The sequence below is a fragment of the Triticum urartu genome, chromosome 7 (genome assembly GCF_003073215.2).
Source record: "Triticum urartu cultivar G1812 chromosome 7, Tu2.1, whole genome shotgun sequence".
In the NCBI taxonomy this organism is placed as follows: Eukaryota; Viridiplantae; Streptophyta; class Magnoliopsida; order Poales; family Poaceae; genus Triticum; species Triticum urartu.
The window spans coordinates 104,983,093-105,055,181 of NC_053028.1; the positions used below are offsets into that span (position 1 = coordinate 104,983,093).

General features: G+C 44.4%; 1 pseudogene; it reads right to left on the reverse strand.

Moving 5' to 3' along the window:
• Window positions 1-30,867: 30,867 nt before the first annotated feature.
• LOC125518491 lies at window positions 30,868-49,192 on the reverse strand (annotated as a pseudogene).
• Between the last annotated feature and the right edge of the window lie 22,897 nt (window positions 49,193-72,089).

A 72,089-nucleotide genomic window follows, 5' to 3' on the forward strand; every position in this document is an offset into this window, starting at 1 on the left:
TTCGCTAACGGAGCTCACGAGATTTTCTACTTTAAGTTTTGTGTTGTGAAGTTTTCAAGTTTTGGGTAAAGATTTGATGGATTATGGAACAAGGAGTGGCAAGAGCCTAAGCTTGGGGATGCCCATTTCACCCCAAAGATAATCTAAGGACACCTAAAATCCAAAGCTTGGGGATGCCCCGGAAGTCATCCCCTCTTTCATCTACTTCTATCGGTAACTTTACTTGGAGCTATATTTTTATTTACCACATGATATGTGTTTTGCTTGGAGCGTCTTGTATGATTTAAGTCTTTATTTCTTAGTTTACCACAATCATACTTGCTGTAGACACCTTTTGAGAGAGCCATATATGATTTGGAATTTGTTAGAATACTCTATGTGCTTCGCTTATATCTTTTGAGTTATATAATTTTGCTCTAGTACTTGACTTATATCCTTTTAGAGCACGGTGGTGGATTTGTTTTATAGAAACTATTGATCTCTCATGATTCACTTAGATTATTTTGAGAATCTTAAATAGCATGGTAATTTTCTTAAAATCCTAATATGCTTGGTATACAAGATTAACAATAAAACTTTCTTATGAGTGTGTTGAATACTATGATAAGTTTGATACTTGATAATTGTTTTGAGATATAGAGATGGTGATATTAAAGTCATGCTAGTTGAGTAGTTGTGAATTTGAGAAATACTTGTGTTGAAGTTTGTGATTCCTGTAGCATGCACGTATGGTGAACCTTTATGTGATGAAGTCGGAGCATTATTTATTTTTTGATTGCCTTCCTTATGAGTGGCGGTCGGGGACGAGCGATGGTCTTTTCCTACCAATCTATCCCCCTAGGAGCATGCGTGTAATACTTTGCTTTGATAAATTGTAGATTTTTGCAATAAGTATATGAGTTCTTTATGACTAATGTTGAGTCCATGGATTATACGCACTCTCACCCTCCACCTTTGCTAGCCTCTCTCATACCGCGCACCTTTCGCCGGTATCATACACCCACCATATACCTTCCTCAAAACAGCCACCATACCTACCTATTATGGCATTTCCATAGCCATTCCGAGATATATTGCCATGCAACTTTCCACCGTTCCATTTATTATGACACACTCCATCATTGTCATATTTCTTAGCATGATCATGTAGTTGACATCGTATTTGTGGCAAAGCCACCATTCATAATTCTTTCATACATGTCACTTATGAGTCATTGCATATCCCGGTACACCGCCGGAGGCATTCATATAGAGTCATATTTTGTTCTAAGTATCGAGTTGTAATTGTTGAGTTGTAAGAAAATAAAAGTGTGATGATCATCATTATTAGAGCATTGTCCCAGTGAGGAAAGGATGATGGAGACTATGATTCCCCCACAAGTTGGGATGAGACTCCGGACGAAAAATAAAAAAAAGGGAGAAAGAAAAGAGGCCATAAAAAAAGAGAAAAGGCCCAAATAAAAAAATGAGAGAAAAAGTGAGAAGGGACAGGGCTACTATCCTTTTACCACACTTGTGCTTCAAAGTAGCACCATGATCTTCATTATAGAGAGTCTCCTATGATATCACCTTCATATACTAGTGGGAATCTTTCATTATAGAACTTGGCTTGTATATTCCAATGATGGGCTTCCTCAAATTTCCCTAGGTCTTCATGAGCAAGCAAGTTGGATGCACACCCACTTAGTTTCTTTTTGAGCTTTCATATACTTATAGCTCTTGTGCATCCGTTGCATGGCAATCCCTACTCACTCACATTGATATCTATTGATGGGCATCTCCATAGCCCGTTGATACGCCTAGTTGATGTGAGACTATCTTCTCCCTTTTTGTCTTCTCCACAACCACCGCTCTATTTCACCCATAGTGCTATGCCCATGGCTCACGCTCATGTATTGAGTGAAAATTGAAAAAGTTTTGAGAAGGTCAAAAGTATGAAACAATTGCTTGGCTTGTCATCGGGGTTGTGCATGATTTAAATATTTTGTGTGGTGAAGATAGAGCATAGCCAGACTATATGATTTTGTAGGGATAACTTTCTTTAGCCATGTTATTTTGAGAAGACATAATTGCTTTGTTAGTATGCTTGAAGTATTACTATTTTTATGTCAATATTAAACTTTTGTCTTGAATCTTTTGGATCTGAATATTCATACCACAATTAAGAAGAATTACATTAAAATTATGCCAAGTAGCACTCCGCATCAAAAATTATGTTTTTATCATTTACCTACTCGAGGACGAGCAGGAATTAAGCTTGGGGATGCTTGATACGTCTCCAACGTATCTATAATTTTTGATTGCTCCATGCTATATTATCTACTGTTTTGGACATTATTGGGATTTATTATCCACTTTTATATTATTTTTGGGACTAACCTATTAACCGGAGGCCCAACCCAGAATTGTTGTTTTTTGCCTGTTTTAGGGTTTCGAAGAAAAGGAATATCAAACGGAGTCCAAACGGAATGAAACCTTCGGGAACGTGATTTTCTCAACGAATAAGACCAGAGAGACTTGGACCCTACGTCAAGAAATAAAACAGGAGGCCACGAGGTAGGGGGGCGTGCCCACCCCCACCAGGCGCGCCCTCCACCCTCGTGGGCCCCCTGTTGCTCCACTGACGTACTCCTTCCTCCTATATATATCCACGTACCCCCAAACGATCAGAACAGGAGCCAAAACCCTAATTCCATCGCCATAACTTTCTGTATCCACGAGATCCCATCTTGGGGCCTGTTCCGGAGCTCCGCCGGAGGGGGCATCGATCACGAAGGGCTTCTACATCAACACCATAGTCTCTCCGATGAAGTGTGAGTAGTTTACCTCAGACCTACGGGTCCATAGTTAGTAGCTAGATGGCTTCTTCTCTCTTTTTGGATCTCAATACGATGTTCCCCCCCTCTTTGTGGAGATCTATTCGATGTAATCTTCTTTTTGCGATGTGTTTGTTGAGATCGATGAATTCTGGGTTTATGATCAAGTCTATCTATGAATAATATTTGAATCTTCTTTGAATTCTTTTATGTATGATTAGTTATCTTTGCAAGTCTCTTCGAATTATCAGTTTGGTTTGGCCTACTAGATTGATCTTTCTTGCAATGGAAGAAGTGCTTAGCTTTGGGTTCAATCTTGCGATGTGCTTTCCCGGTGACAGTAAGGCAGCAAGGCACGTATTGTATTGTTGCCATCGAGGATAACAAGATGGGGTTTTCTTCATATTGCATGAGTCTATCCCTCTACATCATGTCATCTTGCTTAAGGCGTTACTCTGTTTTTAACTTAATACTCTAGATGCATGCTGGATAGCGGTTGATGAGTGGAGTAATAGTAGTAGATGCAGGCAAGAGTCGGTCTACTTGTCTCCGACATGATGGCTATATACATGATCATACCTAGATATTCTCATAACTATGCTCAATTATGTCAATTGCTCAACAGTAATTTGTTCACCCACCGTAGAATACTTATGCTCTCGAGAGAAGCCACTAGTGAAACCTATGGCCCCCGGGTCTATCTTCATCATATTGATCTCCTACTACTTAGTTATTTCCTTTGCTATTTACTTTGCTTTTATTTTACTTTTCATCTTTATCATAAAAATACCAAAAAATATTATCTTTATCATATCTATCAGATCTCACTCTCGTAAGTGGCCCTATAGGGATTGACAACCCCTATTTGCGTTGGTTGCGAGGACTTATTTGTTTTGTGCAGGTACGAGGGACTTGCGCGTAGCCTCCTACTGGATTGATACCTTGGTTCTCAAAAACTGAGGGAAATACTTACGCTACTTTGCTGCATCATCCCTTCCTCTTCAGGGAAAACCAACGCAGTTCTCAAGAGGTAGCAATTTGTCACTCTGATTGTCGGAGAGGTATCTTTGGGCCCTCTCGGTAATGCACATCAATATAAGCCTTGCAAGCAATGTAGCTAATGAGTTAGTTACAGGGTGTAGCATTACAGAACGAGTAAAGAGAGTTGCTGGTAACGAGATTGAACTAGGTATTGAGATACCGACGATCGAATCTCGGGCAAGTAACATACCGATGACAAAGGGAACAACGTATATCGTTATGCGGTTTGGCCGATAAAGATCTTCGTAGAATATGTGGGAGCCAATATGAACATCCAGGTTCTGCTATTGGTTATTGACCGGAAACGTGTCTCAGTCATGTCTACATAGTTCTCGAACCCGTAGGGTCCGCACGCTTAACGTTCGGTAACTATGGGTATTATGAGTTTATGTGTTTTTATGAAACGAAGGTAGTTTGGAGTCCCGGATTTGGTCACAGACATGACGAGGAGTCTCGAAATGGTCGAGACGTAAAGATCGATATATTGGAAGCCTATGTTTGGACATCGGAATGGTTCCGAATGAGTTCGGGCATTTTCCGGAGTACCGAGAGGTTACCAGAACCCCCCAGGGAGTATATGGGCCTTATTGGGCTTTAGGGGAAAGAGAGAGGGGCCGCCTAGGGCAGGTCGCGCCCCCCCAAGGCCTAGTCCGAATTGGACTAGGGGGGAGGGGCGGCGCCCCCTCCTTCCTTCTCTTCTCTCCTTCCCTTCCTTCTCTCCTACTCCTACTTGGAAAAGGGGGAATCCTACTCCCGGTGCATGATAGTTGAGGGCCGGCCCTCCCCCTCCTCCACTCCTTTATATATGAGGGAGGGGGCACCCCATAGAGACACAAGTTGATCATTGATCTCTTAGCCGTGTGCGGTGCCCGCCTCCACCATAATTCACCTCGGTCATATCGTAGCGGTGCTTAGGCGAAGCCATGTTCCGGTAGCATCATCACCACCATCATCACACCATCGTGCTGACTAAGCTCTCCCTTGACACTCTGCTGGATCGTGAGTTCGTGGGACGTCATCGAGCCGAACGTATGGAGATCGCAGAGGTGCCATACCTTCGGTGCTAGGATCGGTCGATCGTGAAGACGTATGACTACATCAACCGCGTTGTCATAACGCTTCCGCTTACGGTCTATGAGGGTGCTACCTCTTGAGCACTGCGTTGGATTTCCTTGAAGAGGAAAGGATGATGCAGCAAAGTAGCATAAGTATTTCCCTTAGTTTTTTAGAACCAAGGTATCAATCCAGTAGGAGTTTGCGCGCGCGTCCCTAGTACCTGCACAAAACAAATAACTCCTCGCAACCAACGCGATAAGGGGTTGTCAATCCCTTCACGGTCACTTACGAGAGTGAGATCTGATAGATATGATAAGATAATGTTTTTGGTATTTTTGTGATAAAGATGCAAAGTAAAATAAAATCAAAGTAAAAAAGCAAAGGAAATAACAAAGTATTGGAAGATTAATATGATGAAGATAGACCCGGGGGGCATCGGTTTCACTAGTGGCTTCTCTCGAGAGCATAAGTATTTTACGGTGGGTGAACGAATTACTGTTGAGAAATTGACAGAATTGAGCATAGTTATGAGAATATCTAGGTATGATCATGTATATAGGCATCACGTCCGAGACAAGTAGACCGACTCCTGCCTGCATCTACTACTATTACTCCACTCATTGACCCCTATCTAGCATGCATCTAGAGTATTAAGTTCATGAAAACAGAGTAACGCCTTAAGCAAGATGACATGATGTAGAGGGATAAATTCATGCAATATGATAAAAAAAACCATCTTGTTATCCTCGATGGCAACAATACAATACGTGCCTTGCTGCCCCTACTGTCATTGGGAAAGGACACCGCAAGATTGAACCCAAAGCTAAGCACTTCTCCCATTGCAAGAAAGATCAACCTAGTAGGCCAAACCAAACTGATAATTCTAAGAGACTTGCAAAGATAACCAATCATACATAAAAGAATTCAGAGAAGATTCAAATATTGTTCATAGATAAACTTGATCATAAACCCACAATTCATCGGTCTCAACAAACACACCGCAAAAAGAAGATTACATCGAATAGATCTCCACAAGAGATGGGGAGAACGTTGTATTGAGATCCAAAAAGAGAGAAGAAGCCATCTAGCTAATAACTATGGACCTGAAGGTCTGAGGTAAACTACTCACACTTCATCGGAGAGGCTATGGTGTTGATGTAGAAGCCCTCCATGATGGATACCCCCTCCGGCGGAGCTCCGGAACAGGCCCCAAGATGGGATCTCGTGGATATAGAAAGTTGCAGTGGTGGAATTAGGTTTTTGGCTCCGTATCTGATCGTTTGGGGGTACGTAGGTATATATAGGAGGAAGGAGTACGTCGGTGGAGCAACAGGGGGCCCACGAGGGAGGAGGGCGCGCCTAGGCGGTAGGCACGCCCCCTACCTCGTGGCCTCCTCCTTTGTTTCTTGACGTAGGGTCCAAGTCTCCTGGATCATGTTCGGTGAGAAAATCACGTTCCCAAAGGTTTCATTCCATTTGGACTCCATTTGATATTCCTTTTCTTCGAAACCCTAAAATAGGCAAAAAAACAGCAATTCTGGGATGGACCTCCGGTTAATAGGTTAGTCCCAAAAATAATATAAAAGTGGATAATAAAGCCCAATAATGTCCAAAACAGTAGATAATATAGCATGGAGCAATCAAAAATTATACATAGTTGGAGACGTATCAAGCATCCCCAAGCTTAATTCCTGCTCGTCCTCGAGTAGGTAAATGATAAAAACAGAATTTTTGATGTGGAATGCTACTTAGCATAATTTCAATGTAATTCTTATTAATTGTGGTATGAATATTCAGATCTGAAAGATTCAAGACAAAAGTTTAATATTGACATAAAAATAATAATACTTCAAGCATACTAACAAAGCAATTATGTCTTCTCAAAATAACATGGCCAAAGAAAGTTATCCCTACAAAATCATATAGTCTGGCTATGCTCTATCTTCACCACACAAAGTATTTAAATCATGCACAACCCCAATGACAAGCCAAGCAATTGTTTCACACTTTTGACATTCTCAAAACCTTTTCAATCTTCACGCAATACATGAGCGTGAGCCATGGATATAGCACTATAGGTGGAATAGAATGGTGGTGGTGGAGAAGACAAAAAGGAGAAGATAGTCTCACATCAACTAAGCATATCAACGGGCTATGGAGATGCCCACCAATAGATATCAATGTGAGTGAGTAGGGATTGCCATGCAACGGATGCACTAGAGCTATAAGTATATGAAAGCTCAACAAAAGAAACTAAGTGGGTGTGTGCATCCAACTTGCTTGCTCATGAAGACCTAGGGCATTTTGAGGAAGCTCGTCATTGGAATATACAAGCCAAGTTCTATAATGAAAATTTCCCACTAGTATATGAAAGTGATATCATAGGAGACTCTCTATCATGAAGATCGTGGTGCTACTTTGAAGCACAAGTGTGGTAAAACGATAGTAGCATTGCCCCTTCTCTCTTTTTCTCTCATTTTTTTATTTGGGCCTTTTCTCTCTTTTTTATGGCCTCTTTTCTTTCTCCCTTTTTTTATTTTTCGTCCGGAGTCTCATCCCGACTTGTGGGGGATCATAGTCTCCATCATCCTTTCCTCACTGGGACAATGCTCTAATAATGATGATCATCACACTTTTATTTTCTTACAACTCAACAATTACAACTCGATACTTAGAACAAAATATGACTCTATATGAATGCCTCCGGTGGTGTACCGGGATATGCAATGACTAATGAGTGACATGTATGAAAGAATTATGAATGGTGGCTTTGCCACAAATACGATGTCAACTAAATGATCATGCTAAGCAATATGACAATGATGGAGTGTGTCATAATAAACGGAATGGTGGAAAGTTGCATGGCAATATATCTCGGAATGGCTATGGAAATGCCATAATAGGGAGGTATGGTGGCTGTTTGGAGGAAGTTATATGGTCAGTGTATGATACCGGCGAAAGGTGCGCGGTATTAGAGAGGCTAGCAATAGTGGAAGGAAGAAAAGTGTGTATAATCCATGGACTCAACATTAGTCATAAAGAACTCATATACTTATTGCAAAAATCTACAAGTTATCAAAGCAAAGTATTACGCGCATGCTCGTAGGGGGATATATTGGTAGGAAAACACCATCGCTCGTCCCCGACCGCCACTCATAAGGAAGGCAATCAATCAATAAATCATGCTCCGACTTCATCACATAATAGTTCACCATACGTGCATGCTACGGGAATCACAAACTTTAACACTAGAATTTCTAAAATTCACAACTAATCAACTAGCACAACTTTAATATCACCATCTTCATATCTCAAAACAATTATCAAGCATCAAACTTCTCATAATATTCAACACACTCATAAGAAAGTTTTTACTAATCTTGTATACCAAGCATATTAGGATTATTTAAGCAAATTACCATGCTATTTAGACTCTCAAAATAATCTAAGTGAAGCATGAGAGATCAATAGTTTCTATAAAACAAATCCACCACCGTGCTCTAAAAGATATAAGTGAAGTACTAGAGCAAAATTATATAACTCAAATGATATAAGCGAAGCACATAGAGTATTCTAACAAATTCCAAATCATGTGTGGCTCTCTCAAAAGGTGTGTACAGCAAGGATGATTGTGGTAAACTAAAAATAAAAGACTCAAATAATACAAGACGCTCCAAGCAAAACACATATCATGTGGTGAATAAAAATATAGCTGTAAAGTTACCGATAGAAGTAGACGAAAGAGGGGATGTCTTCTGGGGCATCCCCAAGCTTTGGCTTTTATGTGTCCTTAGGTTATCTTGGGGGTGCCATGGGAATCCCCAAGCTTAGGCTCTTGAAACTCCTTGTTCAGTAATCCATCAAATCTTTACCCAAAACTTGAAAACTTCACAACACAAAACTCAAAGTAGAAAATCTCGTGAGCTCCGTTAGCGAAAGAAAATAAAAGACCACTTCAAGGTACTGTAATGAACTCATTATTTATTTATATTGGTGTTAAAACTACTGTATTCCAACTTATCTATGATTTATAAACTATTTTACTAGCCATAGATTCATCAAAATAAGCAAAAAACACACGAAAAACAGAATCTGTCAAAAACAGAACAGTCTATAGTAATCTGTAGCTAGCGCAAGATCTGGAACCCCAAAAATTCTAAAATAAATTGCTGGACGTGAGTAATTTATCTATTAATCATATTAAAAAAGAATTAACTAAATAGCACTTTTCAATAAAAATGGCAGCAGTTCTCGTGAGCGCTAAAGTTTCTGTTTTTTACAGCAAGATATCAAGACTTTCCCCAAGTCTTCCCAACGGTTCTACTTGGCACAAACACTAATTAAACACAAAAAGAACAACCAAAACAGAGTCTAGATAAATTATTTATTACTAAACAGGATCAAAAATCAAGGAATAAAAATAAAATTGGGTTGCCTCCCAACAAGCGCTATCGTTTAACGCCCCTAGCTAGGCATAAAAAGCAAGGATAGATCTAGGTGTTGCCATCTTTGGTAGGCAATCCATAAGTGGCTCTCATAATAGATTCATAAGGTAATTTAATTTTATTTCTAGGAAAGTGTTCCATGCCTTTCCTTAACGTAAATTGGAATCTAATATTTCCTTCCTTCATATCAATAATTGCACCAATCGTTCTAAGGAAAGGTCTACCAAGAATAATAAAACATGAAAGATTGCAATCTATATCAAGAACGATAAACTCTACGGGAACATAATTCCTTTTTGCAACAATAAGAACATCATTAATTCTTCCCATAGGTTTCTTAATAGTGGAATCCGCAAGGTGCAAGTTTAGAGAGCAATCATCAAAATCACGGAAACCTAACAAATCACACAAAGTCTTTGGAATCATGGAAACACTAGCACCCAAATCACATAAAGCATAGAACTCATGATCTTCAATCTTAATTTTAATAGTTGGTTCCCACTCATAATAAAGTTTTCTAGGGATATAAACTTCCAACTCAAGTTTTTCTTCATAAGATTGCATCAAGGCATCAACGATATGTTTAGTAAACGCTTTATTTTGACTATAAGCATGAGGAGAATTTAGCACGGATTGCAACAAGGAAATACAATCAATCAAAGAGAAATTTTAATAATTAAATTCCTTGAAATATAAAATAGTGGGTTTAGCAACATCTAGGGTTTTAATTTCTTCAATCCCACTTTCATCAAATTTAGCATCAAGATCTAAAGACTCCAAATTTTTGGAATGCCTTCTAGGTAAAGGTGGATCATATTCAATAACATTATCAAGATTCATATTGCAAAACAAAGATTTAATAGGGGACACATCAATAACTTTTAGATCTTCATCTTTATTTTCATAGAAATCCGGTTTAGCAGCCATCCTATTAACTAAGGTAGCCTGCTTATCCGAAATTTCAGCAGTCAATTTCTCAAGACAAGCAATTTGGGATCTTAAACCATCAAATTCTTTAGACATGTCATCGAGCTCTTTATTCATAAAACTCATAAAACTTTTTTGTTCCTTAAGCTCATTTCTAAAGAAACTATTATGCTCAAATTGCAGGACCATAAAACTCCTAACATTGTTTTCGATTTCTTCTAACCTTTTAAGGTGAAGATCACCAAATCGGGGAAGAGCCATCGAGACAAGCAAGCAATCCAACACACAAGCAAACAAAAAGCAAGCGGGTAAAAAGAGGCAAATAGAGAAAGAGAGGGAGGATAGAGAGAGAGGGCGAATAAAACGGCAAGGGTGAAGTGGGGGAGAGGAAAACGAGAGGCAAATGGAAAATAATGTAATGCGGGAGATAAGGGTATGTGATGGGTACTTGGTATGTTGACTTTTGCGTAGACTCCACGGCAACGGCGCCAGAAATGGCTCATTGTCGGGAGTCAAATCTTGACTTGCACGAACCTCCCCGGCAACGGCGCCAGAAATTCTTCTTGCTACCTCTTGAGCACTGGGTTGGATTTCCTTGAAGAGGAAAGGATGATGCAGGAAAGTAGCGTAAGTATTTCCCTCAGTTTTTGAAAACCAAGGTATCAATCCAGTAGGAGGTTGCGCGCGCGTCCCTAGTACATGCACAAAACAAATAACTCCTCGCAACCAACATGATAAGGGGTTGTCAATCCCTTCACGGTCACTTACGAGAGTGAGATCTGATAGATATGATAAGATAATGTTTTTGGTATTTTTGTGATAAAGATGCAAAGTAAAATAAAATCAAAGTAAACAATCAAAGGAAATAACTAAGTATTGGAAGATTAATATGATGAAGATAGACCCGGGGGCATAGGTTTCACTAGTCGCTTCTCTCAAGAGCATAAGTATTTTACGGTGGGTGAACGAATTACTGTTGAGAAATTGAAAGAATTGAGCATAGTTATGAGAATATCTAGGTATGATCATGTATATAGGCATCACGTCCGAGACAATTAGACCGACTCCTGCCTGCATCTACTACTATTGTTGGGGATCGTAGAAGAAATTTAAAATTTTCTACGCATCACCAAGATCAATCTATGGAGTAATCTAGCAACGAGGGGAAGGGGAGTGCGTCTACATACCCTAGTAGATCGCTAAGCGGAAGCGTTGCAAGAACGCGGATGAAGGAGTCGTACTCGCAACGATTCAGATCGCGGTTGATTCCAATCTAAGCGTCGAACAACGGCGCCTCCGCGTTCAACACACATGCAGCCTGGTGACTTCTCCCACGCCCTTATCCAGCAAGGGGAGAAGGAGAGGTTGGGGAAGACTCCGTCCAGCAGCAGCACGACGGCGTGGTAGTGGTGGAGGAGCGCGGAACTCCAGCAGGGCTTCGCCAAGCACTGCGAGAGACGAGGAGGGAGAGAGGTAGGGCTGCGCCAAGAGGGAGATGATCTCGTGTGTCTTGCAGCCCCCAATACCTCAAGTATATATAAGGGAAGGGGAGGGGCTGCACCCCCATCTAGGGTTCCCTCCCTAGGGGTGGCGGCAGCCCCAAAAGCCATCTAGGGTGGCGGCCAAGGGGGGAGAGAGGGGGCGCACCTAGGGTGGGCCTTAAGGCCCATCTGGACCTAGGGTTTGCCCCCTCCCACTCTCCCTTGCTGGTACCCTCCCACACATGGCCCACGCAGCCTTCTAGGGCTGGTGGCCCCACCTGGTGGACCCCCGGGACCCTCCCGATGGTCCCGGTACGTTACCGATAGCACCCGAAACTTTTCCGGTGACCAAAACGGGACTTCCCATATATAAATCTTTACCTCCGGACCATTCCGGAACTCCTCGTGACGTCCGGGATCTCATACGGGACTCCGAACAACATTCGGTAACCGTGTACATACTTTCCCTATAACCCTAGCGTCATCGAACCTTAAGTGTGTAGACCCTACGAGCTCGGGAGTCATGCAGACATGGCCGAGACAACTCTCCGGTCAATAACCAACAGCAGGATCTGGATACCCATGTTGGCTCCCACATGCTCCACGATGATCTCATCGGATGAACCACGATGTCAAGTATTCAATCAATCCCGTATACAATTCCCTTTGTCTATCGGTACAATACTTGCCCGAGATTCGATCGTCGGTATCCCGATACCTTGTTCAATCTCGTTACCGGCAACTCTCTTTACTCGTTCCATAACACATCATCCCGTGATCAACTCCTTGGTCACATTGTGCACATTATGATGATGTCCTACCGAGTGGGCCCAGAGATACCTCTCCGTTTACACGGAGTAACAAATCCCAGTCTCGATTCGTGCCAACCCAACAGACACTTTCGGAGATACCGGTAGTGCACCTTTATAGCCACGCAGTTACGTTGTGACGTTTGGCATACCCAAAGAACTCCTACGGTATCCAGGAGTTGCACAATCTCATGGTCTAAGGAAATGATACTTGACATTAGAAAAGCTTTAGCATACGAACTACACGATCTTGTGCTAGGCTTAGGATTGGGTCTTGTCCATCACATCATTCTCCTAATGATGTGATCCCGTTATCAACGACATCCAATGTCCATGGTCAGGAAACCTTAACCATCTATTGATCAACGAGCTAGTCAACTAGAGGCTTACTAGGGACATGGTGTTGTCTATGAATCAACACATGTATCTGAGTTTCCTATCAATACAATTCTAGCATGGATAATAAACGATTATCATGAACAATGAAATATAATATAGTAATAACTAATTTATTATTGCCTCTAGGGCATATTTCCAACAGTCTCCCACTTGCACTAGAGTCAATAATCTAGTTCACATCGCCATGTGATTAACACTCACAGGTCACATCGCCATGTGACCAACATCCAAAGAGTTTACTAGAGTCAATAATCTAGTTCACATCACTATATGATTAACACTCAATGAGTTCTGGGTTTGATCATGTTATGCTTGTGAGAGAGGTTGTAGTAAACGGGTCTGCAATATTCAGATCCCTATGTAACTCGCAAAACTTTATGTCATATCGTAGATGCTGCTACCACGTTCCACTTGGAGCTATTCCAAATTGTTGCTCCATTATATGTATCCAGTATCTCTACTCAGAGCTATCCGGATAGGTGTTAAGCTTGCATCGACGTAACTCTTTACGTCGAACTCTTTATCACCTCCATAACCGAGAAACATTTTGTTATTCCTCTAAGGATAATTTTGACTGCTATCTGGTGATCCACTCCTAGATCACCTTTGTACCCTCTTGCCAGACATGTGGCAAGGCACACATCAGCTGCGGTACTCAGCATGACATACCGTATAGAGCCTATGACAAAAGCATAGGGGACGACCTTCGTCCTTCCTCTTTCTTCTGCCGTGGTCAAGCTTTGAGTCTTACTCAACTTCACACCTTACAACTCAGGTAAGAACCCCTTCTTTGACTGATCTATTTTGAACTCCTTCAAAAACATGTCAAGGTGTGCGTTCTTTGAAAGTATCATCAGGCGTATTGATCTATTTCTATAGATCATGATGCCCAATATGTAAGCAGCTTTATCCAGGTCTTCCTTTGAAAATCACTCTTCAAACAACCGTTTATGCTTTCCAGAAATTCTACATTATTTCGAATCAACAATATGTCATCCACATATACTTATCAGAAATGTTGTAGTGCTCCCACTCACTTTCTTGTAAATACAAGTTTCTAGCAAACATTGTATAAACCTAAAAGCTTTGATCACTCCATCAAAGCATATATTCCGGCTAATGCTAACATTATTCCGACGGACTTAAGCATCGCTACGGATGAGAAATTCTCATCGTAATCAACTCCTTGAACTTGTGAAAAGACTCTTTCCCACAAGTCGAGCTTCATAGACGGTAACATTACCGCCCACGTCCGTCTTCTTCTTAAACATCCATTTATCTCAATGGCTTGCCGATCATCGGGCAAGTCCACCAAAGTCCATACTTTGCTCTGATACATGGATCCTATCTCAGATTTCATGGCTTCTAACCATTTGTCGGAATACGGGCCCACCATCGCTTCTCCATAGCTCGTAGGTTCATTGTTGTCTAACAACATGATATCTAAGACAGGATTACCGTACCACTCAGGAGTAGTACATATCCTTGTCGACCTACGAGGTTCAATAGCAACTTGATCCGAAGCTTCATGATCACTATCATTAACTTCCTATTCAATAGATGTAGGCGCCACAGAAAACATCTTTCTGTGTTGCATCACTCTCTGGTTGAAGTAAAGGTTCGACAACCTCATCAAGTTCTATCTTCCTCCCACTCAATTCTTTCAAGAGAAACTCCTTCTCGAGAAAGGACCCGTTCTTAGCGACAAACAATTTGCCCTCGGATCTGAGATAGAAGGTATACCCAACCGTCACCTTTGGGTATCCTATGAATATGTGTTTGTTCGCTTTTGGGTTCGAGCTTCTCCGGCTAAAGCCTTAAGCACCGCAGCCCCAAACATTAAGAAACGACAACTTTGGTTTCTTGCCAAACCATATTCATACGACGTCGTCTCAACGGACTTAGATGGTGTCCTATCTAAAGTGAATGCAGCTGTCTCTAACGCATATCCTCAAAATGAAAATGGTAGATCGGTAAGAGACATCATAGATCGCACCATATCTCATAAGGTTCGATTACGATGTCCAGACACACCATTACCCTGTGGTGTTCCAGGTGGCTTCAACTGTGAAACAATTCCATAATGTCTTAAGTGATTGCCAAACTCATAACTCAGAAATTCTCATCGATCAGATCGTAGGAATTTGATCTTCTTGTTATGATGATTCTTAACTTCACTCTGAAACCGCTTGAACTTTTCAAATGTTTCAGGCTTGTGCTTCATTAAGTAAATATATCTATATCTACTCAAATCGTCAGTGAAGATGAGAAAATAGCGATATCCACCGCACGCTTCAATTCTCATTGGATCACATGCATCAGCATGTATGATTTCCAACAAGTCACTTGCCCGTTTCATTGTACCTGAAAACGGGGTCTTAGTCATCCTGCCCATGAGGCATGGCTCGCATGTGTCAAGCGATTCAAAATCAAGTGACTCCAAACATCCATCGACATGGAGTTTCTTCATGCATCTTACGCCAATATGACCTAAGCGGCAGTGCCACAAGAAAGTGGTACTATCTACATCTTTTGGCGTGAACATGTGTATTACCACGACCGAGATTCACTAAACCATTCACATAGGGTGCATGACCATGAAAGGTATTATTCATGTAAACAGAATAACCATTATTCTCTAACTTAAATGAATAACCGTATTGCAATGAGCATGATCTAATCATATTCATGCTCAACGTAGACACCTGATAACATTTATCTAGGTTCAATACTAATCCCGAAGGCAGATGGAGCGTGCGATGGTGATCTCATCAACTTTGGAAACACTTCCAACACACATCCTCACCTCGCCCTTAGCCAGTCTCCGTTTAGTCCATAGCTTTTGCTTCAAGTCACCAATAATAGCAACTGAACCGGTATCCAATACCCAGGTGCTACCAGGAGTACTAGTGAGGTACACATTAATAACACGTATATACTTTGTTGAAGTTGCCAACCTTCTTATCTACCATGCATTTGGGGTAATTCCGCTACCAGTGACGGTTCCCCTTACAATAGAAGCACTTAGTCTCGGGTTTGGGTTCGACCTTGGGTTCCTTCACTGGAGCGGCAACTGGTTTGCCATCCATGAAGTTTCCCTTTTAGCCCTTGCCCTTCTTGAAACCAGTGGTCTTGTTAAACCATCAACACTTGATGCTCCTTCTTAATTTCTACCTTTTACGGTCTTAAGCACCGCGAACAGCTCCGGGATCAACTCCATCCCTTGCATGTCATAGTTCATCACGAAGATCTAGTAGCTTAGTGATAGTGGCTAGAGAACTCTATCAATCACTATCTTATCTGGAAGTTTAACTCCCACTTGATTTAAGTGATTGTAGCACCTAGTGTCGGTGTCAAAACCGGCGGATCTCGCGTAGGGGGTCCCGAACTATGCGTCTAGGCCGGATGGTAACAGGAAACAAGGGACACGAAGTTTTACCCAGGTTCGGGCCCTCTCGATGGAGGTAAAACCCTAAGTCCTGCTTGATTAATATTGATGATATGGGTAGTACAAGAGTAGATCTACCACGAGATCGAGGAGGCTAAACCCTAGAAGCTAGCCTATGGTATGATTGTTGATGTGTATGTTGTCCTACGGACTAAAACCCTCCGGTTTATATAGACACCGGATAGGGTTAGGGTTACATAAAGTCGGTTACAATGGTAGGAGATCTTCATATCCGTATCGCCAAGCTTGCCTTCCACGCCAAGGAAAGTCCCTTCCGGACGCGGGACGGAGTCTTCAATCTTGTATCTTCGTAGTCCAGGAGTCCGGTTGAAGGTATAGTTCGGCTATCCGAACACCCCCTAATCCAGGACTCCCTCAGTAGCCCCCGAACCAGGCTTCAATGACGATGAGTCCGGCGCGCAGATTGCCTTCATCAGTGCAAGGCGGGTTCTCCTCCAAATTCCGTGCACCTGTCTGAATAAAGTCCGGTTTCTTGTAGATGTTGCGCTCCTTGGCTTCTACGCCCAATAATGGCCGCTTCCCACGTGTCAAACGAATATGAAAAGTCTGAGTGTTTTTACATTCACACCCCTAGCCGCGTAAATGAGCCGCCCTATTTAAGGGGACGAGGATTTAGATCCAATCCACACCTCCTCCCTTCCGCGAGTGTTCATCAGAGCGCATCCGACAAAGGTCCATTCCACCATGGCCAGCCGTCGCAACTCCTCCCCTCGCCCTTCCAGCCCTAAGCCTGGATATTGGGAGAGATGTTCCACCCCGCATAGCGAGCTAGTGACGCTCCAGACCAAGGGATTTCTCCCCCTGGCCTATATGGTCCCGGTTCGAGCCGGTTTTGCCGTCGACAACGGCGGAGAGCAAGCAGAGAATGCCCCTAATCCCTCCAAAGGAGAGCGGGTGTGCCTTGTCCCTTACTTAATAAGGGGGCTCGTATTTCCAATCCACCCGTTTCTCCGGGGGCTGCTAGAGTTCTATGGCCTCCAGCTACATCATCTCACGCCTTCCTCAATATTGCACATCGCGGGCTTTGTGGCCCTCTGCGAGCTATTCTTGGGTGTTGAAGCTCATTTCGGACTGTGGAAGGAGTTGTTTTGCCTCATGCCCCGTTCCAATAAGGGGTCAATGTATCAAGTGGGAGGAGCCGAAGTGTGGCGCATCGCCGGGACTGGATCTCTGTCCGGAACCCCAAAGAAGGCGTCCGAAGACTGGCCCTCAGAATGGTTCTATATAGAAGGCGTCCCGCTGCCGGATCCTGTCCGGATCGGCCTCCCTGAATTCAACAATGCTCCCTTAAAGAAGCGCCTAAGCTGGCGCCCACGGAGCCCTCAGAGGGAAAGTGACAGGGACATCATTTACCTGATGGGCCGAATAAGATTGTTAGCTCATTCCGGACTAACCATGATCGGGGTCATGGCCGCATGCATCATGCAAGGGGTGCAGCCGCTACAGTATAGAAGCCACCCCATGTGGGATTTCAACGGGGAGGACGACACCACCCGCTACCGCCGTAAGGGTCCGGATTCGGCTGCGGCTCTAATAAAGACCTTGTTTGCTTTGTACAAGGGAGAAGAGGAGGATTTTCTCCGTGTCGACCCAAAGGGTGGATTTTCCATGTACAATCCTCCAAGCTGGGTGAGTGGTCACATCCTGCCCATCCGTTTTATATCCCCGTTGTTAAATATTCCATCTTAGTGATTTCGATGCAGGAACTGCGCCAGGCCGTCAAAGACATAGACAGCCCTCCTCCACAACCCGAGGACCCAGAATGGTCCCTCGACCCAGACTCTCAAGAGGATCCGGACCTTTCGGTGGATCTGATTGATGGAGTGTTCCATCAATTGAGCAAGGACAACGCCCTGGTGGCCATTACGGCTGATTATCCAGGGCTAATTCCGGCCTCCCAGAAACGGGAGGCCGAACCTACGGCGACAAGCCAACGAGGGGCCGTAGGGCCCTGTGGGCAGAAAAGAGGTGCAGTCCGGACCGGGGCGTCAGCGCAAAGGTATGGCGCACCCTCTTATTCCAGGTGTTATACCTTCAAGGCATATTAACACTTGTGCTCTCTTTAGGACAAAAAGACCTCGCCGAACTATATTCGGAGAGATCGCCAATCGCGCCTCCACCAGCCAGGCTCCAAAGCCTGGCCCGGAAACGGGGCCGAACACAAGGCGCGCACCGAACGCTCCTCCTATGGAGGATGTGGACGGGTTGTCTGCCACCAACTCTGAGGTGGAGAGTGCCATGAACCATAGGTGTCACCGGACAATTCTTCGCGACGCTTGTTTCTCCCAAGAGGCATTAGATGCCTTCAAGTCGGGAGATGCGTACCTCCGTGCCGCTCAAGATGGTCTAGCCAGAGCCACGGAGCAATATGTAAAAGACATACGGGTAAGAAAATTTTGGTAATTATATATATATACCAGTAGCCCCCGAGACTTGAAACAGTTAGAATAACTGATTTAAGGATCATTTGTGATGCAGGTTCTTACGGAAAAGAATTCCCTACTGTCCAAGGAGCTAGAAGAGTGCAAAGCCCAACTTGAGGCCGCACTAGCCGCGGCAGGGGAGCCTAAGGAGACCCCCTCTGGTAATATACACTTCGAAAGATAAGTATTTTGCGAAGCACGGCTTTGGTGCGAATCTGACAAATAAATTACAGATGGCGCCGGATTGAATCCGGAAAGGCAACACCTCCTACGCCAGCTAAAGGCTGGTGAGAGGGTGCTGCTAAAGGTGATGGGGGAGAAGAACAATCTCCAAGATGCTAACACCAAGCTGGACGTCGAGCTGAAAGATGTTCGTGCCCAGCTGTCAGACTCCGTGAAGGAGAATCAGCGGCTTCGCCGCGGCATATTTAGTAAGTGCTTGAGCGAACCTTTTGAAAGAAGGTTCGGCGGGGAAGTTGACTAACAAAGCAATGTCTGTAGGTATGCTAACAGGTCGTCCTGCAGAGGAGATGCCCGGTTCTACGGGTGACCTTCTTCCCGAGCTCTCACAACTGCTCGATCGAGTTCGGCAGGTGATGCAAGGCGTCGCCCAGGCCCTGTGGCCATCCGTCTCCATGCCCGAAGGTCTTGGAGAGCTTGCGGAGAAGCTAAAGGGAGCACGGTGGCGCTTCCGATTGTGGAAGATATCAGCCTGCCGTCAAGGCGCTAGGGGGGCCTGGGCCATGGTAAAGATGCGGTACGCAAAGGCTGACCCCAACCACATGGCCGAGGTCGGTCCTATAGGGCCCGATGGGAAGAAGATCCCTTTAAGCTTAGTATACAGCCAAGTGGGGTTGGCCGCAAAGTATTCCCAGCAGGACTGTAAATTAGACATCCTGTTAGATAGTATTGAAGAGGAATACACCTAGTCAAAATGACTATGTAATTTAATTGACATTTATAATGCCTTCTAGCCGGATTGTAGATCATTTGTCATGGCCGACCTTTTCGCTTCAGCCTCGGGACCTGACGGTCCGGAGTGTGTCCGAATTCCCATGCGGTTATATAGGAACCGGGGAATGCATGGAGACCAGGCGTAGGGGTCATTAGGGCGTGAACAGACAAGTGCCCAACTAGGTATGTTATATTACATGGTTAGTAAGAAACATCTTCCAGGGAGAATAGTTCCGTTAGGGGTTCCTTTCCCTGGGAGGCATGCCCTAAGGTGCATGTCCATGCTGCGAAAAGAAACGTAGGAAAAACATCTGGGGGCGTATAGATAAAAAAAGATCATCTTTAGTTCACCGACCGAATATTCCCTTAAGAACGCTAGCTTTCGGCTTCACCCAGTCTGAGGTACACATCCGGCTGACCCGGCAGTAACAATCGCAGAGGTGCTCCCTTTACCACCTAGCCAAACAATCGGGAACGTAGGGGTAAGCACAAGAGCCAGGCAACCCAGCTTGGCCAGAACTTAAGTCATATCGATGCATATAATGGTGAATAAAAGGTACATGCGGAAGTGTGACACATGTGTTGGGCATGAAGCCCGCATGAATAAGCTTCTGTTTAAAGAAGCCCCAGGTTTAATGAGCGCAGATAGCGCGTCACTTTATGAGCCTTTAGAGGCTATAAGAGAGAGAGAGAGAGAGAGAGAGAGAGAGGGAGAGAAGAAGAGAAATGTAAGACAGAAAATATAAAAAATGGACAGAGGAAGGAGACGAACACAGAGTCCGGCGCTAGGCATAGAATCTTCGGAGACGGGCTGCGTTCCATGGGTTTGGCTCGAGTCGGTTATCCGATGCATCCCGCAGGCGGTACGCTCCACCAGTCAGGACTTGGTCAATTATGAAGGGACCTTCCCACTTGGGCTTGAGTTTGTCCTTTTTCTTGTCCGGTAGTCGTAGAACTAATTCACCAACGTTGTAATTTTTGGCCCGTACTTCTCTGCTTTGGTATCTTCAAGCCTGCTGTTGATAGAATGCGGAACGGGCTTTTGCCACATCACGCTCCTCCTCCAATGCGTCCAAGCTGCCCTGCCGATCGAGCTCGGCTTCTCTTTCTTTGTACATGCGCACTCGAGGTGAGTCATGAATTATGTCGCAAGGCAAAACTGCCTCTGCGCCGTACACCATAAAGAATGGTGTGTACCCGGTGGTGCGATTCGGCGTGGTCCGCAGCCCCCAGAGTATGAAGTCGAGCTCCTCTACCCAGTGCGTGTTAGATTCCTTGAGGGGCCGCACTAATCTGGGTTTGATGCCGCTCATGATAAGACCATTTGCATGTTCGACCTGGCCGTTAGTTTGTGGGTGATAGACGGAAGCATAATCGAGCTTGATGCCCATGGTTTTGCACCAGAGTTTTACCTCGTCGGCCGTGAAGTTCGTGCCGTTATCAGTGATGATGTTGTGGGGGACGCCGTAACGGTGTACAACCCCGGATATAAAGTCTATCACCGGTCCGGATTCGGCCGTCTTAATAGGCTTGGCTTCTATCCATTTGGTGAACTTATCCACCATGACTAGTAAGTATTTTTGCTTGTGGGTTCCGCCTTTAAGGGGTCCGACCATGTCATGCCCCCAGACCACGAAGGGCCAAGTAATGGGGATAGTTTGGAGGGCGGTGGGTGGCATATGGCTTTGGTTTGCAAAGAGCTGGCAATCGGTGCATCGTTCGACTAAGTCCTGAGCGTCTGCCCAGGCCGTCGGCCAATAAAAGCCCGTACGGAAGGCCTTGCTTACAAGGGACCGGGCTGCAGCGTGATGACCGCCGAGTCCAGCATGAATTTCAGCCAGGAGGTTCCGCCCCTCCCCTTCGGAGATGCACCTTTGAAGGACTCCGGTAGTGCTTTTCTTATAAAGCTCTCCCTCGTGGACTCTGTAGGCTTTGGATCGCCGCACTATGCAGCGTGCCTCATTTTGGTCCTCGGGGAGTTCCTGCCTAGTAAGGTAGGAGAGGAATGGTTCTGTCCACGGGGCGATGAGGGCCATTATTACATGGGCTGAGGGTGTTATTTCATTGGCAGAGCCTCCGATTGTGTCAGAATGCTCGGTGTCGGGCAGTGCGGTTGGGTCCAGGCTGTTATTGTTCGGCTCCCCTTCCCATACTACGGATGGCTTGAACAGCCTCTCCAAGAAGATGTTGGGGGGACTACATCGCATTTTGCGCCGATGCGTGCCAGGACATCTGCCGCCTGATTATTTTCCCGGGCTATATGGTGAAATTCAAGCCCCTCGAACCGAGCTGACATTTTTAGGACGGCGTTGCGGTAAGATGCCATTTTTGGATCCTTGGCATCGAAGTCTTCATGAAAACAGAGTAACACCTTAAGCAAGATGACATGATGTAGAGGGATAAATTCATGCAATATGATAAAACCCCATCTTGTAATCCTCGATGGAAACAATACAATACGTGCCTTGCTGCCCCTACTATCACTGGGAAAGGACACCGCAAGATTGAACCCAAAGCTAAGCACTTCTTCCATTGCAAGAAAGATCAACCTAGTAGGCCAAACCAAACTGATAATTCTAAGAGACTTGCAAAGATAACCAATCATACATAAAAGAATTCAGAGAAGATTCAAATATTGTTCATAGATAAACTTGATCATAAACCCACAACTCATCGGTCTCAACAAACACATCGCAAAAAGAAGATTACATCGAATAGATCTCCATAAGAGAGGGGGAGAACATTGTATTGAGATCCAAAAAGAGAGAAGAAGCCATCTAGCTAATAACTATGGACCCGAAGGTCTGAGGTAAACTACTCACGCTTCATCGGAGAGGCTATGGTGTTGATGTAGAAGCCCTCCGTGAGGGATACCCCCTCCGGCGGAGCTCCGGAACAGGCCCCACGATGGGATCTCGTGGATACAGAAAGTTGCGACGGTGGAATTAGGTTTTTGGCTCCGTATCTGATCGTTTGGGGGTACGTAGGTATATATAGGAGGAAGGAGTACATCGGTGGAGCAACAGGGGCCCACAAGGGTGGAGGGCGCGCCTGGGGGGGTAGGCGCGCCCCCCTACCTCGTGGCCTCCTCCTTTGTTTCTTGACGTAGGATCCAAGTCTCCTGGATCATGTTCGGTGAGAAAATCACGTTCCCGAAGGTTTCATTCCGTTTGGACTCCGTTTGATATTCCTTTTCTTTGAAACCCTAAAATAGGCACAAAAAAAACTACAATTCTGGGTTGGGCCTCCGGTTAATAGGTTAGTCCCAAAAATAATATAAAAGTGGATAATAAAGCCCAATAATGTCCAAAACAGTAGATAATATAGCATGGAGCAATCAAAAATTATTGATACGTTGGAGACGTATCAGAGGGTACGTGGACAACACTCTTCCCTATCGTTGCTATGCATCACCATAATCTTGTGTCTGCGTAGGAATTTCTTTGTAATTACTACGTTACCCAACAGCAATAGCTCCAGTGTTGTCACAAAAGATAGTCATTGGATCCGATGCACTAGTTATTACACCCAGATCAGATATGAACTCCTTCATCCAGACTCCTTCTTGCACTACTTCCGAAGCAGGTATATACTCCGCTTCACATGTAGATCCCTCCACAACACTCCGCTTAGAACTGCACCAACTGACCGCTTCACCATTCAATATAAATACGTATCTGGTTTGAGACTTAGAGTCATCCAGATCTGTGTCAAAGCTAGCATCGACGTTACCCTTTACAACAAGCTCTTCGTCACCTCCGTAAACGAGAAACATGTCCTTAGTCCTTTTCAGGAACTTCAGGATGTTCTTCACCGTTGTCTAGTGATCTACTCCTAGATCACTTTGTTACCTCCATGGAGACTTACGGAAAGGCACACATCAGGTTTGGTACACGGCATGGCATATATTATAGATCCTATGGCTAAGGCATGGGGAATGACTTTCATCCTTTCTCGTTCTTATGTCATGGTCGGGCTTTGAGTCTTACTCAACTTCACACCTTGCAATACAGGCAAGAACCCTTTCTTTGACTGATCCATTTTGAACTTCTTCAAAACTTTATCAAGGTATGTGCTTTGTGAAAGTCCTATTAAGCATCTTGATCTATCTCTATAGATTTTGATGCCCAATATGCAAGTAGCTCACCGAGGTCTTTCAATGAAAAACTCTTGTTCAAATATCCTTCTATGCTTTCTAGAAATTCTATATCATTTCCAATCAACAATATGTTACCCACATATAATATTAGAAATGCTACATCGCTCCCACTCACTTTCTTGTAAATACAAGTGTCTCCGTAAGTTTGTATAAAACCAAAAGCTTTGATCACCTCATCAAAGCGAATATTCCAACTCTGAGATGCTTGCACCAGTCCATAGATGGATCGTTGGAGCTTGCATACTTTGTTAGCATCCTTAGGATCGACAAGACCTTCTGATTGCATCGTATACAACTCTTCCTTAAGAAACCCGTTAAGGAATGTTGCTTTGATGTCCATTTGCCAGATCTCATAATCATAAAATGTGGCACTAGCTAACATAATTCTAACAGACTTAAGCATTGCTATGGGTGAGAAAGTCTCATCGTAGTCAACACCTTGAACTTGTCGAAAACCCTTTGCGACAAGTCGAGTTTTATAGACGGTGACATTACCATCACCGTCTGTCTTCTTCTTAAAGATCCATTTATTCTCAGTGACTTGTCGATCATCGGACAAGTCAACCAAAGTCCATACTTTGTTCTCATACATGGATCATATCTCGGATTTCATGGCCTGAAGCCATTTGTCAGAATCCGGGCTCATCATAGCTTCTACATAGTTCATAGGTTCTCTATTGTCTAACAACATGATTTTCAGGACTAGACTACCATACCACTCTGGTGCGGAACCTACCCTGGTCGACCTACGAATTTTAGTAGTAACTTGATCCGAAGTTTCATGATCATCATCATTAGCTTCCTCTTTGGTTGGTGTAGGCATCACGAGAACTGCTCTCTGTGATGTCCTACCTTCCAAATTGAAAGAAGGTACAATTACCACATCAAGTTCTACTTTCCTCCCACTCACATCTTTCGAGAGAAACTCCTTCTCTAGAAAGGACCCATTCTTGGTAACAAAGATCTTGCCCTCAAATCTGTGGTAGAAGGTATACCCAATGGTCTCTTTAGGGTATCCTATGAAGAAGCACTTCTCCGCTTCGGGTTCGAGCTTATCAGGCTGAAGCCTCTTGACATAAGTGTCGTATCCCCAAACTTTAAGAAATGATAGCTTAGGTTTCTTGCCAAACCACAACTCATACGGTGTCGTCTCGACGGATTTAGAAGGTGTCCTATTTAAAGTGAATGCGGTTGTCTCTAATGCATAACCCCAAAACGATAGTGGCAAATTGGCAAGAGACATCATAGAATGCACCATATCCAATAGAGTACGATTACGACGTTCGGATACACCATTATGCTTTGGTGTTCCAGGTGGCGTGAGCTGTGAAACAATTCCACATTGTCTTAAATGCATACCAAACTCGTACTCAAATATTCAGCTCCACGATCAGATCATAGAAACTTTATTTCCTTGTTACAATGGTTCTCCACTTCACTCTAAAATTCCTTGAAATTTTCAAATGTTTTAGACTTGTGTTTCATTAAGTAAATATACCCATATATAATCAAAGCATTTGTGAAGGTAAGAAAATAACGATATCCACCGCGTGCTTCAACACTCATCGGACTGCATATAGCGGTATGTATTATTTCCAATAAGTCACTAGCTCGCTCCATTGTTCCGGAGAACGGAGTTTTAGTCATCTTGCCCATGAGGCATGGTTCACATGTCTCAAATGATTCATAATCAATATATTCCAAAAGTCCATCGGCATGGAGTTTATTCATGCACTTTACACTAATATGACCTAAGCGGCAGTGCCACAAATATGTGATACTATCATTATTAACTTTGCATCTTTCAGCATCAATATTATGAATATGTGTATCACTACGATCAAGATTTAACAAGAATAAACCATTCACAAGGGGTGCATGACCATAAAAGATATTACTCATATGAATAGAACAACCATTATTCTCTGACTTAGATTAATAACCGTCTCGCAATAAACAAGATACAGATATAATGTTCATGCTCAATGCAGGCACCAAATAATTATTATTTAGGTTTAAAACTAATCTCGAAGGTAGATGTAGAGGTAGTGTGCCGATGGTGATCACATCAACCTTGGAACCATTTCCGACGCGCATCGTCACCTCGTCCTTAGCCAGTCTTTGTTTATTCCATAGCCCCTGTTTAGAGTTGCAAATATTAGCAATTGAACCAGTATCAAATACCCAGGCACTACTACGAGCACTAGTAAGGTACACATCAATAACATGTATATCAAATACACCTTTGTTGACGTTGCCAGCCTTCTTATCTGCTAAGTACTTGGGGCAGTTTCGCTTCCAGTGACCATTCCCCTTGCAGTAGAAGCACCCAGTCTCAGGTTTGGTTCCAGCCTTGAGTTTCTTCACGGGAGTGGAAACTGTCTTGCCATTCTTCTTGAAGTTTCCCTTGCCTTTCTTCAAACTAGTGGTCTTTCTAACCATCAACACTTGATGCTCCTTTTTGAATTCTACCTTCGCGGCCTTAAGCATCGCGAGCTCGGGAATCGTTTTCTCCATCCCTTGCATATTATAATTCATCACAAAGCCCTTATAACTTGGTGGCGGTGACTGGAGAACTCTGTCAATGACCGTGTCATCTGGAAGATTAACTCCCAACTGAGTCAAGAGATTGTGAAATCCAGACATTCTGAGTATATGCTCACTAACAGAAGTGTTCTCCTCCATCTTGCAGCTAAAGAACTTGTCGGAGGTGTCATACCTCTCAACCCGGGCGTGAGCTTGAAATACCAATTAAAGCTCCTGGAACGTCTCATATGCTCCATGGTGCTAAAAATGTCCTCGGGGCCCCGGTTCTAAGCCGTAAAGCATGGCGCACTGAACTATCGAGTAGTCGTCAAAACGTGCCTGCCAGATGTTCACAACATCCACAGACGATGCTGAAGGGGGTGCGGCACCTAGACGTGCATCAAGGACATAAGCCTTCTGTGAAAAAATGAGGATAATCCTCAAGTTACGGATCCAATACGCATAGTTGCTTCCATCATCTTTCAACTTAGCTTTCTCTAGGAATGCATTAAAATTCAGGGGAATTACAGCGCGGGCCGTTGATCTACAACACAATTGCAAAGACAGTTAAGACTAAGTTCAATGATAATTAGTTGAGTTAATCAAATTACTGATGAACTCCCACTTAAATCAACATCCCTCGAGTCGTTTAAGTGATACATGATCCAAATCAACTAACCCATGTCTGGTCATCACGTGAGATGGGGTACTCATCAATGGTGAACATCTCCATGTTGATCATATCTACTATTTGAATCATGTTCGACCTTTCGGTCTCCTTTGTTCTGAGGTCATGTCTGTACATGCTAGGCTCATCAAGTTGAACCCAAGTATTCTGTATGTGTAAAACTGGCTTACACCCGTTGTATGCGAACGTAGAGTCTATCACACTCGATCATCATGAAGTGCTACAGAACGACGAACTTCTGCAAAAATGCATACTTACGGAGAACACGATTTCTTGAAATTAAGTGAAGGGGTCATATCATAATGTTACCGTCGTCCTAAGCAAAATAAGATGTATAAAAAGATAAATATCACATGCAATCAATATGTGACATGATATGGCCATTATCATCTGATGCCTTTGATCTCCATCTCCAAAGCACCGACATGATCTCCATCGTCACCAGCATGGCACCATGATCTCCATCATCGTGTCGTCACGTGGTCGTCTCACCAACTATTGCTTCTACAACTATTGCTAACGTGTAGCGATAAAGTAAAGCAATTACATGACAATTAATAAATTAAAGACAACCCTATGGCTCCTGCCGGTTGTAGAACTCATCGACATGCAAGTCGTTCACCTATTACAAAACATGATCATCTCACACATCAACATATATCACATCACGTTTTTGGCCATACCACATCACAACATGCTCTGCAAAAATAAGATAGATGTCCTCTACTTTGTTGTTGCTAATTTTATGTGGCTGCTATGGGCAACTAGCAAGAACTATTCTCACCTATGCAAAGCCACAACGGTGATAATAAATTTTCCTTTAAACCTTCTACAAGGATCGCCTTTGTCAAATTAGATTAAACTAAAGTAGGGGAGATAGACATCCGCTAGCCACCTTATGCAAAACAAGTTGCATGCCAGTCGGTGGAACCGGTCTCATGTGCGAGGACATGTAAATTTGGTCCGAGCCTCTTTATCCCACAATACCGCCGAATCCAAATAATACAAGAGAGGTAAACAATTTGAGCTTCAATGCCCACAACTCTTTGTGTTCTACTCGTGCATATACATCTACGCATAAACCTAGCTCATGATGCCACTATTGGGGAACGTTGCATGAAATCAAAAAAAATTCCTATGAACACCCAAGATCTATCTAGGAGAAGCATAACAAAGAGAGGGGAGAGTGTGTATACGTACCCTCGTAGACCGTTAAGCGAAGTGTATATCATGCGGTTGATGTAGTCGTACTTGTCATGATCCAATCGCGATCCAAGCCGATGAAGTACCGAACGGGCGACACCTTCGCGTTTAGCACACGTACGGCTCGATGATGTCTCCTCCTCCCTGATCCAGCAAGCGAGGGAGGAGAAGTAGATGGGATTGCCGGCAGCATGAGGGCGGGACGGTGATGGCGGTGGAGTGATTCCGGCAGGGCTACACCGAGCGCTATCGAAACAACGAAGACGGAGGAGTTACAAAGTAACGGGAGGGAGAGGGGGCCAAGGGCTTGTGTGTGCTCTTGGGGGCACCCCCTCTCCTCTATATATAGGTGGAGGGGTATGTTAGCCAGCCCTCCAAGCCCTAGGGGCACACCAAGCGGGGAGTTGGACTCCTAGTCCAATTCCATCCTTTTCCATACACCAGTGGACTTTCCACCTCTCCCAAGCCACAGGGCCGTGAGAGACTTGTGCGCCTCCCTTTAGCCCATGCTGACCCTTGGAACGTGGTGGAACCCTTGGTGGACTTCCGGACTCCTCCGGAAGTTTCTGGAACCTTTTGGAAGCTTCCCGGTACAATCCCGAAAGAACTGTAACTTTTTCCAGAACCCTGAAAACAACTTTCCATATATAAATCATTACCTTCTGACCATTCCGGAGCTCCTCATGACGTCCTGGATCCCATCCGGGACTCCGAACAACATTCGGTCACCAACATGCATATCCCAATATTACTCTAGTGTCACCGAACATTAAGCGTGCGGACCCTACGGGTTCGAGAATCATGTAGACATGACCGAGACACCTCTCCGGTCCATAATCAATAGCAGAACCTAGATGTCCATATTGGTTTTTACATATTCCACGAAGATCTTTAATCGGTTGAACCACGATGCCAAGGATTGTGTTAATCCCGTATGCAATTCCCTTTGTCCAGCGATATGTTACTTGCTCGAGATTCGAACGTCGGTATCTTCATACCTTGTTCAATCTCGTTACTGACAAGTCTATTTAGTTGTTCCGTAATACAATGTCTGGTTACTAACTCATTAGCCGCATTGCTTGCAAGCTCTTTACGATGTTGTATTACCGAGAGGGCCCAGAGATATCTCTCCGTCACACGGAGCGACAAATTCCAGTCTCGATCCGTGCAACCCAATAGACACCTTCGAAGATACCTGTAGAGCATCTTTATGATCATCTAGTTATGAAGCAACGTTTGATAGCACACAAGGTATTCCTCCGGTATCCGGGAGTTGCATGATCTCATGGTCTTAAGAATAGATACTTGACATTAAGAAAGCTATAGCAATAAACTCAAGTGATGTGATCGAATGCTAAGCTTATGGTTGGGTCTTGTCCATCACATCATTCTCCTAATGATGTGATCCTGTTATCAAATGACAACTCATGTCTATGGTTAGGAAACCTTAACCATCTTTGATCAACGAGGTAGTCTAGTAGAGGCTCACTAGGGTCATAGTATTTGTTTATGTATTCACACATGTATTTAAGTTTCCAGTCAATACAATTCCCGCAAAAAAAATATTTATCATGAATAGCAAAATATGATAATAACCAATTTATTACTGCCTCTAGGGCATATTTCCAACGGGGGGCGCCACAAAGAGGGAAGGAGTTCCCCTCCTTGCGCCGGCCTAGGGAGGAGGAGTCCTGTCCCACTCCAATTCAGCCTACCAAGTGGGAAAGCGGGGGGGCTCCCCCTGCTGGGCCCTTGTGGTCCAATTCTCCTTCCACCACTTGGCTTTTTAAGGCCCGTTGATATTTAATTAAGTCTAAAAGCGTCCTAAATATTATTAGAGCCTTTTATTATTAATTTAACATCTCTAAAAACATTTTCCACCTATATATTATTTATCGGTAATAACCGGTTTTGCCCGGTAAACTCTGAACCCTTCCGATGACCCTGAAACGCTTTCGATTCCTTTCGAAACTATTCTGAATATCAGTGAAACTATTTCACAAATATATACTTATTATTCTCATCCTTGTAACACTTAGCAGATCGTGATTACCTTAAGTTTGTGACCATGTAGGCTCGGTAAAATATGGACATGAACAAAAAAACCTTTTGATACACTTCATATGCAATACTGTTTCTGTTCGAATTACAGGAGACGGTAGAGAAATCATGAACTACTCCAACTTCAAACATTCAGGTCAGTTGTGCAATACAAATACTACCTTTGCATGTTGAGGACTATACCTATGTCTAAATCACCATCAATTTACAAATGGGGTTAAAGAATGTACTACTTCAAAAGCATAAGAATTATCAGTCTAAAGAGAATATGCACACTGAACATCTGTCTCTTCTTTTCCAAAATAGAGGGAACGAGAGAAATAACTAATCTACCTAGTCCAACGTTTGGAATGCAGCATCACTTCAATGACGAGAGACATACTCGCGAGCATCTGGCACTCCCCTTCACCTCACACACTGCTCAACTCAATTTGAATCTGAATGTGTCCTGCATGCACAGATGCATCCTGGATGCCATTCTGCTGCACCGGGTCAGGCTCTATGCCCCCAACATTTTCGCTGCTTCCTTCAACACCCCTGGAATTATCACTGCCATCTACAGGGAAGGGTTGTGGAACAGGGCTGGGGTCGCCACCCATGGTATTCTGCAACAGACGAGACTCATCTTTGGCCTTTGTCAACCCAGTGCATTTGGCATGAATTGACCTCATAATGCTTATCAACAACATTAGAGTTGAAATGGATACTGTGATGATGAAGAGACCTGAGAAGCTTTGGAAAGTCAGAGGCGTGGAGCCCATGTCAGGGACCATGCTAGGACCCATTGGAGGTGAAGCTGAGCCGAACCATTTTCTTTCGATTCGTGAGCCCTCATCCCCTCCTGCTAGGTGCGGGATAGCAGTCGAAAGATTGTGCACTAGCGGAGAACCTAGACAGAATGCCTGGAGATAAGAACACGATGTCAGCAACTTATTTTGTATCTAGATTGTAGCATAGCACTGCAAGAACAAATCAGGAATATACCAAGGCATTAAGGTTGAGTAGCTTACAAAGCCAAATCCTGGAGTCTTGTATATGGATCCAAGCATCCTAAAATCATTTTCGTACCGACGGTCAGAGAGGAAAGAAGTTAAATAAGGGATCTCATCTATGATAGCTGACACCCCTCCATTCTTGGACCCCATCCTCAAAGCAGCAGCATATTCTTCTTTCGTTGTGTAGTTCCTTAACCTGCTTTCACTGAAATTATGATTGACCAAGAAGGACCGCACAAATGAATCATCTTGGTATCCTACAAAGTCACCACTGCTCCTGAGCTGGTGTAGATCTGTCATCAAAGGACGGAGCCTCTTTGCGGTCAGTATGGATGACAGGCTTGCTGTGTAGCTTTGTACAAGAATCAGCACCACAAAGCACCATACCACCACAACAATTTTTGACAAGGGGCTTTTAATAATAGGACCTGTGCATGGAATAACCAAAAGATTATATAATCTTAGAACTATGATGAGAAACTAATTAAAATACTTATTATAAAGCCTCAAATTAATTCTGTCAGGAAGTTTAAGCTTAAAGTACTCACCATGAGAAAATGTCAAAGTTGAGAAAATGAAGTAGAGGGCAGTGCTACATTGTCTTGATCTTGATCCTTGGTACTCCTGATTTTTGGGCAGTTCAATCATCCACACAACAAAGCCAGTATAGAAGAAGAAGACAATTGTTGCAAACCAAAGCCTCCCATTTAGTGGCTTTACAAATGTCCAATGGATTGTATCCGGTTCATCCTCGGCAAGCACAAGCATAGACACACCTGACTGTGTGTATGGCATTTAAAGTCTGTGGTAGTGACTCGTTTTGCGGTTATGGTCACATCGCCTACTGCACCGTCATACACCTGTTTAGGATAGATGAAAATTAGCAGAGATGAGAAGGTATTTAGGTACTACAAGAAATTACAATGTTGACAAAATAGTACTCGTATAAGGATGAGATGAAAGTGGTGTAGGATAAGCCTTACTGAGGGAGTCCTGGATTAGGGGGTGTTCGGGTAGCCGGACTATACCTTCAGCCGAACTCCAGGACTATGAAGATACAAGATGGAAGACTACGTCCCATGTCTGGATGGGACTTTCCTTGGCGTGGAAGGCAAGCTTGGCGATGCGGATATTCAAGATCTCCTACCATTGTAACCGACTCTATGTAACCCTAACCCTATCCGGTGTCTATATAAACCGGAGGGTTTTAGTCCATAGGACAACTTCATCAACTCCATAGACAACAATCATACCATAGGCTAGCTTCTAGGGTTTAGCCTCCTTGATCTCGTGGTAGATCAACTCTTGTACTACCCATATCATCAATATTAATCAAGCAGGACGTAGGGTTTTACCTCCATCGAGAGGGCCCGAACCTGGGTAAATCATCGTGTTCCCTGCCTCCTGTTACCATCCGGCCTAGACGCACAGTTCGGGACCCCCTACCCGAGATCCGCCGGTTTTGACACCGACATTGGTGCTTTCATTGAGAGTTCCTCTATGCCGTCGCAATCAGGAAGGATGCCTCCTCCCGTCTTTAAAGACGGCGCCGTTACTAAGGGAGCCTTGGCTGTCGGCCAGACTCTCCGGCTAGGTGGTTTCCTCATGACCGCATGTTCGGCTATTGCGCCGACGGTGACCTCTCGGGTCATCAAAAGCAACCTACACGTTAGCTCGGAGCTCGTCGAGCAGCTAGATCCAATGGAGCGCTCTTCCGTAAACGAGCTCTTGGATCGCATCGCCGCCCTGGGGGTCGCTACGGATTACGACCAGGTTGGGCTTAAACCCGATCTAAGAGAAATTAACTCTCCCCAGGTCACCCACCACGTTGCCGTGGTAGAGATGCAGTGCGGCGACCCTTCATCTATTTTAAGGACTAGCTACGTCCGAAATCCCGACCCTTCCAAGCCGGATACCCGCGGAGGGGGAGATGTAACTCAAGACCTGAGCTTAGGATCAGGCAACGGGCCAGATTCATTAGACAACATCCAAGAATCCGAACTTCAGAGTTCGGAAACTCTTCGGCCTCCGAATCTTGGATTGGGTAAGGTTTCAGATTTAACGACACCCGCCCACCCGATCATAAGCGATCTCTCCCAAATCAGGCAGAGGCCCGACGAAACACTACATCATTACTGGACCAGATTCCTCCTGATTATGAACAGGACAAAGGATTGCCGCGAGGAAGACGCAATCTCAATTTTCTGCAGTAATTGCACGGACAAGGGAATCCTTAACGCCGTAAGTCGTCGTGATATTACACGCTTCGCTGACTTGGCGTCCATAGTACAAAAATACTGTGCGATGGAAAGCGCCTGGAAAACTGAAATAAAATTTTGGGATAATCCGGCCTTGAATAGTAACCCCGTCCGAACTAAGAGGGTGCATCATCATAGGACACCCGGGATAAACACCAAAAAGCCAAAACCCTCTACAGGGCATGGAACCGTACTGGAAAGATGGCTCAATGGACCCTGTAGAATTCACAGTACAGAGGACGCCACACCAACTAACAGCCTTAAAGCATGTTGGATACTCCGGCAAGTGGCCAAGATCGGCGAGGACCTCTTAATTCCGGAGGCCGCAGAAAGCCAGCCCAAGGACACCAGTACTGTTCTCACAGTCTTCGAGACTTTCGCATCAAACAATGTGCGAAAAAGAACACTCCACAGCCTCGCCGAAGTCTATCAAGTTGCAAAAATAAATCCATGGAGCGACACTGCCATTACCTTCAACGCAAGTGATGAACCTAGATTCCGAACAGCCCGAGCACCAGCCGCATTGGTCCTCAGTCCCATAGTGGACGGCTTTCGCCTCACCAAGGTGCTCATGGATGGAGGCATCGGACTGAACCTCATTTATGAGGAAACCCTTCAAAAAATGGAAATAGACTGGAACCGCGTCGAGCGAAGCAGCACAAGCTTTAGAGGAATAATCCCTAGTCGGGAAGCGCGCTGCACAGGAAAAATCACACTAGATGTGGTGTTCAGCACGCCGGATAATTACAGGTCCGAAGAAGTTACGTTTCAGGTGGCCCCGTTTAAGAGCGGATATCACGCTTTACTAGGGCGGGAAGCATTCATAATCTTCCGAGCAATACCCCATTACGGGTACATGAAGCTTAAGATGCCCGGGCCGAACGGAATTATCACTCTAGCTAGTGATCCGGACATAGCACTCTGCGCCGAAAACAAGACAGCTGCATTAGCCCTTGAGGCACTATCCGATGCCTTAGCTGCCGAGGAACTGACTGCGCTGCGCTCCACGGTTAACAGGGATGACGTGATACTCGACAAGAGATCCAAATCCACATCCTTCAAGCCAGCTGACGAAATAGTCAAATTCCAGGTCCATCCAACGGACCCCAATAAAACAGCTTCCATCAGGGCACGACTGAACCCTGATGTAGATGCCGCACTGCGAGAGTTCCTATGAGAGAACTGGGAAATCTTCGCCTGGCACCCTTCAGACATGCCAGGGATCCCACGCAGGCTGGCCGAACACAGCTTAAATATCCAAAAAGGATTTAAACCTATCAAACAAGCCCTTCGGCGTTTTTCCGAACCCAAGAGACAGGCTATGGGAGAGGAGCTAGCCAAGCTATTGGAGGCTGGATTCATCAGAGACATAAAACATCCGGACTGGCTAGCAAACCTGGTGATGGTACCAAAGAAGGACAAATCCTGGCGCTTGTGTGTCGATTTTAAAGACCTTAACAAGGCTTGCCCAAAGGATCCCTTCCCCCTCCCCCGTATCGATCAAATTATCGATGCCACTACAGGACACGATTCGTTGTGTTTCCTCGACGCATACTCCAGTTACCATCAAATCAAGATGGCAGAATCAGACCAAGCTGCAATAGCATTCATCACACCATACGGCCCATTCTGCTTCAACACAATGCCCTTCGGGCTGAAAAACGCCGGCGCAACATATTAGCGCATGATCCAGACATGTCTGGCAAACCAAATCGGCAAAACAGTGGAGGCGTACGTGGATGATGTGGTCGTCAAATCAAGACATGTCGAATCTCTAGTAGACGACTTGAGGCTTACATTCGATAACCTCCGAATATACAACATCAAGCTCAATCTAGAAAAATGTGTCTTCGGCGTTCCAGCCGGAAAGCTCTTGGGCTTCATTGTATCCGGTAGAGGAATTGAAGCAAATCCAGCCATGATCCGAGCTTTGTCACAATTGGATGTCCCAAAGGACCTTAAACAAATACAAAAATTAACCGGATGTGTGGCGGCTTTAAGCCGCTTCATCTCCCGCTTGGGAGAAAAGGCACTACCCCTCTATCGCCTCCTTCGGCGCACCGAACACTTCGAGTGGACGGATGCCGCGACGGCCGGACTTGATGAAATAAAAGCCATATTGGCAACAAACCCAGTCCTGGCCACGCCAAACACCGGCGAACCAATGTTATTGTACATTGCAGCAACACACCAAGTTGTCAGCGCAGTGCTCGTTGTCGAGCGGGAAACGGACGGACACAAATTCCCCCTTCAAAGGCCGGTCTAGTACGTGTCCACTGTCCTCACTCCATGCAAATCACGGTACCCGCATTATCAAAAGATTGCATACGCGGTATTCATGACATCCCGGAAGCTACGACACTACTTTCAAGAGTGCTCCATAACAGTAGCCTCGGAAGTACCACTCAACGATATTATCAACAACCGCGATGCAACGGGCCGGATTGCAAAATGGGCCATCGAGCTTCTCCCGTTCGATATAACCTATAAGCCACGGCGAGCTATTAAATCGCAAGTTTGGCCGACTTCGTCGCAGAATGGACGAAGGCCGAGCTCCCTAAAGAGTACGGCACATATTCAAACTGGATCATGCATTTCGACAGCTCCAAAATGTTGGCCGGACTGGGGGCCGGCGTCGTCCTGACGTCCCCCACAGGAGACACAGTCCAATATGTGCTCCAGATCATGTACACGGATTCCAACAATGCAGCCGAATATGAGGCCCTCCTACATGGCCTTCGGATATCAGTATCCATGGGTATCCAGCGCCTAGAGGTACGCGGGGATTCAAACCTCACGATATCCCAAATAAATGGAGACTTCGACGCCAATGACCCAAAAATGGCAGCTTACCGCAACGCCGTCCTAAAAATGTCAGCTCGGTTCGAAGGGCTGGAGTTTCACCATATAGCCCGAGAAAACAATCAAGCGGCGGACGTCCTAGCACGCATCGGAGCAAAACGCGATGCAGTCCCCCCCAACATCTTTTTGGAAAGATTGTTCAAGCCATCCGTAGCATGGGAGGGGGAACCTGCAAACAACAGCCCGAAGCCAGCCGCACCACTCGAGGTCGAACAATCTGACACAATCAGAGGCTCTGCCAACGAAATTACACCTTCAGCCCACATAATAATGGCGGTTATCACCCCGTGGACAGAACCATTCCTAGCCTACCTCATTAGGCAGGAACTCCCGGAGGACCAAAACGAGGCCCGCTGCATAGTGCGGCGATCTAAAGCCTACAGAGTCCATGAGGGAGAGCTTTATAAGAAAAGCACTACCAGAGTCCTTCAAAGATGCATCTCCGAAGAGGAAGGGCGGAACCTTCTGGCTGAAATTCATGCTGGACTCGGTGGTCACCACGCCGCTGCTCAGTCCCTTGTTAGCAAGGCTTTTCGTACAGGCTTTTATTGGTCGACGGCCCGGGAAGACGCTCAGGACCTAGTCCAACGATGCGCTGGTTGCCAACTTTTTGCCAACCAAAGCCATATGCCACCCACCGCACTCCAAACTATACCCATCACCTGGCCTTTTACGGTCTAGGGGCTTGACATGGTCGGACCCCTCAAAGGTGGATCCCATAAGAATAAATACTTACTGGTCATGGTGGATAAGTTCACCAAATGGATAGAAGCCAAGCCTGTTAAAACGGCCGAATCCGGACCTATGATAGACTTCATATCCGGGGTTGTACACCATTATGGCGTCCCCCACAGCATCATAACCGATAACGGCACAAACTTTACCGCTGACGAGGTAAAACTCTGGTGCAAAAACATGGGCATCAAGCTCGATTATGCTTCCGTCTATCACCCACAAACCAACGGCCAGGTCGAACGTGCAAATGGTCTTATCATGAGCGGCATTAAACCCAGACTAGTGCGGTCCCTCAAGGAATCTAACACGCACTGGGTAGAGGAGCTCGACTCCGTGCTATGGGGGCTACGGACCACGCCAAATCGCACCACCGGATACACACCATTTTTTATGGTGTACGGCGCAGAAGCAGTTCTGCCCTGCGACATAATTCATGACTCACCTAGAGTGCGCATGTACGAAGAAAGAGAAGCCGAGCTCGATCGGCAGGACAACTTGGACGCCTTGGAGGAGGAGCGTGACGTGGCAAAAGCCCGTTCCGCATTTTATCAACAGCAGGCCCGAAGATATCAAAGCAGAGAAGTATGGGCAAAAATTACAATGTTGGCGAACTAGTTCTACGCCTGCCGGATAAGAAAAAGGACAAACTCAAGCCCAAGTGGGAAGGTCCATTCATAATCGACCAAGTCCTGACTGGTGGGGCGTACCGCCTGCGAGATGCGTCGAACAACTGACTCGAGTCGAACCCGTGGAACGCCGCCTGTCTCCGAAGATTCTATGCCTAGCGCCGGACTCTGTGTTCGTCTCCTTCCTCTGTCCATTCTTTTTTGAATTTTTCTTTCTTACATTTCTCTCCTTCCCATTTTTCTTCTATAGCCCTTAAAGGCTCATCTAGTGACGTGCAACCCGCGCTCATTAAACCTGGGGGCTTCTTTAACAGAAGCTTATTTATAAGGGCTTCACGCCCAACACATGCGTTAAACTTCCGCATGTACCTTTTTCTTCACCATTATATGCATCGATATGACTTAAGTTTTGGCCAAGCTGGGTTGCCTGGCTCCTGTGCTTACCCCTACGTTCCCGATTGTTCGGCTAGGCGGTAAAGGGAGCACCTCTGCGATTGTTACTGCCGGGTCAGCCGGATGTGTACCTCAGACTGGGTGAAGCCGAAAGCTAGCGTTCTTAAGGGAATATTCGGTCGGTCAAATAAAATATGATCTTTTTACTCATTTTATGCGCCTCCAGATGCTTTTTTCTGCGTCTCTTCACGCAGTCCGGACATGCACCTTAGGGCATGCCTCCCAGCGAAAGGAACCCTTAACGGAACTATTCTCTCTGGAAGATGTTTCTTACTAACCATGTAATATAACATAACTAGTTGGGCACTTGTCTGATAAAGCACTGATGACCCCTACGCCTGGTCTCCACGCATACCCCGGTTCTTATATAACCGCTAGGGTATTCGGACACACTGCGGACCGTCAGGTCCTGAGGTTGAAGCGAAAAGGTCGGCAACGACAAACGATCTACAATCCGGCTAGAAGGCATTACACATGTTAATTTAAAATTACACAGTCATTCTGACTGATTGTATTCCTCTTCTATACCATCTAACAGGCTGTCTAATTTACAGTCCTGCTGGGAATACTTTGCGGCCAACTCTACTTGGCCGTATACTAAGCTTACAGGGATCTCCTTCCCGTCAGGCCCCACTGGTCCGACCTCGGCCATGTGGTTTGGGTCAGACTTCGTAAAATGGGTCTTCACCATAGCCCAGGCCTCCCTAGCGCCTTGTCGGCAGGTTGATATCTTCCACAACCAGAAGCGCCGCCGAGCTCCCTTCAGCTTCTCCGCAAGCTCTCCAAGGCCCTCGGGCACGGAGTGGGCAGGCCATAAGGCTTGGGCAATACCTCGCATCGCCTGCCGAATTCGCTCGTGCAGTTGCAAGAGTTCGGGAAGAAGGTCACCCGTTGAACCGGGCATCTCCTCTGCAGGACGACCTGTGAGCATACCTACAGACATTACTCTATTAGTCGACTTCCTCGCCGAACTTTTTTTCAAAGTTCGTTCAAGCACTTACTAAATATGCCGCGTCGAAGCCGCTGATTCTCCTTCGTGGAGTCCGACAGCTGGACACGAACATCTTTAAGTTCGACGTCCAGCTTGGTGTTGGCATCCTGAAGATCATTCTTCTCCCGCCTCACCTTTGTCAACACACTCTCACCAGCCTTTAGCCGGCGTAAGAGTTGTTGCTTGTCCGGATCGAGTCCGGCGCCATCTGCAATATGATCTGTCAGATTTGCACCCACACCGCATAATACTAATCTTTCGAAGTGTATCTTACCTGAGGGGGTCTCTTTGGGCTCCCCTGCTGCGGCTAGTGCGGCCTCTAGTTGGGCCTTGCACTTTTCCAGCTCCTGGGACAGTACGGTATTCTTCTCTGTAAGAACCTGCATGTTAAATGATCCTTAAATCAGTTGCTCTAACTGCTTCAAGTCTCGGGGGCTACTAGCATATATATATATTTAACCAAAATTTTCTTACCCGTATGTCTTTTACATACTGCTCCGTGGCTCTGGCTAAACCATTTTGAGCGGCACGGAGGTACGCATCTACCGTATTAAAGGCATCTAAAGCCTCTTGGGAGAAACAAGCGTCGCGTAGAACTGTCCGGCGACGCCTGTGGTTCATGGCACTCTCCACTTTAGAATTTGTGGCAGACAGCCTGTCCGCATCCTCTGTCGGAGGAGCGTCTGGTGCGCGCCTTGTGCTTGCATCCGCTTCCTGGCCAGACGTTGGAGCCTGGCTGGTGGAGGCGCGATTGGCAGCCTCTCCGGATGTAGTCCGGCGAGGTCTCTTCGTTCTGAAGATAGCACGAACGTTAATATGCCCTGACAGAATAACTCCAGGGAAACAGAGGGTGCGCTATACCTTTGCGCCGGCATCTCATTCCGGACTGCGTTCCTTTTTGCCCCACGGGGCCCTGTGGCCCCTCGTTGGCTAGCCGCCGCAGGTTCGGCCTCCTGCCTCGTAAATCTCCCCTGCAAAACGCGGTTGTCGTCAGAAACACCGAAATACATAAGAGTGGAATCTCTTTCAAGGGAATGGGACTCCGGTTTCCATCACCTGGGAGGCCGGGATTAACCCTGGGTAATCCGCCGTAATGGCCACCAAGGTATTGTCCTTGCTTAGCTGATGGAACACCCCGTCGATAAGCTCCACCGATATGTCCGGATCCTCTTCGGAGTCCGGATCGAGGGACCGTTCTGGGTCCTCGGGTTGTGGAGGACGGCTGTTTATATCCTTTACCTCCTGCCGCAGTTCCTGCATTGAAGTCGTTAGACTACCTAACCGTGGGAGTATAAAACAAACAGGCAAGCGCAATTGTTCACTTACCCAACTTGGAGGATCGTACATACTGAATCCGGCCCGCGGGTTGACGCGGAGGAATTCCTCCTTTTCTCCCTTGTACAAAGAGGATAAGATCTTTACTAAGGCGGCGGCTGAGGCCAGCCCCTTACGACCGCAACGGGTGGCATCATCCTCCCCGTTGAAATCCCACATGGGGTGGCCTCTATATTAAAGCGGCTGCACCCCCCGCATAATGCATGTGGCCATGACTCCAATCATGGTTAGTCCGAAATGAGCCAACAGTCTTATCCGGCCCATCAGGTAAAGGACGTCTCTGTCGCTTTCTCTCTGACAGCTCCGCGGACGCCAGCTCAAGCGTTTCTTCAATGGAGCACTGTTGAACTCAGGGAGACTGACCCGGATAGGGTCCGGTAGCGGAACGTCATCTATGTAAAACCATTCCGAAGGCCAGTCTTCGGACGCCTTCTTTGGGGTTCCGGATAGGTATCCGGTCCCGGCGATGCGCCATACTTCGGCTCCGCCCACTTGGTATATAGACCCCTCTTGAGAACGGGGCACCAGGCAGAATAACCTCTTCCACAGCGCGAAATGAGCCTCAACGCCTAAAAATAGCTCGCAAAGGGCGACGAAACCCGCAATATGTAATACGGAGGCGGGCGTGAGATTGTGCAGCTGGAGGCCATAGAACTCCAGAAGCCCGCGGAGAAATGGATGAATTGGAAATCCCAGTCCCCTTATTAGATAGGGGACGAGGCACACCCGCTCTCCTTTAGAAGGATTAGGGGTGCTCTCCGCTTGTTTTCCGCCATTATACGTGGCGAGACCGGCTCGGACCGGGACCATGTATGCCTGAGGGAGAAATCCCTTGGCCTGAAGCGACACTAACTCGCTATGCGGGATGGTGCAACTCTCTCAGTCCCCGGGTTTGGTGCCGGAGGGGCAAGGGGAGGAGCTGCGACGGCTGGACATGTTGGAATGGACCGTTGCTGAAAGCGCTCGGATGATAACTTGCGGAGAGGAGAAGATGTGGTTTGGACCTAAATCCTCATCCCGTTAAATAGGCGACTCGTTTATACAGCTAGGGGTGTGGATGTAAAAACGCCCCGGCTTTTCGCATTTGTTTGACACGTGGAAGACGGCCATTATTGGGCGTAGAAGCCGAGGAGCACTGCATTACAAAAATCGGACATTATTCCTATAGGTACACAGGATTTGGAGAAGAACCCGCCTTGCAATGCCGAACAATCTGCGCGCCGGACTCGTCCTCATTGAAGCCTGGTTCGGGGGCTACTGAGGGAGTCCTGGATTAGGGGGTGTTCGGGTAGCCGGACTATACCTTCAGCCGGACTCCAGGACTATGAAGATACAAGATGGAAGACTATGTCCCGTGTCCGGATGGGACTTTCCTTGGCGTGGAAGGCAAGCTTGGCGATGCGGATATTCAAGATCTCCTACCATTGTAACCGACTCTATGTAACCCTAACCCTATCCGGTGTCTATATAAACCGGAGGGTTTTAGTCCATAGGACAACTTCATCAACTCCATAGACAACAATCATACCATAGGCTAGCTTCTAGGGTTTAGCCTCCTTGATCTCGTGGTAGATCAACTCTTGTACTATCCATATCATCAATATTAATCAAGCAGGACGTAGGGTTTTACCTCCATCGAGAGGGCCCGAACCTGGGTAAAACATCGTGTTCCCTGCCTCCTGTTACCATCCGGCCTAGACGCACAGTTCGGGACCCCCTACCCGAGATCCGCCGGTTTTGACACCGACACTTACCCCGAAAGACACATTGCCTACTAGCTCATCATAAGTACCACCGAAGACAAAAAAATTATAGCATGGACGAGGATGCAAATTCCTCATAGCAGCTTCGAAGATATCAATGTTGTAGCCAGTGACGTTTTGTTTCTTGGAAACAGGATCAATAACATTCACAAAAACTTGAAAGCCCAGTTTCAGCGGCACGGCAATCTTAAGCCCCGTCTTGCCTCTGCATTTCTTCCTTGATTTCCTTGTAGCTAGTTTTCTGCTAATTCTTCTGCCTGTTCTCAGACTAGGAAAGGTTATAGTGTCACTTCCAAGTGTAAATCCGAACATGGCATGGCCTCCTGAGGCTGCTACAGGATCTTCTGTCCAGAAGGCACACAATGCTGGAGAAACACCAGAGAAGGAGAGAACCGGAACATGGTTGTAGCGGTGGCCTAGGTGTGCGGCGTGATCTGATTTGCTCAGTGTCCCAGGGCCCCATATGATGGCCTGCACTTGCCCATTCTTGATCAGGTCCTCGGCTGCGAAACACATACAGGTCACAAAATTAGACAGGCAAATAACATATAATCTAAAAACAATACTATAGGTCTATTAATGCATTATTCTTATTCATCAAAGTTTTCGCAATATTCATCAAAGTTTTTTGCATCACTCATTGAAGATTCGTATGCAACGTGAGGCACTAGGTGTCGTGCATCCGCATCAGTTAGGGATCCTAGTCTGATTTCCTAACTTCGTCCCCTACAAAAATAACGGAAGAGAAAATTTGGGCCAGCCGCTCTATACCAGCCAGTGGAGAAGCAAGAAAAAATACCTTGTGGGCGATAAATCTGAGAAAAGTTTGATAACTGAACCATAACTCAACCAAACTCACGTGAGCTAGCTTGACACTTGAACCTAAACTAAACCCACGATAGCTCTCTTGCCACCCAACCAAAACCAAACTTGCTGGGAATTTTAACCAAACCAAACTAAACCAAGCCTTCAACCATGGGTTGAAACTGTTTGCATAAATGGGTTCAGAACCGTTTGTAAATGGGTTAAGCACTATATTAACAGTCAACCAAAAAACAACAAGCACACTAAACCAACTTACTGCCCTCGGTGATGCTGACCTTGGGCAGGTTGTCAATGGACGCCCTTGATCTTGTAAAGGTTAGCAGATTCAGTGAACTATGGAAAGGTTCAGACCCTCTCCAGCCTGAAGCCTGAACAGAAGAAGAAAATTGCAGAATGTGGAAAGAGCAACGTAAGGGTTTAGCCTCACAGATTGCAGATGTAGCCCCAAACAGGATCATCCCCTCAATGATGTGAAGAAGAGATGAAGAGGCACAGATAGAAGCTCTGTTATTCGTGGTTTTAGTTCAGTTTGATCTAAAACCACGGACACGGATTATGGAACGGAGGGAGTACAGACTAAGAGAGACAGACCAAAGGAAATTCAGATTATAGCAGAATGAGCAGAAGAAGAAAAGCATGGGCCACAGATCATAGAAAGATCGAGCAGAAATTCAGAATGTTTACAGACAGACAGACATACTTAAAGGCAAAGAGAAATACAGATTGTAACAGAACTAGCAGGAAAAAGGAAGAGAAAAATGAGTTGCAGATTATAAAAGAGTGAGCAGAAATTCAGAACGTTCACATAACATAGCGCAATGACTGTGTCCTGCACTTAAGACTGACAGTTCAACTCTACGGGGTAGTGGATTTCAGTTAGTGTGTGGTTTAAACCAGACATGCAGGCAGACCGGGCATCCAGAGACGGGGTTCTAGTTGTACTCCTCGGACCTCTAAAGAAATGAAATTAACAAAGAAACAACACAAGTAACCAGAGCATCAGGAATCCACATCATCTAAACAAAGATGGGCTATCAAATAGACAATCTATGTAACAAGCTTGGCCATGGCTACGGCAGCCGCTAGTACTCGGCGCAGAAGTTCACATCCTTCATGAAAAAGATCATCACGCTGGCCCCGACACAAGCACCCGAGAACATGAGAATGGCCATGACCTGCAAAATAACATGGACATCATTTCACTTCGAAAACACTTGCTTATCACTGGAAGCCTAGAATATATATATATATATATCAACGAAAAATAGTGCTGGAAACTCCTATTACAGGTTTTGGTGGATTTATTACGTGCTAGACGAAATGAACACTCATTCCAAGAACAGAGGAAGAAATAGGGCAACAAGACCCGGCTGTGTTCCAGCCAACAAATTCAATGAACTTATCACATGCCTATGGACTAGCTGATTCATCACTCCTTTATTCATCACTCACTTCTTGTCAAGAGTGTCATATCAAACCAAAGTCCAATAGTTCTACAGACTAGTCTTGGCAATGTTTACTCGCTTAGCGACAGTGGTTTTGCTTGTCCAATCACTATAACGGAAAAAAGGAGCAAGGCAAAGGTAAATCGATGATCAGGATCATATTTTTACCTTTTCTTGGTTTCATGTTTTTAGCCGTGTGCTTACTGTCCATCTCCTGCAAATGAAACAAAGGATTAATTTAAAGGCATATGAACACTTCTATACTGCAAGTTTTATATATCCCATTCTACACAAGTAGTAGAACCAAAATGTAAGCGGTTAACTCACCCTCCTTTGGTTTGAACAACCAATCTTTAGCACAAACAAGAACTTCCAGCATATCAAGGTTCAAAGAGCTTCTCTTGTCGCCTAGTATCCTCTTACCACAACTGAAGGCTAATTCAGATGCCACTGTGCTCAAAGGAATTGCAAGAAAGTCACGGGCCATAGATGCCAATATAGGAAACTTTTCGCCATGCCTCTTCCACCAACCCAAGACATCAAAGTCATCACCGACCTTCTCGGATGCTTCTTCCAAGTATGCATCAAGCTCGGATTTGTGTACACGTGACCTCCGACGAGACTTGTGCTGGGCAAACTCTTCTTCCAACTTCCTTTTCCCTGCAACAGGTGATCCAATAATGGTATTGCCTTGACTAGAAGGTGTCGAGTGTGCAGTGCTTGTCGCTGCAAGTAGCTCATATTCCTTGACATACTTTCTCACCCATTCTAAAGCAATCTCCACTTGTTTTGTAATTTGCTCCCCGTCGGTAGACAACTTGCAATAGAAGAAATCCAAGTAATCTTCTTTCCTCCTTGGATCCAGGAATGTAGCAATGACAAGTGCATGGTTAAACTCAATGCCCTTGCTTTTTCTACTACGGTTAGGATCTGCATTCTCCTTCTCCTCGGGATCCCAATATCAAGCTTCGTTTGCATCACTGCCGCCAATTCCTTCAACACATCAGAGGTCTGCCAACCCGGATCTTTCAATGCATGGCGAATAGAAAGCACAACTGGCAGAAACTTATGTGAAGTTGGCTTCCTATGAGCTGAAACAATCAAAGTAAGCTCTTCAAAAGCTTTTAGAAACTCACAAATAGCTTTTGCCTTCTCCCATTCCTCCTCACTTGGAGAATCTATCATCTTTCTGTTGGCATAACTAGTGAGAACAGATTTGTACGTCAATGCTTCTACAAGCATTTTCCAGGTTGAGTTCCATCTGATTGGTGTATCAATAGAGATGCCTTTCTTTGCACGTAGACCCATCCCACTTGCAATTGTATTGAAATCTTGAATTCTTGAAGGAGAAGAGTCAATATACTTCATCAGCTCACGTATCATGTCAATAGCTTCATGGATTATTTTCATTCCATTCTGAACCAAGATATTAAGAATGTGCGCACAACACCTGACATGCAAATGTTGACCTTCAAGGAGCAGCTCATGTTTGTGATATTTTATTAACTCCTCACATGCATTAGTATTATTGCTGGCATTATCTAGTGTCAAAGTGAATAATTTGCCTCTTATTCCCCATTCTGTTAAGCAGCGAACTATTTCTTCCTCTATCGCATAGCCTGTGTGGGGATACTTCACTTCTGCGAAACTTATGGTCTTCTTCTTGTAGTTGAATTCTGCATTGATATAATGGGCGGTGATGCACATGTAGCCCAAGTCCTGTGATGATGTCCACATGTCAGATGTTAAGCAAATGCGAGAATCCAAATTTTGTAGCTCTAATTCGATATCTTTCTTCATTCCCTTATACATCTTCACTGCATCATCACGAATTGTGTGACGACCCTTGATTTGAAACACTGGCTGCATTGAGTCAATCCATGGCTGAAGGTGGGGATCTTCAAACCGTTCTCAGGTCTACTGGGCGAGAGCGAAGGGGGCATGGGTGCTAGCTGCAGCGAAGATGGAGGTCATGGCAGCGCACTGGATCAACATAGATCAGAGCGGCAGTAGGTTGGTACAGACATCGCCCATGGCCATCCGAGTGGTGGTAGGGCCGCAGACGGAGGAAGGACTCCGCATATCGGCGCTGGGCGGGAACAAGGCGACGGACACTGAGGCGATGTCGTGCCGTGTACGCCGCCCACCGGAGGCCGGCGACGGCCGCCGGTGCTGGGGTTATGGCGGCTGGACGGACGGAGTGCGTTGCTTTGCGAGGAGCCGAGAGAGCGGCTGCGGAAGCGAGTGGGTGTTTGGGCCTGGGCCCTAGATTGGTGCGTTGCACGGGCCGGCTTTGCACTGGCCGAACTGTTTAAGGATTTTGGATTAACCCAAAAAAAAACCGGTTACGGATTTCAGATTGACTCCCAATGGTTCTAGTCGGTTTTTTCTTCCTCTTGCTGCTTGCTACACGTTAACAAATTGTTGTGTGGAGGAATCAACATCATGACTCAATTATATCCCTTTGTAAAATTTAAGAAATTATTTGGTTGCAGGGAAAATGCAGGAAATTTTTGTATAGGTAGGTGCATGCCATGGTTGTCATAGAAACAAATAATAATAATCTTGACGTCGTATTCAATGGAAATTCTCCTATGATATTACATATTTCGTCCGTCCCGAATTACTTGTCGCAGAAATGAATAAAAATAAATGTATTTAGAACTAAAATACATGTAGGTGCATTTATTTCTGAGACAAGTAATTCTGGACGAGGGGAGTGCAAAGTAGCCATAAACCAAAACATGCTCCACGGGAAAAATTCCCAAAGAATGAAGCGCTCCGCAATCTGTATAAAGAGGTCCTAAGAGATCAAGCACCAGAGTCCGACCTTCCTTCCTCTCCTCGCCTGATTGCTTCTTCCTCATGCTATCCTTCATTCCTTCTCTCCAAGACCACATCCATTCATTCTTTCTCCTCCCTTACTTCACCTCCTCTCACTAGCTCCACCATCGCGACGCTCCATATTCCCTATTCCACTGGATCTATTTGGTCAGTGCCCTAGTGAATCCCTCTAATCTTGGAGTTCTTGTGTTACTCACTGGTGTCAGTTGCCACCAAGGTCAGACAACCCTCCCTATGACCATCCCCCCGCCTCCTCCCCGCATCCTACTTCCCCCGCTACTCCCAACACTAATACTTTTGATAGAGGGCAACCGAACAATCAACTACATGTTGGGTCGACATCTAGAATTGATGTTCCCAACCTGATGTTCCTAGTGGGTCTTCCGAGTGTCGCAGTCATTATTTCCGCCCCAAGTCCTCTATTGGCACTGCCGCACACCGAGGTATTTTGGCACCGGTGGCAGAAGCGGTGGGAGGTCGGGGATGACGGGTGAGCTGCCGACACGGGAGGAGGAGGCTGAGGCGCCACAACGTAGATCCACTGGCCGCGCGCTGCGGATGGGCGGTGGGGAGCGGCGGCCCCGGATCCGGCCATGTCGCCTGCGGGGGTGGGTGGATGGGCGGCAAGGTGGAGCGGGTGTGTGGATTGGGCTATAGGGGCGATGGTTTGCGTGGCGTGTGGGAGGGAAAATGTTTACTCTGTGGCCGAGAGACGGAGTACTTTTTCTCCTTGGATGCAACATAGAGTAAATATTTTACTATTCTAACGATTTTAGATGATTAACTAGGTCGAGTTTAGAAGAGTAAACATTCTCTAATTGGTTTTAAAGGATCGGCTAGAGATGCCCTTATTGATACATGCTGATACAAGTACGGCATTAAGAAATTCTATCTTAGTGATACCACAAATTTAGGACGCCGTTGGGTCCCGAATGTTCGGGATTTGACCATGACAAATCCAACAATTTTTGTGGTAATTTATATTTATTGACCATGGCAAGTTTAGTTAGTAAGCATGATAAAAAGCGTCCTCAGTTTGTTTCTTGCTAGAAAATTAGTGTGCCTGCCAACTAAACTTGTCATCTTCGTGTCAACTAAAATTGCCATAAAGAAGTTTGATTTGCCATGGTAAAAAAACCTGACATTCAGATTTTATCATTTCAGCTAATTTAAGGCCCTTGTCCGGAAGTGCAATTATCGCAGGAAACAAGTTGTGTATTGAGAATAAACTTGTATGTCATGCTTTTATTCAGCTCATGGTATAAAGATTTAAACTTACCAGCATGTGCGGCCGTGGCGAGATCCCCGCGCGAGTCCCGCACACGCAGCTCGACCCGCGCATCGCCGGAGCCGGCGTGAGCGGCGTGGAAGTCGTCCAGCGCCATGGAAATGCAGGCGCGCCTCTCCCTTCCCACGTCGCTCCTCAGGTCCAGCACCACGCCCACCCTCACCGGCGCCGGCACCACCGCCCCAGGCAACGATGCGACGGCGCCGGCGCTGCTCCAGAGCGCGAGCAAAGAGAGGAGCACGAGCACAGCTGCCGGCCCCTCCATGAGAGCGCGCCCGCGGTTGAGTTCTCGCTGCGTACTGATTCGGTGTAACGTGCTTGCTGATCGAGTTGGTGTGGCGTGCATGTACCGGTCCGTCGTGTATATATGTTGATGCGTGCCGCGTGGCGAGCGAGGTGAAACATAGCCGTGGCAGAGGGGTAGCTACATCGCTAGCCACGCGATGGCGAAATTTCCTGGGCGTACAAAACCTTCCGGCTGTTGATCCGTTCTTCCTCCATCGCTAGACGCAACAACATGATCAATGTCAATGCTTAAGTTGTTACCCGCAAAAGAAAAAAATGCTTAAGTTGTAGCGTCGACCGCCCAAATGATATTCCAACGGCCACATGACGTTAAATATTGCCATTTGCATGCATGGTGCATGACCGAGTCTTTGGCTGGTATGCTGGAATTGGATGCCGTCTGTGATATCTCAATCTCAATCTTTGCCTATGGATTCACGAGTGAATTGCAAAAAACCACCACATTTAAGTTGAAGCATCCAATTGCCACCACATTTGTTGCGCGTCCCAAAAATCTATCACTTGACTTGTAAATTTTCTCAATAAAAACAAACGACCGGTTTGCCGCAGTTAACACGATTTCTGACTAGGCTGGCCCACCCGTCAGGTGCCACGTGGGCGAGGCCAGACGGCGAGTGGGTTGACGGCTGTTAGGGCACGCGGTACAAAACAGAGCCCCCACTCCCCGCCGCTCACACTCCACTCCACTCGCACACTCTCTCACTCTCACTCCTCTGCTCTGTCCCCTGTTGCCGCTGCCGGAGTTCTTCACCGCCGCCGGAGGCACGGTTCCCTCCCCGCCGTAGAAGATGCCGTCGTGGAAGGATGGAGAGGAGAGCAGCGATGAGGAGGAGCTGCTCGGCATGGATCTGGAGCAGCACTGGGCACTACAAGAAATATGTCAACTTGTGACCACCACTATTGGTCACTGAATGGTCACAAATTTCCATTTGTGACCTTTTTGTGACCAAAAACATAAGGTCAAAAGCTGGCCGTCGTAAACTGACTATAGCGACATTTCTTCTGGAATGGTCGTAGACGTTTATGACCAAAATACATCTACTGTGGCGTTTTGGTCACTAGCAACCTCCCCAGGCCACGTAGGCATCCAGCGTGGCAAGCTGATGTGGCACAAGATTCAGCCCGGTCTGATTAGGTGTTTTACATGGGTTGAGCCCATTAATTCAACCTTTTATTATTTTTTTCCTTGGTAATTCTGGTCGGCTTCATTGGCCAAGCCCAACGTTGTAGCCTTTTTTATTGTTGGCCCGTGACCTTTTATTATTTATTGCTTTTCTATTTTCAGCCATTATATATTCAAGCTGGTCCCACTAGTCAGATGGTTCCCACTTGTCATGATCATCTCTCAAATTGGTCCCACATGTCAGAAATGTACAAATTTGACAGATTATTTTCATAAGTGGACCCATTGGTCAAGTTTCCATTTCACAAGTTTTCAGATCACATACATAATCAAAAAGAACACATAAATTTCATCAAATATACCACTAAATAAATCTATTACAATCTTTACAACACATATATGCTAACAATATGCTACTCTTCACTAAGTAGAACTTGACGGCTTCACACTTCACGGCTTCACACTTGCTTCACACTTCACACTTGAGCATCTGTAAAAGAGGAACAACCACAAATTTAAATCTCAATTGCAGTATAGGCCATATGCAGAAGCAGTTCAAAGTTGAAACAACATCAATTAAACACACGCGCACAGAAACATAGGAGTCAAAATGCAGTATAGGACCAGGACAAGGAACCTCCTGTTATCAAATCAACACACAGCTTGTAGCAAAACAGTAATAGAATACATTATAACGAGAGCATCATGCTGGAAAGAAACAGCACAGAAACATGTGGATATCTCATGTGAGCATCATGCTGTGGTTTTATTAAACAATGATACAGCAACAGAATACAATATCTTCAATGCAAATTATGGTACTTGTAGCAAAACAGTTTGAAACAACAACTACACAATACATTATAACGAGAGTAGGCTTGAATCAAACATTGACAGATTGCTGCTAGTGCATACTACTATGATTCACACTAGAGCAAATTTTCAGAACAAATAATGAAAATTGTGCAAATGCTCAAGAACTGGTACTTGCTGTACCAGGAATAGGTACTTGCATACTAAAGTTTTCAGAAGAACAAATAACTGAAGCAATTATTCATGAACATGCGTATTAAAGGAACAAGAACAGAAAATTTTCAGTAGCACTTGTCATTGGAATTCAGAAGCATTTATCACACAAATTCAGAACTGGAGGTAAGTGATGAGGCAGCAACGGAATAATGACCTCCTGCCAGCTCTCAAGTGGAAGATGATCCATAGACAAGCAAAGTGCCAAGATTCTGGAAGAACAAAAAAATCAGTATAATTAATTAGATTCTGCTGCTAAGTGCCAAGTCTCAAGGAGGCCACCACACGGGAGCAGTCCTGAGAAGGAACAAAAAAATTATCAGTAACATGGTTTGGTTTACTATGCCAACCAAGTATCTCATATAACTGAGTATACTTCTATGGAAACTAAGCTCTTGTTTGACAAGTCCCAGCACCTGCTATGCTAGAAAATCAAGGAATTTGTGCAAACGCCACATAGTGCTGTTGCAACTTCTTACTACCATATTTAAAATCCAATGAGTTATTAATCAAAACTAAACCATTTCATCAAAGAAAAGTGGAAACATTAATTAAAGTAGCCTGTGTGGTTATTATACAAATTACAGTCACCTACTTCATTAAGGAAATTACCGTTCTGCTCTGAATAGTATGCGCTTTAGAATTCCTATTTCCAAATATCTCTGTCAGCGTACTAATCACCCATTAGTGCAATAGGTACTCGTTGGTCCAGATTTTGCCTTGGATTAAAGGTGATATAAGGAGGAAACATTGCGCAGGCACATGACAGTAGATGACTTAATTAGGTAGTACTAAAATGACTTGCAACACACAACAAGATTTGCACGAACAGGTAAAACCTAGCAAGTACTTGTACTGGGATGCTGTCCATCCAACAGAGACAACAGGATAGCAGTACACAAAAACATAACCATGTATTCAGGCTAAGCAAATCTTGACAGCAAACAACAGCCATGGTGATATGGGATGCATCAATGCTTAGGGGATTAAATCATCATATTATTAGCTAGGGAACCATCAGTATCATAGAGAGCACATATATGAGCCGAAAGCTAATTAACCGAAAGTAATGCCCAGCTAGACCAAAAGCTGGATTAGTCGAAAGCACATATATGAGCCGTGCCGTCGAGTCCCGCAGCCACCAACTCGCGCCGCTCGCCGCCGCGGTCACCACCTTCTTCGTCGATGCGGCGGTGCTGCCAGACCTGCAAAAAACAGAGGAGGTGTCTGGAATCAGGCGACGGAATCAGGCGAATGGACATCAGACTTGCCAACTAATTAACTATAGCATGCTACAAAAACATTTCATTAACAAATTTGATTCAGGAACTAGCTTATTGAGTATGACAAAAATGCTTAGAATAAAAATCATTTCAAGAAATGCTGCCGTAGCTAAAAAACAAATGCTGGAAAATAAAAATAACGTATTTAAAAATGAGGCTATAGCTGGGCGCATTGGACCGGAGCATATGGATGTGATCTAGTCAAAAAGACCAGACACAGGCTAGCCATCGCTAGCAACTACGTAGTACTAGCAAATGGTACATGCTTCACATGTGAGAATGTACACAATTTGATAACTGATGTTATGCTCCATGCTTAGCCATTAAGATACATGACCCCTAGTTACTAAAAAAACTCATTTCAAACACAAGAATAGAAGAAAGTTTGGGAGCATGCAGTTGGATTTGCTGTGGAGCATGTGTGTGTAATACGTACTAGCAACGAAATGAAGTGTCGATTGGAAAATTCCCCATCGACGGGTGAGAGCTGAGAGGATGATTTTGCATGGGAGGGAGTGGAGTGGTGAAAAGTGTACAGTGATGCTCATATTGCCGGCTTTGGCATAGCAGAATGCAAACTGAATAGCAAGTCATGAAGCTACTGGCGCCCACACACAGATAATGTGTATAGAAATGGTAGCTAGAAACTGACCCAGTACCATGTGAATGATATTTATAGATGATTCATGAAACGAATATGCCCCCCTGAATAGTTATTAACAGGACTTAAAAGTGTATAAGAATGGTTCAGCTTTCATTCTTAAAAGTGTATAAGAATGGTTCAGCTTTCATTCTAAGATGTGTGCAACATTGCCATCCTTCAGAAGGAAGCTACATGGAGTCTCAAGGAAATTAAACCTGCAAAGAGGCCGTGATGGAGTCACGAGGAAAATGTGCAGAAAATACTACAACCACATTTCCTCATTTCACCATCACATATCCACATCCCCTGTGCAGGTGGAATTTGTCTTATCCATCTTCATAGTGGCTCCCTTACATGCCAACCACACTCGCACCAATAAACCTTGGCGCAAATATGACTGTAGCATATACTCTATACCACAGTAGCAATCAGTGGCAATCGTGCAACCAAGTTGAATAAACTGGAAACCCCTAAAAATTATCTGTAAATGGAACTAGTGATTGTCATAGGCTCCAACTTCTCCACATGTACACCTCAACTAATTCTACGAATTGCTGAACTAATGGCACGACTAAGTAAGGCCCAAACGAGGCTTCGATCCGAATTTGGGAGCAGTAAACTGCTGATTCCGAACGAGACGCGTGCACACATAGCTCAGTGGAATTGAGCTACGCAGGACTCAAATCCGCGCGACGGGAACAACTTATAACACTATGCAGATGCGGCGGGAAATTAAGAAACAGAGAACACCTAGGTGCTCCAGTGGCGAAAAGCAACGGCCAGGAACAGAATCGGATAATAGATCCTTGCATACAGCTAAGAAATAAAGTTGAGGTTCTCACGTTGTGGTCGAGGAACTTGAGGAGATCGAGCGGCACGGCGTGGTAGCGGTCGTAGACGGGGCCGACGATGGCCTTGACGGTCCCCTGACGTAGTCGACGTCGGGGCGGAGCGGGCCGGCGCCCTGCTTGGCGTACGCGTAGGCCGCGGCGACCAGCAAGACAGCCTGCGCGGCCGCCTGCTGCACGAACTCGAGCTACCTCAGCCTGGCCTCCTCCTCCTCGGGCGTCCTCTCCACCGTCACATCCTCCTACGCGCGCGCCAACAAACCACAATCAGCACCAAATCAAGGAAGACGAAAAACTTTTTTGATCGAGTCGATTTCGCTGCTAGGGTTTCGAGGATTCGGTGGATGTATTTGGTGACGCGATCTTGTTCCCCATCACCGCCGCGGCGCCCCCCTGCCTCCACCGAGAGGGCGGATACACACGCGCCCATCTCCACGGTGCAGCGAAGGATGGTGAGTCCGACGACGCGCGCAGTGGATGGGCGCGGGAGAGGGTGGAGCAGCGGCGCTTGGGGGTGGGGCTCGAGCTCCGCCGGAGGGAGGTGGCCGACGCACGCAAGAATGGAGATGGAGGTCGGGGGCGGGAGGGCGAGTGATTCTGACTTGGATTGGATCTGGGAGGGAGAAGGGGGCAGCGGCGGCTGGAGTGGGCGGGGATCTGAGTTAGGGTTTGGGTGGTTGGACTGCGGGTGGGACGAGGGATGAGAGGGTGAGGTGGGTGTGGGCCGTTGGATCTGTGAGTATCTGACGGTCTCTGATGCTTGATCCGCGTGAACATGTCCAGGACCAATCAGAAGGAAGTATAGGCTTTGATGATGTTATGACCATGTAAATTGGTCTTAATCGATTAACAATAAGCAAAGAACTATGAGTCAGCCAAATGATTTTGTCTAGAAATCATCCGCCTAGCTAGCCGCCCGATCTGCGCATTGGCTATCATTCGATCACATCAATATGTCACGACAGCACCGAGCATGAAAAAGCTCCATTGCAGCGTCGAGGAGATCCAACGCAGCACCATGACACTCGGCGGTAAGTTCCCTTCTCTTTTTATGACAATGTTTAAGTGCGGTTCCCTCAAATAACTAGAGGTAGTTTCATACTAGGTGGGATTTTCGACGATTCACTACGAAGCGGGTCAAATTTTAATTACAGCTGCCTCATAGTTTGCTCAAATGATTCCATATTTCGCACAAGTTTGCATCTTGGAATGGCAAACAATATTGCCTAAGGAAGTTTTCGTTTTCTTTGGAGGAAAGAACCATTTTTCATTTTCCGAGTGCCCAAAAGGAGGTTTTTTTGAAGGACCTCCAAAATAATTGTTGCAAAATTGGACCAAATCATTTTTCTAAAATACTAGGCCATATTTAATGCACAATTGACCAAATGGTTGGGTGTAAAAAGTTTTGATCCACCTCTGGTGAAAAAGACAAATTCCCGCCGATTCAGCTGGAAGCGGGTCAAATTTGAACTGTAGCTGCCTCGTAGTTTGCTCTTTATTTTTTCCAAAAATCATTTCTAGGTACATAAGTATCTTTTTAATCAGAGAAACACCAACAAAATTCCAAGATTCAACCACTAGCTAGGAACGGTCATTCCCGCCGTTTTGACCGCATTTTGAAACGGGCATAAAAAATTCAAAAAAAAATCAAAAAATAGGGAAACCTTCGCATTGTGTCATCATATGTGGCCAAGTTACTAGGAAAAATAACAAACTTGTAATATGGCAATTATTTTAAAAAAGTGTTCTCAGAAACGAGCTATCATGTGTGGAGATCAAGGGCTTTCAAGCCAAATGATCAATCTTATGGCCACATTCATGGCATAGTTTGTTCAAATGATCTCATATTGTGCACAAGGGTGCATATTGGAATGGCAAACAATGTTGCCTAAGGAAGTTTTCATTTTCATTGGACAAAAAAACCATTTTCCATTTTTCGAGTGCCCGGAAGGAGGTTTTTTTGTGAAGGAACTACCAAATAATTGTTGCAAAATTGGACCAAATCATTTTTCTAAAATACTAGGCCATATTTAATGCACAATTGACAAAATGGTTGGGTGTAAAAAGTTTTGATCCACCTCTGGTGAAAAAGACAAATTCCCGCCGATTCAGCTGGAAGCGGGTCAAATTTGAACTGTAGTTGCCTCGTAGTTTGCTCTTTATTTTTTCTAAAAATCATTTGTAGGTACATAAGTATCTTTTTAATCAGAGAAACACCAACAAAATTCCAAGATTCAACCACTAGCTAGGAACGGTCATTCCCGCCGTTTTGACCGCATTTTGAAACGGGCATAAAAAATTCAAAACAAATTGAAAATTGGGAAACATTCCCATTGTGTCATCATATGTGGCCAAGTTCCTAGGAAAAATAACAAACTTGTAATACGGCAATTATTTTAAAAAAGTGTTCTCAGAAATGAGCTATCATGTGTGGAGATCAATGGCTTTCAAGCCAAATGATCAATCTTATGGCCACATTCATGGCATAGTTTGTTCAAATGATCTCATATTGTGCACAAGGGTGCATATTGGAATGGCAAACAATGCTACCTAAGGAAGTTTTCATTTTCGTTGGACGAAAAAACCATTTTCCATTTTTCGAGTGCCCGGAAGGAGGTTTTTTTGTGAAGGAACTACCAAATAATTGTTGCCAAATTGGACCAAATCATTTTTCTAAAATACTAGGCCATATTTATTGCACAATTTACCAAATGGTTGGGTGTAAAAAGTTTTGATCCACCTCTGGTGAAAAAGACAAATTCCCGCCGATTCAGGTGGAAGCGGGTCAAATTTGAACTGTAGCTGCCTCGTAGTTTGCTCTTTATTTTTTCCAAAAATCATTTCTAGGTACATAAGTATCTTTTTAATCAGAGAAACACCAACAAAATTCCAAGATTCAACCACTAGCTAGGAACGGTCATTCCCGCCGTTTTGACCGCATTTTGAAACGGGCATAAAAAATTCAAAAAAATCAAAAAATTGGGAAACCTTCGCATTGTGTCATCATATGTGGCCAAGTTCCTAGGAAAAATAACAAACTTGTAATACGGCAATTATTTTAAAAAAGTGTTCTCAGAAACGAGCTATCATGTGTGGAGATCAATTGCTTTCAAGCCAAATGATCAATCTTATGGCCACATTCATGGCATAGTTTGTTCAAAGTATCTCATATTGTGCACAAGGGTGCATATTGGAATGGCAAACAATGTTGCCTAAGGAAGTTTTCATTTTCGTTGGACGAAAAAACCATTTTCCATTTTTCGAGTGCCCGAAAGGAGGTTTTTTTGTGAAGGAACTACCAAATAATTGTTGCAAAATTGGGCCAAATCATTTTTCTAAAATACTAGTCCATATTTAATGCACAATTGACCAAATGGTTGGGTGTACAAAATTTTGATCCACCTCTCGTGAAAAAGACAAATTCCCGCCGATTCAGTTGGAAGTGGGTCAAATTTGAACTGTAGCTGCCTTGTAGTTTGCTCTTTATTTTTTCCAAAAATAATTTCTAGGTACATAAGTATCTTTTTTATCAGAGAAACACCAATAAAATTCCAAGATTCAACCACTAGCTAGGAACGGTCATTCCCGCCGTTTTGACCGCATTTTGAAACGGGCATAAAAAATTCAAAAAAAATCAAAAAATTGGGAAACCTTCGCATTGTGTCATCATATGTGGCCAAGTTCCTAGGAAAAATAACAAACTTGTAATACGGCAATTATTTTAAAAAAGTGTTCTCAGAAATGAGCTATCATGTGTGGAGATCAATGGCTTTCAAGCCAAATGATCAATCTTATGGCCACATCCATGGAATAGTTTGTTCAAATGATCTCATATTGTGCACAAGGGTGCATATTGGAATGGCAAACAATGTTGCCTAAGTAAGTTTTCATTTTCTTTGGACGAAAAAACCATTTTCCATTTTTGAGTGCCCAAAAGGAGGTTTTTTGTGAAGGAACTACCAAATAATTGTTGCAAAATTGGACCAAATCATTTTTATAAAATACTAGGCCATATTTAATGCACAATTGACAAAATGGTTGGGTGTAAAATGTTTTTATCCACCTCTCGTGAAAAAGACAAATTTCCGCCGATTCAGATGGAAGCGGGTCAAATTTGAACTGCAACTGCCTCATAGTTTTCTATTTATTTTTTCCAAAAATCATTTCTAGTTACATAAGTACCTATTTAATCACAAATACATGGTTTGGTGGCGATACGTCGAGGTTTGGGTGGTGGCCGAGGGCCCCAACTCTAGAGCGCGTAAACTCGCATGCCCGCCGCGTGGTCACCGCGTGACTGTGGTGTTGCCATGTGTTCTGGGCGGCCTAGGCATGTCTAGTGGGTTGGACACTCCCCAGGTAGGTGCTAGGAAGAAAATTACAACATAAGATTCTCACAAGGAGACCGATCGATGCTCAAACATGAATTAGCAGCCAAGTGTTTGATTAGCGGTACGGGAAATGTACATGGCTAATGGGCGTGAGTTTTGGCTGAGGATGATCAGTTACTAAGGAGACCGTCTTCACAAATTTTCAGCTCAAAAGGAGGAGCCTAGGTGGTACTTGCTTTGCAAACTACCACACTGGACATGACTACGAATGTTGAAGCTCGGCTCAAAATAATAAATGGATTGAGCTGGCATATGGTGGAGGATGGTTATTTGGGCATAGGAAAGCACTGTAGAAAATGGATACTATTTGGACATGCCAAAGTAGTACTTCCTTCACAATGCTCTTCTATGGACAGAAACTTGGGAAAACTAGTGAGAGAGATTGGATGAATGAAATGAGCTCAAAATTGGTGTAAGTAAGTTACTTGGGTATGGTCATGCGCTGGTAAATTTTCAGATCATTTCGGTAAGCCTAGCTAGTACTTACTTCACAAAGCTTCTCTCGAGGTAGAAACTTTGGAAATTTCCCGAGAAATATTTACTAGGAAAATTGAGCTGAAAATTATCATGTGGCAATGATTTTGGTATGGAAGAGTGCCCGAAAAGTTTGAGGGTAATAGGAGGGGTCTATATAACACTTGCTTTGCAACGTGCCAATTTGGCCATAAATATAAATTGAACCTGGGCTCACATAGATGATTTGACTGAGCTGCAATTTGGAGGAGGGTGATAATTTCGGCATATGAAGGAACTGTATAAATTTCATGTCATTTAGAGATATAAAAAAGGTACTTCCTTCATAATGCTTCTAGGTGGACAAAAACTTTGGAAATTTGCCGAAGAAGATTTGCTAGGAAAATGGAGCTGAATTTTGTCATGCGGTAATGATTTGGATAGGAAAGAGTGCCCAAAAATTCCGAGGGCAATCAAGAATATATAAATAGCACTTCCTTCATAAAGTGTTGTTGTGAACAGAATAGGAAAATGAATATTGTTGAATTAGTTTTGAACTAGGCAAGGAAGGAATTTTACATATTTGATGAAGATATGCCCCAAAGAATTTATGAGATTTTTTTGGGAATTTTGGGAATGATAGAAATATAGGTTGCTTCACAACCTAGGGCAAAAACTGCCACATGGACATGACACGTAGGCAAAACTGATGAGATGGCGCCTAGTCATCACAACCCACCACAATCTACAAGGCTATGACCATCTATATTGGTCATTAACAACTAGAAATAAGGCAGCGGACTAGCACTGTTTGCTTTGTGACCATTTCGTGTAAGGAAATTACGACCTTTCTGACCAAAATGGTCGCAATGGTTTAGGGTTTGGAGCCCTCTGAACAGCTTTTGACCAATTGGTCTAAAATGGTCATAAATTTATGACCAATTCTTCGAGGGTCACTGACAGAAGGTCATAAGTTGACATATTTCTTGTAGTGGGGTAAGATATCTGCTTTGCACCTAGGGTTAGGGTTAGGGTTCAAGTGTTCTTCGATTTGAGACCATGTTTGGAGCAGGCGCAGTTCCTATCTTTCATCTGAGACCATGTTTGGAGCAGTTCCTATCTTTTCTGCGGTTCACTAGTGTGCTACAATGCAGGCAAACCCTGGCACCACTATAGATGCATCCTTCTGTGGTAGAGTTGCAGATGCAAGCATCACATGTAGACTGCACTTGGCCCCATGCATGAAATATGTTGCATTTGAAGGAAGGGACACTGGGAGGAGGTTCTATGGATGTGATGTTCCTCAGGTCAGTAAATTCAGTGGTAGTTAGTTTGCAGATTCAGTTAATTGTGTTAATGGTAGTTAGTCTGCAGTAAATTCAGTTAATTTGGGCTATCTGTAGTTGCAACAATGAAATGTTAGTTTGTATGCAGTAAATTTGCACTGTTTCGAGTAAATTTGGTAGTTAGTATGTAGTAAATTTGGACTGTCTGTAGTTGCTGTCAGTAAATTCAGTTAATTGTGTTAGTGCTAGTTAGTCTGCAGTAAATTCAGTAAATTCAGTCATTTTGGACTGTCTGTAGTTGATGAAACATGTTTTTAACAGTGATTTTGCAAGCATCAGTTTGTGTCAGTAAATTGAGTAATTGAAACATGTTTAGGACATTGATTTGAACTTGAAGTTTCCTGAATGTCTATTGTATCTGCAAGTATGACTGAATCACTGGATATCTCATCTATTTTATTTTTGAAGTTAGCATCTTTATTTTCTAATACTTGATGCAGGATGATATTGACTGTGGAGTTGCTCAGTGGGTTGATGCCCCATGGCCTTCTATTCTGCAAAGATGTTTGGAGAAGATATGGGAGATGTTTCATGAGGAGAATTGTGGCAGAGTGATTGACCATGCTAAGTATAAGAAAGAGTTGGACAAGGTGAACAAGTAGTTGGATACACTTGGGGATCAGTACAGTTAGTTGGTTGAGTAAGTCACCAAGATGTTTGATTGGGAAGATCAGAACAACAGGGTCATGAGTGATGAAGAGTTCAAGCAGAAGCAGATGGATGTGGAAAAGGACATGGAGAAGCTAGCTATCAGCAAGGAGAAGGATATTGCTGACTTTGGCAAGATGAAGCAGATGGAGAAGCAGGCTCAGGAGCTAAAGGAGATGAAGTGAATTCTTAGGTCTCAGGGGGAGATCATTAGGAACACAAGGAAGGAGAGGGATGAGATGAAGAAAGAGAGGGACTGGCTGATAGAGGAGAAGAAGAAGCTGGAGTTTCTGGTGGGTGATCTTATGAAAGCTGGTCATGGCAACAAGGACAAGCTTGCCAAGATCAAGTCAATCCTTGATGAGCGAACAATGTTGTTCATCACCTCAGTTATGTTAAGCTAATATGTGGCCTTGGAACAATATAGCTGGCCTTGGGGTTGTATATTTTGGGAATCCCCTAGTTATGTAATGACTGTGATGTTTATCTGCAAAACTACCTCCAGTTAATTTATGTAATGTATGTAATGACTAGCTGCAAAACTACCCCAGTTATGTAATGTTGTTAGCTTTCTATAGTAAGAGCTATGCTATTATGAATCTGCTTCTTTGGACTACATGATGAATGGTTAAGACCAACTGGGCATGGCCAAATTGGGCAAATGCTTACATGATGTAAATTGTTGATCACATAAAGCACAAAGATATGCATTTAACCTATAGGGTACAGAATCCTAATAATCCAAAAATATGCATAGTGCACTCACCATCTAGGATTTATTACATTGCACTCATCAACTGATTTGATACATAGATAGATAGCAAGGTAGATCTAGGAGCAGTGAAACTTAACATATCATTCATCTGGGTACAGAATCCTACTCCACCTCATCCTAGTAACCTGAAAAGGATGGAAATTGGCCCTCCTCCTTGCCCAGTAGATGATATCATCATCAGTAGGGTTGGAGCCAACTGGGAATGCCTACACGAACTGCTCCATGTCTTTGCGGTTGTGTGCTGCAAGGATCCTCTGAGCTAGTTGCCTTCTCTCCCTCCTTCTTGCCTCTCTACGCCTGGCCCTGGGCACCTGTTCTTCTTCATTGACAACCTCTCCAAGATCCATCTCTCAAAGGGTTTGCTCTGGCGGCTGGGGGAGGAGAAGTGATTGTGTTTGGGTTTGAATGTTGTGTGTGGCAATTGGGGGGGTGCCTTATATAGTAGAAATGGTGGCTGGTAGGTAGGAAATAGATTAATGGTGTTAGGTAGGCTTTTAATTGGCTAAGAAACCAAGTCCAACTTTCCTTGTCCTCCTTAATTGGCTTTGAATTTTAACTAAACTGAATTTTAACCCAAGCCAACTAAAACAATCATTTAGGCTTTAGGGTGGCTTGGGCTCGACAAAGCCACCCTAAACCATAAGATTCATCATCCATACAAGTTCTCAAACTTAGCATGGTAACACAAACAAGTTCTCAAGCATAGTTCACACATAGCAGTTCTCAGGCTAAATACTGATTACACATAGCAGTTCACACATAGCAGTTCTCAGGCATAGTTTCTAAAATTTAGAAATACTTAAGGCAGGCGGTTCAAAAGACAACAGCCAAATTGTGCACTGACTAGTTGCCACTGGCATAAAAGTAACCCCTCATCCTGGTGCTCTGGAACCTCTTCCTTTTAGACCCTACTGTTGCTCCCTCTATTGTAGTTGCAGCCCTAGGTGCCATGTAGGGCCTTCCACCTCTCCTGCTGGCTGCATTGCTTGAACCTGAAGCTCTTGTGGCAGCCTGGGAAGGAGTAGTAGAAGTATCACTAGTGATGCTTGCCCTTCTAGAAGCAGTAGTTGTTCTTCTTGGCCTTGTAGAAGTAGCAGGCTGGGCAGGACCAGTAGAAGCAGCAGGCTGGGCAAGACCAGTAGAAGCAGCAGTTGATTTTCTTCCCCTAGTAGATGTAGCAGGCTGGGAATGACCAGTAGCAGTTGATTTTCTTCCCCTGGTAGATGTAGCAGGCTGGGAATGAACAGTAGCAGTTGTTCTTCTAACCCTAGTAGATGCAGCAGGTGGTGCACTGGTTGCAGGCTGTGCAGTAGCAATAGAACTTCCCCCAGCTCCATGGTAGTGAGTTCTGGTTGTCTAAGAAAGCACACATCATAGCCCAACAATTAGGATGAATCAAATGATTAAAACAATGACAATAGTGTGCATATTCCATACCTTGTGCTTGTCCTTTCTTGCCTGAAGATGAGGCTTCAAGGGCTGAGGGCAGTAGGTGTACCTATGTTTCTGCATATTGCAGTTGCTGCAGGTGATAGTTGCCATCCTTGATGTATCCTTCTTTGTTGGGACCTCAAATTGCCCCTTCCTCCTAGTTGTTTGCTTCCTGCCCTTCTTCTCTTTGAACACTAGTGGATCTATGTCAACAGTTGGTGTCCTAGGCCAACAGTCAGGCCCTGGTACAGGATAGATGATGTGCTTGTATGTTTCCTTATACATTGGTTTTTTGAAGAACTCATGCACATAGTCTTCTGGCTGTCCCTTCACTCTTGTAATGGCAGAAACTGCATGGTTACATGGCCAACCACATAGGTCCCATTTCTTGCAGTCACAGGTCCACTTATCAAGGTTCACACAGTAGGTAGACTCCCCACTAGTGACTTGCCAAATACCAGGACCTGCCATGTATGTAGTGCATTGCCTTGAGTACTTCTTTGACTCCTCCAACTTCTCCATATAAGTGGGTGTTATCTCCCACTTACTCTTCTCTGTCTTCTCTCTAACTGCTTGGTACTTAACCATCAACTTAGTTTTGAATCCATCTACACAGCTCCTTATTGGCTTGTTCCTCACATCTAGTATCATCTTGTTAAATACTTCACTAAGATTGTTGACTACTAGGTCTGTCTTGCATGTGTGATCCATAGCATGCCTTGCCCAAGTCTCTTTAGGGATATTAGAAAGCCACTTCCAAGCATCTTTATCCTCCTTTCTCAGTTCATTCATTGCAACCTCAAAACCATTCTTGGTGTATGAATATGCAGCATTGTCCATATGCTTCTTCAACTCCTCACTTCTGAAGCCAGCTGACTGGAAATTTGCATAGATATGTCTAAGACAATATCTTTGAGGTGAGTGTGGGAACACAGCTTGAATTGCATTCAACAGCCCCTGTTTAAGTCATTATATAGATTATTAATCATATAACTTCATAATTGCAGCAAGTATTACAAATTATTAATCATATTACTTCACAATTGCAGCAAGTATAACAAATTATTATTTCTAGAAATTGCTTATTCAATTGTGAAATGAAAAATATACCTTCTGTCTGTCAGATATGATTGTGTATGTGCCCCACTTGTTCCCCTCTCCAATGCAAGCTCTTAATTGGCTAAGAAACCAAGTCCAACTTTCCTTGTCCTCCTTATCAACAATACCAATTGCAATAGGGAATATGTTGTTATTCCCATCCCTACCAGTGGCTGCAAGTATTTGTTGCCCAGTAGAAAGCTTGATAAAGCAACCATCTAAACCTGTATTAAAGCATTGGGTAGTGAAATCAGTGCATTATTAAGTACAAGATATGGGCAATGAATTGGAGTAATTTGGAATACATATAATACCTATAAAGGGCCTACACCCATTCAAGAAACCTTCTTTTGAAGCATTCAGACAGTAGAACATGTAGTGGAACCTAGGATTTGGGCTAGGATGGAGCTCAAGCTCTCTGGTAGTCATAATGCATCTGCTCCCAGGGTTGGTATCAAGCACAACTTGAAGATAATCCCTAAACCTTGTGTATTGTCCCTTCATGTCACCTTCCACCACTTCAATGGCTAATGACCTTGCCCTGTAGGCCTTGGTCTTTGGCACTTCCAGCCCATACTTAGTCTTTGTTCTTTTTAAAATTGCATCAACACCAGCCCTTGGATTATCTCTCAGTTGCTGCTCACATGTTCTGGCCATCCAGTCAACTATCACTTTGGCTTTTTCTCCATGTGCACCACAAGTGTGCAACAACTGCATCTTCTTGATGCAGAATGTCTTCTCATGAGCAATTGTGGATGCAGTCATGAAAAAAGGACACCCATTGTCCCTTTCTGTGCAATGCACAATGATCCTATCCTTGCAGTTCCTATGGTACTGGAAATTTCTAAGGATTCTGATATGAAAATTCCTAAGTGCTCTTCTAAACTGATACACATCAGTGAAGCACATACTCAAGCAAATTTGGTCATGAGCATCTGGCTTGCTCTCATCATACCAGATCCTAGTCCTGGCCCTCTTGGCTTGACTCTTCCTTCCACAAGGGAGTGGTAGACCTGACTCATCATCTGAATCACTAATTCCATAGTCCCCAGGGAAACAAGCAGAATCATCAGATGGAATGAAATGAGGAATTACCTCAATGTCAGCTTCATGGTGTGATCTTGCAGTGGGGCCTGCTTTGCCTACTTTCTTGAATGTTTGAGGAAGAGGTGTCTCAGGTTTTGTGTCTGAGTCCTATGCCTCTGGACACATCTCTTCCACTTCTGTGTCTCCTTCAAAGTGATGCATAGGATCCTCTCTTTGTTTCCTTTTCTGCTTCAGCTTCTCAATGATTTCATCTTCCTCCTCATTACCTATGTCATGCTCTTCCTCCTCAATGATTTCATCTTCCTTCTCAATGATTTCATCTTCCTCCTCACAGCAGTTCAAATCAACAAACACTTCATCATCAGAGGGGCCAACATCTTCCTGTACTTTCTCTTTGCCCTTTGCTTTCTTCAAATTCATGCTCTGTTGTGTGTTAATATATGCAGACTCTTGACCTGGCTCTACAACAGCAATAGGCACAGCATACAACTCTTCAACTGTGTCTTCAATAGCAATAGGGAACAATACTCCTGCCTCATCTATAGAAATAATGTTGGAATCCCCCACATTACTTATAGGCACTTGTTCCTCCACAATATTTGACCTGTTAAACTCTCCTGGATTAGGCTCATTAGCCTTAATTACAGTTATGTTGAGCACCTTCTGCTCAGCATAATAGTCTAGCATCTCTTCCACACTATCTTCACTGTCAATAACCTGCATTCCTGCTGCCCCCTTTCCTTCTTCTTTAATATAGAACATGTAGTCAGCTTCAGTATATCCCTCTTCAGTCTCTAGCAGTGCTAACATGTTCATAAAAGTAATTTCTGACAAAGAAATGGTCCTCTCCAAGTTGTCTCTCCCTTGAAAATGGTACCTTATTTCCCATATCTCATCATCCAAACTACATAAAATTGAGGAGAATTAGTGCTTGATTGATTCTGTTTTTATAATGTAACATGTTATTCAGACAAGATATTCAGACAAGATATTAGCACTATCTTCACTGTCAATAAGGAGTAAACAAAGCATTCATGCATAAAACTATAAACCCAGAGCTATATTTCCTACTGAAACATGTTATACAGAAAATATATTAACTATATCAGCTACAACACTTGAGTAAACAAACAATAATCTTCAGTAAACAAAGCCCTAAAATCAAACTGCCCTAAAATCTCCTAAAATCTAACAACCCTAAAATTTCCTAAAATCTAACAGCCCTACTGTAACATGATAGGTTTATATGCAATCTAACAACCCTAAAATTTCCAGTGAATCCAATGAAGAGAGGGGTGGAGGGGGAAGAAATCTTACCACACGCCACCGAACCATGAAGCCCACTGATGGCCTTCTCCAACGCCTGAAGCCCTGATCTTGCGTGCTAGGGCCGCTGCCGCACGGCGCTCAATGTCCCACTCCGGTGGCGAGGGGGCGAAGGGGATCGCTCCGGTGAAGGAGCCTGCTGCGTCGGCAAGCTACTGCTTCCGAACCAGTTGTCCACCTCCGAGAACCCATCACCATCGCCTCCAGTCCCTCCGCCGCCTGCTGACTCGCCGCCGCCGCCGCCGCTAGGTTTAGCCGCCGCCGCCATCGCAGGACAGAGAGAGTGACGGGGGAAATAAGGGAGAATGGGCCAAGCAGTCAGAGCCGCGAGCGCTTTGACCACGCGCGTGCCCTAACGGCCGTCAACCCACTCGTCGTCTGGCCTCGCCCACGTGGCACCTGACGGGTGGGCCAACCTAGTCAGAAATCGTGTTAACTGCGGCAAACCGATCATTTGTTTTTATTGAGAAAATTTACAAGTCAAGTGGTGGATTTTTGGGACGCGCAACAAATGTGGTGGCAATTGGATGCTTCAACTTCAAATGTGGTGGTTTTTTGCAATTCACTCATGGATTCACCCACCAGAGCATATCTCAATCTCAACCCAATTAATTTTTTCCATGCCTTTGGGGTCTATGCTGTAGAAGAATGAGGATATCAATGAAGATGTGAATTAGTCAAATCAAAGTCAGATAGATGAAGTGACGTCAAGTTTCTGGTACTCTCCGTGACAAGCTAGAGAGTGCCACAAAAGTTAAAAGACAAGTTCTATAGGACGATAGTTCGACCAGCTATGTTGTATGCCGCTGAGTATTGGCTGACTAAAATGTGACATGTTCAACCTTTAGGTGTGGCAGAGATGCGTATTTTGAGATGAATGCGTGACCACACAAGGAAAAACCGAGTCCGGGACGATGATATACAAGATAGACTTGGGGTAGTGCCGATTGAAGAGAAGCTTCTCGAACATCATTTGAGATGGTTTGGACATATTCAACATAGGCCTCTAGAAGCGCTAGTGCATAGCGGACGGCTAAAGCGTGACGATAATGGAAGGAGTCCTTCAAGACAAATCTGGAGAACTTGAGTATCACCAGAGAACTAGCCATGGACGGGGGGGTGAATGGAAGCTTGTTATTTATGTGCCAGAACTATGCGTTGGTTGCGAGATCTTATATGTTTCACCTCTAGCCTACCCTAATTTGTTTGGGACTAAAGGCTCTGTTGTTGTTGTTGTCGTTGTTGTTGTTGTTGTTGTGAACCACTAGAGTAAAGTTGTCTCCACAACGCACGGGTATTTAGCTTGTCTGGTTAATTACTAAATTTGTTGTTGTTGTTGTTGTTGTTGTCGTCGTTATTGTTGTTGTTGTTGTTGTTGTTGTGAACCACTAGAGTAAAGTTGTCTCCACAACGCACGGGTATTTAGCTTGTCTGGTTAATTACTAACTTTAATGTGTTACCTTGTAAAAAAATTGTGTTGCTCTAGTTAGTTAGTTAGTAATATTGTACATTTTCTTTCTTGTTAGACGTGTCTTTAAAAGAAATGTGCCTCGATGGTGAGAAAGAAGACAACGGCTATACGGTACTGTTAGGATTTTACATGCCTCTTCAGGTTCCAGTATATATAATGAACTTGTTTTCTGAGCTTCATAGTCTAAAGCTAAGTTTAACTAATACTTCTCATCTATTTTTAAACGGAGGAAGTAAGGACATCTTTAATGCCGACCCTCAAATCTTTCGAAACTGTCTGGACCATGAAAGCCATCCAACACAGTCATGTATCGGTTCATGTCGCAGTGTGGATGTGATTTCTTCTGCAAACCGGAGAGAAATATAGGGGAGGTTTGTGCGAGTCCGGACCGATCTCAAGCCCGCTTCTAACCGCCCTGGTCCACCAAAAACCCCTCCTCCTCTCGTGCGCCTTCCGCTCGGCGCCAGCTACCCGTATTCATGCCGTTGTAGGGTGTGCCGCTCCGCAATGAAGGCGGCTCGGGGCGGACGCGACCTCTCACTGCTGATGTCTACTACACAACCTTCTTCTTGTAGACGTTGTTGGGCCTCCAAGTGCAGAGATTTGTAGGACAGTAGCAAATTTCCCTCAAGTGGATGACCTAAGGTTTATCAATCCATGGGACGCGTAGGATGAAGATGGTCTCTCTCAAACAACCCTGCAACCAAATAGTAAAGAGTCACTTATGTCCCCAACACACCCAATACAATGGTAAATTGTATGGGTGCACTAGTTCGGCGAAGAGATGGTGATACAAGTGCAATATGGATGGTAGATTTAGGTTTTCGTAATCTTAAAATATAAAAATAGCAAGATAACTAATGATAAAAGTGAGCACAAACGGTATTGCAATGCGTTGAAACAAGGCCTAGGGTTCATACTTTCACTAGTGCAAGTTCTCTGAACAATAATAACATAATTGGATCATATAACAATCTCTCAACATGCAACAAAGAGTCACTCCAAAGTCACTAAAAGCGGAGAACAAACAAAGAGATTATTGTAGGGTAGGAAACCACCTTAAAGTTATTCTTTCTGATCGATCTATTCAAGAGTCCGTAGTAAAATAACACGAAGCTATTCTTTCCGTTCGATCTATCCTAGAGTTCGTACTAGAATAACACCTTAAGACACAAATCAACCAAAACCCTAATGTCACCAGATACTCCAATGTCACCTCAAGTATCTGTGGGTATGATTATACGATATGCATCACACAATCTCAGATTCATCTATTCAACCAACACAAAAAACTTCAGAGAGTGGCCCAAAGTTTCTACCGTAGAGTCAAGACGAAAACGTGTGCCAACCCCTATGCATAAGTTCACAAGGTCACGTAACTCGCAAGTTGACCACCAAAACATACATCAAGTGGATCACGTGAATATCCCATTGTCACCACAAATAAGCACATGCAAGACATACATCAAGTGTTCTTAAATCCTTAAAGACTCAATTCGATAAGATAACTTCAAAGGGAAAACTCAATCCATTACAAGAGAGTAGAAGGGGAGAAACATCATAATATCCAACTATAATAGCAAAGCTCGCGATACATCAAGATCGTGCCGAATCAAGAACACGAGGGAGAGAGAGAGAGATCAAACACATAGATACTGGTACATACCCTCAGCCCCGAGGGTGAACTACTCCCTCCTCTTCATGGAGAGCGCCGGGATGATGAAGATGGCCACCGGTGAGGGATTCCCCCCTCCGGCAGGGTGCCAAAATGGGTCTAGATTGGTTTACGGTGGCTACGGAGGCTTGCGACGGCGGAACTCCCGATCTAGGTTATTTTCTGGAGGTTTCTGTATTTATAGGAATTTTGGCGTAGGTCTCACGTCAGGGGGGTCTCCGAGTCGTCCACGAGATAGGGGGACGCGCCCAGGGGGGTAGGGCGCGCCCCCCACCCCCATGGATGGCTCGGGACTCTTCTGGCCCAACTCTTTTACTCCGGGGGATTATTTTGGTCCATAAAAAATCATCAAAAATTGGCACGTCAATTGGACTCCGTTTGGTATTCCTTTTCTGTAAAACTCAAAAACAAGGAAAAATAGAAACTGGCACTGGGCTCTAGGTTAATAGGTTAGTCCCAAAAATCATATAAAATAGCATATAAAACATCCTAGATGGATAATATAATAGCATGGATCAATCAAAAATTATAGATGCGTTGGAGACATATCAAGCATTCCCAAGCTTAATTCTTGCTCGTCCTCGAGTAGGTAAATGATAAAAACAGAATTTTTGATGTGGAATGCTACGGAACATATTTATCAATGTAATCTTCTCTATTGTGGCAAGAATATTCAGATCCATAAGATTCAAGACAAAAGTTTAATATTGACATAAAAATAATAATAATTCAAGCATACTAACAAAGTAATCATCTCTTCTCAAAATAACATGGCCAAAGAAAGTTCATCCCTACAAAACCATATAGTTTGGCTATGCTCCATCTTCGTCACACAAAATATTCAGATCATGCACAACCCCGATGACAAGCTAAGCAATTGTTTCATACTTTAGTATTATCAAACTTTTTCAACTTTCACGCAATACATGAGCGTGAGCCATGGACATAGCACTATAGGTGGAATAAATTGATGGTTGTGGAGAAGACAAAAAGGAGAAAGATGGTCTCACATCAACTAGGCGTATTAATGGGCTATGGAGATGCCCATCAATAGATATCAATGTGAGTGGGTGGGGATTGCCATGCAATGGATGCACTAGAGCTATAAATGTATAAAAGCTAAAAAAGAAAACTAAGTGGGTGTGCATCCAACTTGCTTGTTCATGAAGACCTAGGGCATTTGAGGAAGCCCATCGTTGGAATATACAAGCCAAGTTCTATAATGAAAAATTCCCACTAGTATATGAAAGTGACAACATAGGAGACTCTCTATCATGAAGATCATGGTGCTACTTTGAAGCACACGTGTGGTAAAAGAATAGTAGCATTTCCCCTTCTCTCATTTTTTTTGTTTTTTTGGGCCTTCTCTTTTTTTTGACCTTTCTCCTTTTTTTATTTTCTCACACGGGACAATGCTCTAATAATGATGATCATCACACTTCTATTTATTTACAGCTCAAGGATTACAACTCGATACTTAGAACAAAATATGACTCTATATGAATGCCTCCGGCGGTGTACCGGGATGTGTAATGAATCAAGAGTGACATGTATGAAAGAATTATGATTGGTGGCTTTGCCACAAATACAATGTCAACTACATGATCATGCAAAGCAATATGACAATGATGAAGCGTGTCATAATAAATGAAACGGTGAAAAGTTGCATGGCAATATATCTCGCAATGGCTATGGAAATGTCATAATAGGTAGGTATGGTGGCTGTTTTGAGGAAGGTAAATGGTGGGTTTATGATACCGGTGAAAGTTGTGCGGTATTAGAGAGGCTAGCAATGGTGGAAGGGTGAGAGTGTGTATAATCCATGGACTCAACATTAGTCATAAAGAACTCACATACTTATTGCAAAAATCTACAAGTCATCAAAACCATGCACTACGTGCATGCTCCTAGGGCGACAGATTGGTAGGAAAAGACCATCGCTCGTCCCCGACCGCCACTCATAAGGAAGACAATCAAAGAAATACCTCATGCTTTAAATTTGTTACACAACGATTACCATACATGCATTCTACGGGACTTGCAAACTTCAACACAAGTATTTCTCAAATTCACAACTACTCAACTATCATGACTCTAATATCAGCATCTTCATATCTCAAAACAATCATATGGAATTAAACTTCTCATAGTATTCAATGCACTTTATATGAAAGTTTTTATTATATCCCTCTTGGATGCCTATCATATTAGGACTAAATTCATAACCAAAGCAAATTACCATGCCGTTAAAGACTCTCAAAATAATATAAGTGAAGCATGAGAGTTCAACAATTTCTTCAAAATAAAACTACCGCCATGCTC